General features: G+C 51.8%; 4 protein-coding genes across 4 annotated transcripts; 3 read left to right on the top strand and 1 right to left on the bottom strand.

Moving 5' to 3' along the window:
• Nucleotides 1–2,501: 2,501 nt before the first annotated feature.
• MIND_01432600 (uncharacterized protein) lies at nt 2,502–4,378 on the bottom strand (the record flags this gene model as incomplete). Its single annotated transcript, XM_037370705.1, has 5 exons — nt 2,502–2,869; nt 2,917–3,673; nt 3,735–4,031; nt 4,077–4,274; nt 4,325–4,378. 5 exons carry the CDS (start codon nt 4,376–4,378, stop codon nt 2,502–2,504), a joined length of 1,674 nt encoding a protein of 557 aa, XP_037212883.1.
• A 35,277-nt stretch (nt 4,379–39,655) lies between these two features.
• Nucleotides 39,656–40,471, top strand: MIND_01432500 (Reverse transcriptase domain-containing protein; the record flags this gene model as incomplete). The annotated part of the gene is made up of 1 exon (XM_037370704.1): nt 39,656–40,471. The coding sequence occupies one exon, from the start codon at nt 39,656–39,658 to the stop codon at nt 40,469–40,471; it is 816 nt and encodes a 271-aa protein (XP_037212882.1).
• Nucleotides 40,472–40,718: 247 nt separating this feature from the next.
• MIND_01432400 (uncharacterized protein) lies at nt 40,719–41,363 on the top strand (the record flags this gene model as incomplete). The annotated part of the gene is made up of 1 exon (XM_037370703.1): nt 40,719–41,363. The coding sequence occupies one exon, from the start codon at nt 40,719–40,721 to the stop codon at nt 41,361–41,363; it is 645 nt and encodes a 214-aa protein (XP_037212881.1).
• Nucleotides 41,364–41,462: 99 nt separating this feature from the next.
• Nucleotides 41,463–42,102, top strand: MIND_01432300 (uncharacterized protein; the record flags this gene model as incomplete). Its single annotated transcript, XM_037370702.1, has 2 exons — nt 41,463–41,548; nt 41,607–42,102. The coding sequence occupies 2 exons, from the start codon at nt 41,463–41,465 to the stop codon at nt 42,100–42,102; spliced, it is 582 nt and encodes a 193-aa protein (XP_037212880.1).
• Nucleotides 42,103–72,089: the final 29,987 nt, after the last annotated feature.

Below are 72,089 nucleotides of genomic sequence, written 5' to 3'. Positions count from 1 at the left end.
CATTGCGAAATAAAATGGTTGTCGTAGGCACTGAACTTTATTTCGACGCTTTCCAAGCGATGAAGCCGGCCCCGTGCTTCTTCAAGGGCCCCGAAGTCGCTGTGATTTCCTATCAGCACAAGGGATCGCCAGCGGGTAGAGTGCATGCATAGGACTTGTAGCGTGTGGCGCTGTGGCGGCCATGCAGGGAAATGGAGCTTCGCCACAACATCGAGCGACAGCTCGTCTCCAGCACGAGCCACAGTGAGGCGCACAAACTCCGCCACAAGCAAATCATATTGAGGTTTCAGTCCCATGATCTCGATATTCGCCCAGATGTGGGGGGCCCCGAAGATGAGCCTCTGCCAATACAAGCAGACGGTGGAGAGGAGCACCCAGCCCTGTTTTGCAGCCCGGAATAACATCAGCCTGTCCTCCGAGTCCATGGCAAGTGGCGGTCCAGCAAAGCGTGCTGCAGCGCCCCGGTCCGTGTCGATGTCAAGGTGGGGTTGTGCATTTACTGGAATATCGCTGACGCAGTCTTTGAGGATGGGCAACAGCAGTTCAGGCGGAAGCTGACGGATGGGGGAAAAGATGCTGGCGCAGGCCTGGGCATAGCGCTGGAGTTGACGTTGTTCGTTGCGCAACCGCGTTAGGATCGACTGCACCTCCGCGATTGTCGCCTCGTACTTCAGCAAGTCCGGAGTAGCCTTCGCGGGAAAGCTTCTGATCTCGTTTAGCCCTGAAGACAGTGTGGAGCGGTTCCGGAGTAAGGCGAAGATGTGCTCGCATTCCACCGAGGTAGGAAGGAGCCTTGAGGAGAAGAAGTGGTCGCTTGAAGGTGGATACGATTCGGAGGCCATGGCTCAAGACAAGAGAAGGCGAATTTGCCGCATGTACTCCATGTGCCAGTGCGCATGTGCACTGGCACCAGCCACGTTGAGGGAAGATGTGGTCGCCACGAACCGATCCGATCGCCCAATAGAGCCTGTCCCTCAAAGCCGGCCACACGGATAGATGGTGAGGCGCAGTAACGGCAGCTGGTCGAGCAAGCTAGATAGCAACGTTAAGGCACATGAGCGGTCATGCATATGCTGTATTCCACGCACCAGTCCGATCAGCGTCATTATCACTGCATCGTATCCGGAAATGCCATCCTTCTATCCTTTGGCGCCAGAGTGGAGCTCCTTGATCCTCCTCGAAGTCGCCGAATGCACCGCATACACAGCGCTCACGCGCAGGTCGTCGTGGAGCGGAAGAACCGGTGATATGCATCCGTCACGGTGTTACGCCGAGCCGAGAGCCGATCAGCGCTCACACGCTCTCGCAGCGCCTCCACGACGACGCGCAATGCAGCGCGCGCATCCAGCGCGGTACTGGACCGATGCTCAAGCGGTCTGGCACGGGGCTTTGGTGCGTGTATAGCCTTGTTTCCATCTACAATCCGGGCTCATTCATGAGAAGATTGCGCCAACGCCAAAGGTGGAATCAGCAGGTCGAGATCATGGGCAAGGTGTGGCGCGCGGCGGGAGATTCGGTGGAAGAGACCATTGGGATAGTAAGGTGCGTAGTGGTCTCTTTCCGCTGGGTGAGGTCCACTTATCTTCGCCAAAGTGAACGACAAAACAAGCCAGATTTTCGCCTGGCACGCTATTCGGCACGACCCAACTTTCTGTGCCACGCGGCATAGCCAACAGATCTTAGCTTGACGGAGAGATGGGCACAGAGGGCCCTGTGTGTGCCCGCTGCTGCGTACTAACGACACTGACCGCAGCGTCATAGGCAATCGAAGGGCGTTTGCGGCAAGCGGACCCAGCGGAAGCTGGCAGTCAAACTACGCGAGCACGTTGTGGTGTTTGGACAGCTCTGGGTCTCCTCACGACTTCCCATGCATATGTACAACTCCGCAACGTCACGACTCACGAGAAGCCACTGCCAGGAGAGAAGCCAAAGGGCAGGTGCGCATGATTATCTGCCTCCGATCTGAGTGCTGACTGACGTTCTCTGCTGGCTATGCACAGCGCACTGGCAGAGCTCGAATCTTGCCCATATGGCGTGGTCGCGGCAGTACTAGGGGTAGCTAGCGGCGGGGGACTTTCCCACCGCGGCCTGCACCTCCACATGACGACTCGAATAACGGCTGCCAGCATGACGAACCAGTGGATCGTCATGTTTCTTGCTCGGGGCTTTTCACTCACTCGTCTACCTAGATTGGTATCGCTATCCCGCTCTCGATCCTTTTTGCTGCTCTCTTGGTCTTTTCTACTGGTTCACGCTGTGCATAAGTTTCTTGCGAGAGTGCTATATAGCCTCTCCTCCTTGTGCACGTCCGCTCCGCTTACAACTAGCTCCTAGTTTTCCTTCCTACACGGCGCGGCTAGCGAGCCCGCCGTATAATAGGAAGGGCTGTGCAGTCTTCCAGCAATCGATCTGGCTTGTGTTCACGCAATACTAAGAAGAACTGCGTCTATTGAAGTTAGGAAGTCATAGGTTCAAGTTGTAGGTGAGACCTTCGCTACGCGCTAGTATTGGAATATATCAAGCAACTTCTTCGGCCACCTGTCAGCACTATCGATGAATGCCTGCTGAATTTGCAATAGCTCTGCTGCCATGCCCCCTTCTCGACGTGTGAGGCGCCGCGTCAAACGCGCTGCCATGTCGCCAAGGAATGACATGTTCATGCGCAGCGGGATGAGGATAGCCATGGTGCGTTCCGGGCCAATCGACACACTGATCACATATAGCAGAAGGCGCCCACGGCTCCGCCGCGCACGGTCACGCCACACATCCAGATCCGGGTTGTCCTGCAGTAGTTTGGCGTGCGACTCCGGGTCACGCATGGACCACGTCCACACGTTCAGCAGGAGAGGCAGCCCGAACATCGGCGGAACTCAGATGCATCCTTGATTAGACCACAAATTGGATTATCACATGCACGATAATGGTCGTGGCCATAGAACTGGTTGACCTCTGCAGGCATTTCACACCGGAGGAAAATCTTGTGGTGGTCTCCAACAAGCCCCGTCATCTTCGTCCACATGGGCCCAAGGGTTGACGTTTTTATAAGCTGGAACAGCGGCTTTTGAGCAGTCTCAGCCTCCAGGACTTCTATGCTAATAGCAAGCGCAGGGAGCACACTCCGGTGGAGCAACGCAGCGGGAATCAGCAGTGAGAATATGTTGGAAAATGCAGCGAGAATGGCATCATCGGGCAGAAGGCGCACGCACGGAAGCACATGCCGTAGGAGGTCCTGCCTCAGCGCATAGCGAATCACACGTGGATGGGTGCGCATCATGATATCGACCACTTCCAGCATCAGGCGCACCGTCTCTGCCCACAGAGCATGATGGACGTCCGGGTGTGGTGGTTGGACCCCATACAAGATGGTCAGCATAGGGAGAAGATCGCCCGCCAGACGGCACGAGTATAGTTCGTCTGCGGTCGTGTGACTTGCCAGGTTGATGAGTGCAGGTGGTGATTCCGGTTCCGATGTCATTGCTGAGAGAACATGCAGCATCTTGAATAGGCCCAGGGGATAAAATAGGGCTATCAATGTCGCGGGGTTGCCCAGCGGTAGTATAGACCGGACAACGCGGAGATGAGCCTTGAGAAATGTGAACAGACCCTTCAAACTCCCATCGATGCTGTTGATGATTTCCGATAGATGGCCGCGGTCGGCATTCTGGGGCAGAAGCTGAACACAGGTGGTGATGGGTTCGAGAGCGGGATGCCCTTTGACATGTGCAAGCTCGGACATGAACAGCATCCATGCCTGCATAACAAGATGCAGCCATCGGGGTGTCGAAGAGAAACTGCTCGTGCCTGGTTTCCCACGACTGGAAAGGCCCACTCTGGGGGTCACGAGAGTGTAATGAGTTCATGAAGCGTATGAAGCCATGAAGGAGCTCGGCGCGAAGCTGGGTGGCGCTTATTTGTGTGCCAACATTGTCATTGATGGGGATGTCGAGAGAAGCATGGAAGGTGCTGAAGAAGTCGTACCAAGGAACAACGACTTGAACTAGGTCCATCATGATGCCGTTCGGGTCCTCTGTCTTGTTAAAGGATAATTGCACAAGTGCTCGCCAGACCCGACGCACACAGGCCATTGCAAGAGGGTATCCAGCTGCGCCAGTCTCCAGCGCCACTGGCGAAGGAATTCGAGCGGGATCAAAGACGTATAAGAGCACAGGAAGTAGTGTGGAGCGTACTGTAGGGCTTGCTTCTGTCCATACGCGGAGAAATCGATTGAAATCAGGGACGGAGCACGTCGGAGAGCAGGCCGCCAGAGCGATTTGCTACGGGTTTTGGGCTAGTTGTAAGCACTTGTTGAAGGATGATAACTTACTTTGCACCATGGCGGCACTTGTTCAAGGGTGGGCCTCTGTGGAATCTGACTCATGAGCGTCAAGAGCAAGAAGCGGAATGTCAATCACATATTACGTGGGCTGCACGTGGACCTGTGTCACGAGGCCTCGTGACAGATACGAATAACTCCTAGCGGGAAAAAAATTCGTACGACATATACAGAATCACAAGGCAACTGAGTCCATCTAGCGACACGAATCCAAGCGGCATCACGTTCGTTGCAGCATGGCACGTCTCCCTCCGAGTCGACGCAGCGGCCCTGGCCTGCTTGCTCGTCGCGCAGGTCAGTATAAACTGGGCCGATCGCGGGCAGTTGAAGCGTTGGTCATGTTTTCCAAGCTAGGATCTCCCCAAGTCGCATGCTCCGCGAACCATCCATCACGACCAGTCCGTTCCCGCTTTGGCGGTACCTTGGCCCCGCTATGTGCCTCGCCGCGCGGCGCGCAGCTCAAAGCTCGTATCGAGTCGGAGATGGAGAATTGGAGGCGATGCTAGCATCAGCCATTGACCAGATCATTCGGAGCTCGGGGACATACGGCGACCCCCAACATGCCATTTACTCGCACACACCGAACGAAACGGCGACGACTGACGTTGACAGCGACCACGAGCCGCTCCTATTACGTCGAGAGGACTCGACGGCCCCGTCCCATTCCTCCTTCGACTGCAAGCAACGACGGCGCTGAGAAGCAGCAACGCGATTCTCTCCTGCCTCGACATGTCCCGCGACACTACCCACTCAGCGGAGATTCGCAGGGTGTCCATCGAGTCCAAGTGGTGGCGCGAGTCCGCGTGTCGGCTTGTCGCAAGGGTGGCGGATAGAGTCTACGAGCCGCACAACGATTGGCCGTGGCGCTTGCTCCGCGATTTGATGACGTAGGCATGGTGTTCTTTGGGCTGCCGACGAGACACGGCAAGGATGGGAGCACTGGGTGGTGAGGGAAGCAGCGGCTGTCGCGATAGAGAAGTTCAGGGAGTGGAATCCGAGCCTACCAGCGGGGGATTTGAGGTGAAGCAGTTGACATCGCGTAGATATGGCGTTCGGCGCACTGCGGGGGTAGTGGAGAAAAGAGTACCAGCAGTCCATGGGACAATCGCCAGTTCCATGCAAGCCGCGCTCGGTCGGCCAATGTGTCCACCTTCTTGTTGTTGAGAATGCGAACAGGAAGAAGCGCTGAGCACGCACCTTGATCTTTTTCCCACTACCACCCACGGAGTTCTTTTGCGCCCCAGATCGTACGGGGCATACCTCTGGTTCCGCTTCCATCCTGGCGCCAACGCCTCTGCACCCCTCCCCGTCGAAAGCACTGCGGTTGGAACACTGGCTCTTGGTGAGCTAACGAGTGGAAGCTGCCAGCGTGGGGATATGAGCGGGGGACTAGAGCGACGCACCAGCAGTTAGAAGATGCGGAAGGAAGCATGGCCCCTCGAGGCTGCTTATACACAGCGCTCACGCGCCCGTCGTCGTGGAGCGGAAGAACGGGTGATACGCATCCGTCACGGTGTTACGCTGAGCCGAGAGCCGATCAGCACTCACACGCTTGCTCAGCGCCTCCACGACGACGTGCAGTGCAGCGCGCATCCAGCGCAGTACTCCACGGAGCCTCGAGCGCGTTGCCCTGGGTCTTTGGTAAGCCTATGGCCTTGTTTTAATCCAGAGGCCAAGCTGATTCGCTGGAAGATTGCGCCAAACTTGGATTTGGCTGGGGATGGAAGACAAGAGCGGGTGGCGATATCCACGGAGGCTAGCCAATACGTGAATGCAGGTGCGTGGCTCACTGTCCTTGCATTTTCTGAGCATTCACCCGCCGACCTGCAGCAAGTCGCCGTGATGATGAGAACGCGAAAAACGACAACTTGAACGACGAACAGCTGTGACTGCCAATGCCCTCTCTGAACCAATTGCTTGCGACACCTGTCCCCCAGCGCTAAATCCTATGCGCGTGGCTTGAAAGCTCCTTTGCCTACTATCACTTGCAGACATGACGGCTGGAACATGCAGCGGTGAGGCCTCGACGCTAACTGCCAGTGTATAGCACCGCTGACTAACGCGAAAACCAGAGGCTTTGGTAGAACAAATGTGTCTTTCTCCTCTGTCGTTCTTTGGTCTGACGGGAGCCAGTACAGCAACTGACAAGCAACGATGTTGGCACCATCCCCCCTGCGATCTCCCTCCAAGAACGTTTCATCAGCAAAACTACATTTCACTGGGCTTGACGATCCGCTCTTCTGAACCGCTGATCTCGAGTGTCGAACTTGTGATGTCCATTTCCCATTGCAGCCGACTTGTTTCGCATCTAATGCCCGACATTATACGTGCGCGGACTCACGCTGGTGCTCCTGCAGGTGTTCACGGGCAGCGCTTAATGTCGTTCTGCGTTGACGAGTAAGATAATGACATATGGCCATGCGTTCGCTCGTTATTAGACAAATCAGGATCAATTATATTCATTCGAAAAGTGCAATTAAACCTTGGAGGAAGTCTCATAGAAGGGTGCATGAAACGAGAGATAAAGTGTGACCCATCACTGCCTCTACTTCTTGCAAGCGCTTGTGCCACGTGGCGTCACCAGCAACATCTCTCTCGTCGTCAGACTCCGAGTTGGACTTGTGCTTGCCGACCTCCGAGTCCGTACCAATCCGCCACGTCCCATCAATTTTGTCCGGGTTGAGCCATGTGCCCATGTGTGCCGCCCAACTCCAGTATTTACTGAGCCTGACGTAGATCAGAGTCGGGCAGCACTTTGCCCAGCGGCGGAGATGCGTGATCTCTGAAGTAGTGCCCTCCGAGTCCGCAAGTTGGTTCGTCTCCGCAGCGTGACGGCCCGAGCTTGGCAGCTGCAGCGTCGACAAGCTGGTCAGTTGCGCAAGGAAGGGGTCGATCGACAGCAGGAAGGCCTGTGACAGCTCAGCAATTTCAATTGGGGGCAGGGTAGTACTGTACCTCGTACGCCTCCACACCACCATCTCCATTGGTAAACACAGTGAGCATATTGATGCCTGGCGCATGGGCAGCAAGAGCGGCAAATGGCGCACTGGCCGCGTCCCACCCGTCCACGAAGAAGGCGCATGATGTGAGGTTGGCGGCGTTGATGACATGCAGAACATCTCTCACCATGCCATCTGGCACAGCGAAGCAGGGGATCACCAGATGCTCGATGGGCGAATGCAGTAGCCAGTTTTCAGCTAGTGCCGATGGCCCAGCAAAGCGCGTGAGACAGGGGAAGGTGAGCTGTGGTATCTTCGAGTTCTCTTCGGCGTTATACGCAAGCAGAATGTGTGTTCCAACAGTGTCGGAGATGGCGAGCGCCTGGAGCGTTGCCTGGTATGGGCAATATACTGTAACATTAATAAACAACATCTTTAGGAAAATGACATGCATAATTTTGAGACAACTTCAATTATTGACAACTTTTTTTTGATACAAGTGGCACTTATATCAAGACAACTTTATACCACATCAGGACAACTTTTGTATGGGACAACTTAGGTTGAGAACAACTTGGCAAACTATTAGACAACTTAGAAAGTGACCGATTTAAGGCAAGGGTAACTTTTCTGGCAGGTGGGTACAACTTTTCCTTGACCTAAGACAACTATTTTTAGTCAATTTTCAGTTCAAGGACAACAACTCATTTCTCTCAGTCAAGTTGGACCAAAAGACAAATTAGTAATTGCTTACTGAATAAGTATCAGGCAAAACTGATTTTTGATAAGATATATACTGGGAGAGAGATTGATCTACATAGGGCTTCACAGGTTCTGGTAGAATGAAGTGGCTAATAGAACAGCCTGACATGGTTTCCATCCTCTGTCAGGGGAACCCCCGCTTCGGCCTCCTTCGACCCTCCGAACGCATCCGAGGCGCATCCGACCGGCGCCCCTCGGACGCTCCGACCCACCCCAACCATCGTCCACAGCCTCCTTCGCCCGCACAATCACCGATCCGTCAAGACCCTCCCAACGATCACCTTGGGACAGAGCTTGCGACACCGCTCAGGCCTTCTGCGCTCTACGCCGGCAGTTACGGACGACCAGTATATAGTTGGCACCCTAGCAGGCGGACACTTAGAGTTTCTTCTCTTTGGATCCTCCCCTGCTAGGTCGGTCCCTCCGTGTATTTCCGTAGCTTCTATTCACGCTTTGGATCCTCCCTGCTAGGCTTTCCTCGGAGTCTCCAGGGTTGCCCTTACATCCTCTGCTTCTAAGTCAAAATCTCATAGAGGTTATTGAGAAAAATACCAGCACTTCATTCCTTCTCAATTATAAGGAAACACTGCCAAATTACATATATTTCTGTTTTTCATACCAAAATAAATTTAAGATGTATTGGCAATACGCAAGTCAAATTGTGTCAGGATGGTCACCACATGGCATCACATGTGGCATCATTAGTCAGCATTTGCGCAGCCTGTGAAACTAAGTTGTACCTGCCCGAATGAAGCTGCATCTTGTATTTTCAAACTTGTACTTTGATTATTTAAAGTTGGCTTGTTCCAGAATCAGAGTTGTACCTTGTCTGTGCCGAGTTGTCCCTAGCCCAAGTTGTTCCAGATGGAAGGTGCCTTGTCAGAATACTAAGTTGCCCACAAGTGCCAATTACTTGTTTAATAAAATTTTGAAGTTTTCTTGAAATTACCCAAGTTTTTATTTCAAACTTGTTGTTTATTAATGTTACAGTATATTGCCCATAGCCTGGTGACGTTCGAGGAATTGCAGAGTGAATTGCGGGGAGTACGGAATGGTGCAAGATCGGAGACGAGGGAACATGATGGAGGAAACAACCATGACAATGGCAACTTGAATGTCTCCTTCAAGTTCGGCGCTGGTGACGGACAACATCTCCACCCACTCTGCTTTCTTCAACGCCTTCCAGGCGAGCAAACATGTCTCTGCAGTGCCAAAGGAGTCATTTTTTCCAAGCGCATTTGGATCCACAGATTTGATACTAGTACTGTTCGCTGATTAGTATTCTGGAAGTGGAATGGAAGATGGGCGAGTTACATGTCAAGTCGCCGCACAAGTCTTACGCATCGAGGCGCCTCAGCGAGTGTAGTCATGAGCGAAACAGTCCAGCGGGCGTCTGAGATGTCGATTTCGATGGTGTGGTACAAGGAACGGCGGCAGATAGTGGCGAGACGCTTGTTGGCAAGACACAGACAGGCGGTATCGTGTGGCGTGGAAGAATGCGCGATGAGTTCGACAAGTTCATCGGGTATTTCGTCCATAGTGGTCAGGAGAAACAAGTGGCGAGCGAAGGCACGTTGACGTGATGCAGTGTCATGGGCGGAACGGCGAAAACGACACGTCGTGACTGCGAGTCAACAGTGAGACATCCGTTTTTCAAGCCTGCGAGCAGATCAGCCAGGTATATCAGGAAGAAGCCATTAGGCGCACCAAACACCAGTGTCAACCCGCCAAGACATTCGCCAAGTACCGCGCTGGATGCGCGAGGCGCGTTGGGGTCGTCGTGGATGCGGCAGAGGAGCGTGGGAGTGCTGATCGGCTGTCGGCGCGGCGTTACCCCGTGACAGATGCCTATCCCTCCTTCTTTTACTCCGTCACCACAGGCAATAAGCGACATATGCACGCTCGAGGAATTCAATCAGACACGACAAAGGTGCACTTACCCTCCACTTGCCATCAAGAGCTTTGCTGCTTTCTGCCGCAGCATTCATTTGCTTGTCGTCGGGTTGTCCATTCCCGCATGTCGCAAGCGCGGGAGTGTGGATTCCAGCTCAGAGTCCGCGCGGTGGGGGGTGGCGGCTGGGGGCCTTTGCCGCACATAATGAGTGGCGAGAGTTGCGAGACGAGACGGGTGCGTCGTTATAGTTGCTCGATAATTCATACTTTGCTGACTCGCGACTGTGACTCGTCAGTAATCTTGATCTACTCTTCGATGGAGCCTTTGCCTGCGCTCCTGTTGGTCCCACAAATACAACACGACGTGTTTTCTTTGTGCGTACCGTATCTGGGCATGAACTCACGAGGGGACTGGAAGCAAGCGGAGCAGCTGTGAAGAAAGGATGCCGTGTGTCTAGGGTGGGTCATCGTTGTTCGGTCCCCGGTTTACCAGCTAAGGCGTGTCTTCAGCCCTGAAGTAGAGGAAGACTCGCGAGGTTTCGGCAGGCGCGTCTCATCGGCAACACACCCGTCCCCCGCCATACACCGTCACCCACTTTCTCGTTTGCAGGAGCCGCCGTGGCTTTGGCCAGTCCGTAATGCCTCAGGGCCAATGATCTTGGTAGGGGCTACTCGAGGGCTGTCAACCGGCGCGTTATCCCCTCTTGCGCTGAGGGCTGTTGGTGGCAGTCGCAACCGGGCGATTGGCAATCCCATGGAAGCTAAAACTCTGGACGGCGGACTAGGAGACATGGACAGTGCGTGATCGTCGCTTTCTTGTTCGTTTACAAAATGAGGCTCGTCTTCAGCTCAAACCAAACATTGCAATACATGGCATACCGTTCTAACAAAGGAAAACGAGAGCCCGGCAGTGGCACCCACATGAAACCACACCTCCTTGCGCTTGTGGTCGTGGCCCGGTGGTAGCGCAAGGGTCTGGGGTCGGGCAGAACATCCTTTGCATCATCGTCTGACTCGCTTCTTCTGGCGGAAAAGGCAGCAAGTCAGCTCCCAACGCGGCAAGCCTTGCTACGGCGCGAAAAGAGCGGCACGTCAGACACTTGTAGCAACTATCCAATGTCGCTACAGTGACCCGCCACGAAAAAGCGCACCCATGACGCCAAGCGGCACGTCGATTGTCTCGTTGAACTCGACGACAGCTCACATTATCCAGCAAGACCCTTCCTCCGTCCCTCCTCTACAGCCTACACGCAACAACAACTAACTTCACATCCAACACCAGCAGCGCTCGCCGTCACCCATCACCTGCTCCCTCGCTGTTTCGGCTCGTTCACGCCGGGCAAGTCAGTGGCGCTGAATGCTGACAGCGGACTCGTCTCCGCTCGTTGGAAAACTCGACAACACGCCGACGGCGCTGTTGTTCGTCACGGCTGGCCGGCCCACGTCAATCATTGCTGGATCGGCATGTGTTCTCGACTGGGAGGTCCACAGTGGGCGGACGACACGTTTATGAGGTGGGGACAGGCCGGGGAAAATTGTTGGATTGTTAGCCGCTGCGACTTGACAACCCGTCGTTGGGCGCGATGTCGGGATGTCCGAACAAGCGGAGACGCCTTTGCGGCGCAGCGTTCGGTGTCAATCTGTTCTACGGGCCGCAGACGAGGTCGACAGCGAGGAAGACAGGTGGGCGATGCTCGCTGGCGAGGCCGGTGCTTGTCGTGAGCGCGGTTATCGCGAGTGGATGCAGGCGAGGAGAGACGGAGGGAGGGTTGCACTGGAAGGCTGAGCTGTTGCTGAGGAGTGGAGGAGGAGAAAGTGTGGCTTTTATACGGTTGGACAGTGGGCGGGCCCACATTCCATGATGTTCCATCGAATTCGGATGTGAGTCTTATTGTTCTGTATTCACACGTACACACACAAGGCTGATGATCATCGACTATTCAGGACGCGTGGGTGATCACTCGTATGTGCATACGGCGTAAGCATGGGCAGTGATGTACGATTAAGATGATTCAAATTGATCTCTGATGCTAAAGTCTGCATGAATACTCAGGTAACCAGCTGCGTGAAATCAGCCCTTTCCCAAAGGCCCAACCGACTCGGATCCCCCTCCTATGTCTCGAGAATTTGATTTCAGCTAGTCACTGCGATTGAAGAAGTTGACTCTTCGCGCCGAAGCGAGAGAAAAGCGTGCCATGGTATTGTCAGCGACTCATTCTCCCCCCCTTAATGTTCCCCTCCGCCTCTGGCTCCAGCTCCACAAATGCGCCCTCCGTCTACATCCGCCTACCACCAGCACCAGTGTTCTGTCCAAGAATCCACCATCCACATCGCAACAACGTCGACCATCACATTCTCCGCCAACAGAACCGTGAGTGAGACCGCTGGCTGTCACGGGATGCCTTCAACTAGTAAGGGCAAGGTACGTCAAGTATGACGGTTGTTATCATTGGAAACTCGGAGCTTGCCGAGGGTGCTTAGAGGTTGGAGCTTTGAGCTCGGATATGCATCTAGAGCTTGTAGCTCCGGGCTGGACAGCATTATTTTGGTCCTTGCTTGGTGCTTCCTCTGTACATAAGACTTTCCATATCTAGCCCAATATAGGACCAATATAACCAACACACATAAGTACTGATTAGGACACTTTCTTTGATTTACACCAGTTTTATGTTCTTCCAAAATTAAAAAAATACTTTGTAATGTCAAGAATATTAAGTAAATTCTGATTGAAGTTGATGTGTTTGGAAAATTCAAAACAAACAAGGACTAACCAATTAAGTTTATATAGTCTGCAAATAAATGAATAAAGGCAAGGCAAAAGTTGTGGAAATTGCACAAAAATAAACATGGCATTGATCAACTAGTTGTGTCCTATATAATCCTTATGACTTATTTATTGACTTACAATAGTATTCCAATCACTTAATAATATCAGGCTCACAGTCCAGTCACATTGAGATTTTTAGCCAAATTTCTTCTGCTTATCACTAGTCACAACAGATTTCTTTAGTCCACAACTGTCTCAAAGTGGTGATTTTTGAAAATTTCCTATATCACATGATTAGATAATAGGATCTGGGGTATGGTATAGGCCATGATATAACTTCAGTACTATTATTAGTCAGGTTGGGGATAAGATGGATAATAAAATCATCATGACTCTCTGACTACAGTCATTATATTGTCAGAGCTAAATCAAAGAATATGTTTGATCTAACCATGGGCTGCCATAAAAACCTAGGCATATACTTCTTTAAAAATAAATAAAATAAAAAATAGAGCTTTCTTTAAAATAGAATACACTCACCCAATGGTCTCTAGTCTACAATTTTTGTGACAATCTCTGGGACTCTCTCTCTAGAGTTACGATCATCAGGGATTACTGATGAACTCAGAGATCTCTCTGGATGTGGATGCCCTACTCTGAGACCTTCAAGCCCATATCTCTATAGCTTCTCCGACTAATCAAGGCATCTCTGCAAATGACTTTTTAGGGTGCACCCATTTCTGCCGATGGCCTGGCCTGCTTTGGTAGGTGCGGGTACCAGCATTTTAGCTGCTAGGCCATTCACAGGCCTATGGACTACAAAAGCCACAACTGCGCTACACTGAGGTCACCCAAACTATCGACAATATGTTTCTACATAAAGAGTCACCGGAGACCCAATTATCTGGTATACTGGGCCAACCTGTGGGCTACTAGGTTCAAGGCACCAGGCCTGTACCTATACATGCACATGTAATGATTATTACTTGGCACCAGGGAGGCTTAGAGAGACTAAAAGGGTGCAAGTTAAAGGGATAAGCTATATACTATATTGTCTATTAGTCCTTTATGTGATACTAGCATTGACTTAACAAAGACTTTCATCAGTCACACAGTCCTAATCAATGTCTAATCAAGACATGTCCAAATGATAATTTGTCTAACTTTTGTAACAGGGAAAGCCATAATGAAATATTAAGTTCATTACATACTTTAAAGGGTCATAAACTGGATAATAAACTAAAGGACAGCACAACATCGCATAGGGGAGGCACCACTGGATATGATGTTAGTTGGTGGGTGTAAGGGCAACCCCGGAGGCTCCGAGGAGAGTCCTAGTACACCTCAGGCTACCCCTACCTGGTACCTCTTAGGCTTAATCGAACCCACAGAACCCTGGGCCTAAGAGGTACCAAATCCATGGTATCACCCATGGGGGTGGTACTATCCACAAATTGTGGATGGTACCATGGGTGTCACACCACCCATGACCATGGTGCCATCCATGCAGCCTTGGGTGCATCCATGGCCGTGTGGATGGTACCATGGTGCTTTGCCTGATTTGGGTGGCGGGGTGAATGGCTTGTAGCTCACTCAAAACTGGCTCAAAAAATAAGCGCTTTGGTACAGCCGGTAGGTCTCCTCCTGGGCTCTTTGATCCAATCACCTAGTGACGGGGAAGTTGCTGGTTTGACTGGAGGATGGCTTTTGCATATTTTGGGAAAAATACCCTTGCAATAATTTTTGCCTTGGCTTTTGGGTTGTCTGCTTAGCACTAGAAAAATGAGATGTTTTTGCTCTTCAAAACAGGCCAAGTCTCATGAGATTTGCTGGGCAGACTATGGAGTTTTGAATATTTTTGTCATTTTTCTGGCTTTTGATTAGTTGGCAGTTCAGGCATGATAGATGGGCAGTGGGCAGCCTAAAGTACATGGAAAGTGATGTACAGTATGTGTGGAGTATGAACTACATGCCCCCCACCCAGTTGGCCATGCTCCTACCCCTTGGACTTTGCAGGGTATTGGGCACTGGGAGCCGATCGGCCATCACTGATGGCATCAAGCCGACCGGCATGTTCGATTTGGATGCATCCATGGTGCCAGGCAGATGGGGCCATGGATGCATCCATCGCTAGGCTTGATACCATGCATGGATGCATCCATAGGTAGTTTTGAAATTATTTGTGGTAACATCCATCTCACATGGATGGTACCATAGTCATGGTTAATACCATATATGGATGCAACCACAGTCATATATGGATACAACCACAGTCATATGTGGATGCAGCCATAGGCAACTTGGATCAAACTGTGGGTACATCCATATGGACATGGTTGCATCCACATATGGATGGTACCATAGCACATGGTTGCATCCATGATATGTTCCAAATTGGGACATGGATGTATCCATGGGACATGGTGGCATCCACACTTCCTGTATGGATACATCCATGGACCAGTGGTACTATCCAAGGCCACCTCAGGCTACCCCCCCCTAATGTCTGGTAGGGCTAAAGTACCCCCCCTGTCCCGGACCCTAAGAGGTACCTTCTCCATGGGGTTACTCCATGCAGGCAGGGCTTACCCAGATCCTGGGCAAACCCAGGCTATGTCACGTCACATCAGTCTTTTTGATGTGGGCTCACCCATGATTGTGGGTCCATTATTAAATTCATTACAGCCTGTATAGCAGCTTTAAAAATATATAAAAAATACTAGGACCCTTAGACAGGCTATACCTACCAAATTGGGTGAAATAGGGGACGGGAAATGCCCTTGGTGGGTCTGGTATGATGATATCAGGCAGATATATTATTGTAGGAATTTATTCAGGCTGGCACAGCTGCCCCATAGGATGGTAGGATGCTCAACTAGGTTACATCAGTCAGATTGGGGTATATAGAAAGGCCCTTGGTGGGGTCCAGTGGGCTACAGACAGATAATATCATGCTAGTAGATTATTTTTAAATTTTATCCTGGGCTCTATGGATGTTTCTAAACTAGTTATGAAATCCTTAGATACATTAGAAATATTTTTAAACAGGAGCTCTACACCGAAACAGAGAGGGTTAGTGGCTTGGTTTGATCGGTGTTAGCAGATAGACAAAAGCTGCAAAAAGGTGTACAAGGCAAGACTTGAACCGGTGAGTGATTTGGGACCTTAGTAGGCAGGGAAACAAAAGGCAAAAAAGATGTCAGGAGGAAGAGTTGAACCGGCAACTATCAATGAGGAAAGCCATCAAAGCGTCAGAGAAGACAAGTTAGACCAGAACGAGCTTGATAGGACTGCCGCTGATAGGCCTACATACGTCTATCCATGGGTTTAGCACCAAAAAAACAACTCGGGTACACCCATCTGAGCGCGTAGAACGCGATTTGGGTGTGCCCAATTAGCGTCTTTAAGACGGGTTTGGGTGTCTCCATCACTCTCCCTGGAGATACCCACAGCTGTCTCGGAAAAGACCACGGGTACACCCGGTTTAGGCCTGGGCGCACCCTGACGCGTCTTGAACCGACGCGTCAGGGTACCCCCACAGCCACATGGGTCCACCCATCACAAACACACGTCGACAGCACGTGGTCGTACCCAAAAGCCTGGTTAAACCCACTCCCCAGGCTATAAAAGGCGCAGGGTGTACCCGCAACGCGTGGTTTTAACCACGCGCTACCTTCCATGGCATCTGGCTGTACCCACGACGCGTGGTTGTACCCTACCCGCTTTTGTCCCCCGCATGTGGGCGCACCCACGCCCTTCCTTCGTCAGGCCACGGGCACGCCCACGTGGTCTGAGCAGGCACGTGGGCGCGGCGCGCAAGCACGTGGGCGGCGCGCCCGCGTCGGTGTCACGGTGGGCTGGTCCGACGCGCGAGTGACGACTCGGCACGCCCACGTGCTCTAACCAGACGCGCACACGCTGGTATCACCGCGAGTAAGTGATTCGGCCTTCCTCGTGATCGGCCGAGGAAGGCCGAATCACTCTCCCTCGGACGCGATCGACCTCTGTGACCAGTAGCGTGGGAAATCGTCACCCCTCTTCTTCTCGCATTCACTCCTTCCTAATCCGGACGTCCTCCCCCCGCCCCCCCCCCCCGCATTGCCCTCCTCGCGCCTCTCCTCGCCCCCCCACCCGCATTGCCCTCCGCCAGCGCCCGTCCCGCGCCCCCGTGCCCACGCCCTCGCCTCTCCTGCCGCGACACTCTAGGGTTAGAACAACACCGGGATAGAAGAGCAGATACATGTCATAATCCATAACTTAATCTTAGTGTATCTCATCAATATCAGACATTCCAACTTCATGAATACTGGGTGAAATCAAGCAAGGGAATCATTCATTGTAGCAGAGTAAGTCTTAAACAATGATACAAAGGCGCACTACATACATATGAGATGGTTTGATACAATACATATTACAAGAGCGGTTTATTCGTCCAGCGTGATGTCCCCCAAAATCCTCATTGCCAACACACGCTGCGGGACCGTGAAGACAGGCTTGAACCCGGGCATTTTAGTCCACTTTTTGTCCATAAGGAACTCGGTGTACTTATGCCGTATGTCGCCGGCATTCGCGTCGTAGGGTTTGACACCCGATGCGTAGAAGATGGACGACTTCTTGACGTCGTTGAAGTAGCGACAGACCAGATTGGGCATCTCGGTGTAGTCGGCGGTGTAATGGAGGCGCGATTCGTCGTCCGCAAAGTGCTGCTCCCGCCCAAGCCGCCGACGCCGATGATCTTCGCGCTCCTCCGACTCGTCGTCGTGTTGCCGATCGTCCGCCGGGGGCTCTCGCGTTCTTTTTCGCGCCGCTACGTCGTCGTCGGCCCGCTCTCGGGGTACGCTTCGCCGACCCCTCCGGCAGGTCTGCCTCGTCCTCCTCCCGAGCCCGCTTTTGGCCAACAGTCGCCGGCTTCTCGGTCCGCGGCTTCACCGGAGCCGCGGCCGCTTTGTTGGTCGCCGTGGCCGGGCCTTGGCTTTCCCTTCCCCTTGTCCTTTGCCGCGGCCTGTGCAGCGGCTTTCGCGTCCCTTCTTCGCCTTGGCCTCGAGGACTTTGAGAAGCTTGGGCGAAGAGCCCGCTCGCGACAGGACGGAGCCGTCGTAACAGACAACGATGGGGACGTCGCTAGGATCCACCAGTTGTCGTTCATCTGTGGATTTACTTGAATATAGTGTTAAAAACATGAATGAGAAGCACTGACCGTCAGTCCATGACTCCAAATACGGGGCCAAGTTGCTTTCTTCCAACGCGGGATCCTCATCGTGGCCGTCGTTTATACGATAAGCATTATACATCGCCTCGAAGATTCGTCGTAGGGCAACGGTGGGCGCATCATCGGTCGGGCTGGCTCTGATCTCCTCTGTGTCGCTCTTGTCGCTCTTGTCGCTCTGGTCATCGTCGTCGCTCTCGTCGTCGCTCTCCGGGGACTCAGGGTTTTCGACTTCGACTTGCTGTCGTTTCTTGTTGGCGAGGTCGTTTGGGGCAAAAGCCATGACCAGGGAAAAGCAGTTTGCAAAACTCGGGCCAATTGACGATGCGCAAGTGCCAGGTGTATGCGAAGTCCGCCCAATGTTTCCACTGAAACTTCGGAAACTTGGTGCGAAGATCACCAAGTTGAATCTTGTCACGAGAGTGGAGAAGTATATCTGTGATATAAACATGTTAGGAAGAACAACAACGAGGCAAAAAAGGACGTACATAAGCAGTTAAGCGCGAAAATGGCCTATCCCCCTCCGCCAGAAGTCGCAGGAGCCTCGCTCTTGCGCCGACCATCGACTTCCAGCAGATTGCGGACTTCGACTTCGCCGGTGGCCTCCTCTTCGAGGTCAGCTTCAGTGTTCCTAAAACCGGGTTAGAGCAGCTTGGGGGATAGTAACCAATTCACTGACTTCATAACGGCATACCATTGCGCCGCCAGCTTCTCGAGGGTTTCGGCATAGCGATCCTGAGCAGCGACAAAGAGCTTGCCTGCGCCGAATAGAGTATATTGGCGATGGGCAGGAAGGTATCCGGCTCGGCCAACATCGACACAAACGCCAGAGGCTTCGAGCTCATGCGCTTGACTGAGCAGCTTGGTCTGTAAAGACGGTTAGTTTACCCGCGTTGAGTGATGCAAAGAAATATACCTGCGAGTTCAAGGGACGAAGCGCCTTGAGCATCATGTTACCGTGGGTAACCTTCTTGGCATGCTGGGTTTGGTTGAGTGTCGCCGTCAGATACTCATTGATCTCGAGTTCAAATTCCTTGCGAACGGCGGCGCGATCCTTGCGTATTGCCGCAGGCAGCGCATCGAGTTTGGCCTTATACGCCGCCAGGCAAGCCGCATTATACTCTTTTACTGGCACTAGATATAAGTGTTAACATGAGGGGCCCAACTAAACAGGTAAAACTCACTGTCTCCGCGCGGGAACTGCAGGCGGTACCAAAACTGGAAGGCGTTCCAATTACTTGTGGCACGTGCCATTCGGGCCATTACACCGGCCCGCTCCGCGAGTGTCGCCGGGCTGATGTTGTAACGCTTGGCGAGAGCGTGGAGATCCGTAAAGTACGTCTTGGTGAGTGCTTCGGCCTCTTGGATGGCCTCTTGTGGAGGCGCACCAGGCCTCAAGCGGCTGGGTCCCTCCTCTTCATCGTCGACTGGGTCGCTTTCCAACGGCAGGTCCCACGGGTCATCCCCAGGCTCCTCACGCTCCTGCTCAGGCTCCTCGCGCTCCTGGTCAGGCTCGTCCTCGTGCTCGTCATCCTCATGATGCGACGGCGGGCGGAAGACTTTGGAACTGGAGGCGACAGCGTTGGAGGTGACGGAGACGCGTGACTTGGAGCTCGACGCGACAGCGTTAGAGCTCGAGGGGAAGCCAGGCCGTGACTTGGAGCTTGACGCGACGGCATTTGATTTGCGAGGCGGACGAAAGCCCTTTTCGGGGACACTCTGCTCGAGGTAATCCGCATAGTCGTCGACTTCTTGCTCGTCGCCCAGCGGTAGTCGATTGCGTGGCTCGACGAGTTCGTTGTGCTGGGTGATGGCGTAGTATGCTCGATTGCGAACCGTAAGATAGTCTTCATCTTGGTCGTCGTCGTCGTCGCTGTCTTCAATCAGGATTGGCACTTTGGATGTCGACAGTGAGACGGGAACGAAAAGGTCCTCCCTCTTGATGCTCTGGGGCAACGGCCGAGTCGGGGAATCCAGCGCTGATTCTCGTCGTTGGGACGTTGGACCCATAGGAGACGAGTTCAAGGCGGATTCGCGTCGGCGAGGGGAGGGGGATTGATGCGCGACAGTTTTGAGGTCGAGCATTGGATGAGTCGGGGGGCGGCGGCGGGGAGAATGAGGCAATGGGCGGCGAGCTGGCGGAGCTACCACCCCGCTTGACGCGCTCGAGCTGCTCTGGCACCTCTTCACGGCTGTCGATGTCCATCGACTGCTCAGGGAGCTCTTCGGTCGCGTTGACCTCCACTAACTGTTCAGGGATTTCCTATAATATGCATTAAAAACTGGCAAAAGGGCAGAGGCACACGCGCACCTCCGGCGCGTTGGAGGCGACCTGCTCGGGAACGGGGTCGTCCTGCTCGGGAGCAACGATAGGCTGTGGCATAGGTTATTTGCTGCCAAGTGATAAGGGGAAAACGAACTGTAGCCGCTTTCTTCTTCTTGCGCTTGGAGGGAATCCGTGGTGGGTCGGGAAGCGGTTCCGGCGGGCCTTTTGGGGCATTCTTCGTCTCGCCGCGCCTTGATCTACGGGGGGAGGCGGGCTCAGGGGTCGTTTTGGGAGGCATAGTTTCGGGGGAGATGGGGATGCGTCAGAGTGTGTGCTTGTCTTTTATAGAGGGACCGCACAGCTGCCAACAAAGCACCTGTGGCCGGGCGCGCTTAGTTAGTGCCACTTGGTGTACTTACCTTCAGAGATTTGCTTTGACTCACGGGTAAAGCGGAGTTCACGCGAAAAAACAAGGTTCTTTGTATTTTCTACTGTAACTTCTAAGCGCTGTTGCTGTCGCTGTTCATGTCCAAGCTCAATGCGTCACACGGTATGAACTCGCAAGACGTACCGACGTGTACTTGGGCGGGAAGGCGCGGGCGAAGGCGGGGCGAGGCACGGGCGACGCAGGGGAGCGTGAGAGTAAGCCTTCCTAATGAGGAAGGAGCAAATGCGAGAACAGGAGAGGTGACACCGCTGGTCACAGAGGTCGATCGCCAGCGAGGGTGAGTGATTCGGCTTTCTGATCCCAAGTGATCGCCCCGAGGAAGGCCGAATCACTCACCCTCGCCGGAGATCGACCTTGGTGACCGTGGCGTGGGAAAACGTCACTTCTCTTCTTCCCGTTTTTGTCCTTCCTCATTTGGACGCCTCCCGACCCCGCCGCCCCACGCTGGTGAGTACCTTCGGCCACATCCTGCTCGCCTTTTCGCTCACGGCCCTCAGCTTCTCGCTCGTCAACGACCTGCCTCCTCCCGTCGTCACCCTCATCCGTCTTACTAGGCGCACGACTGCCACGTCAACGCGGTCAACGTCGTGTCGGCCATCTGGTGAGTCAAGTTTGCCTGCCCATCTACTCTTGCTAACCTTTGGCTAGCTCGCTTGAACTATCTCCACGCCTGCTCCGCTCCGCCTGCCCGTCCAATGTGCGTTACACATTGTCTCCATTGATCACCAGCACTAACGTCTTTATTCGACCAGTATTCTCATCAACGATGGAAGCACCATCGGACACGACTTCTCGGGTTCAGGAACTTTGGGAGGATGAATGCACTAGATACACCCCGTCCGTACTTCGCAATAGAGAACCCTTGTTCTTCCCCGAGAGCGATTCTGAATCCGAGGCACCCCAGTATGATTCGGAGGCCAGAAAGGATCTGATTCGAGGCCCGTGGATCGGAGGCCCCTTCTGAGACGACTGGATCGGAGGCCCCTGGATCGTTGGCGGCATCTGAGACGACTACGCCTGCAAAGACGACTATGCGTGCCAAACCAGCGCCAAAGCCAACGCCCACACTACTTCAATTCTTCGATACCGAGGCTATTGACGGCGGCTCCGACGATGACCAGCTAGTAGTAGACTGGGAAGACCATCGTTTTATAGACGACGATGGCGGCTACGACGACGATGACGACGACCAAATGGAAGACTACGCTGATGACGACCGAATGGACGTTGACTTGCCTCCCGTACACCACCAGCTAAGCCAGCAAACTCTGGATGAAATGAAAGCCACTGCTGCTCGTCTAGACGAACAAGCGCGGCGCGCACGGCAAATGGAACGCGTTCTCCGTGGAACTCCAACAGCGACCAGCACGGCAACTCCTTGGTGGGAAAAGCTCCAAGTCTCTCGCCCACCTCCTGTACCTCCGCCTGGTTCCCCTCCTTTCTTCGCCGTCCGCGTCCGGCGTGGGGGCGAAATTCCCCCTCGTTCTATATCTCCTCGTGCAACCCGACATCATCGTTACCGGGGAACTTGGGGGCAGGGCTCGGGCCTCGTCTATGTGGAAACCAGGACGATTGATCGAAAAATAGAAGAATGGCTCGCAACGCAATCCTCCAGGACCGGCAAACACAAGCACTACATTCCTCCAGCACCCATACAAACGCTATCAGACACCCTCAGAAGATGGACTAAAGCATATCGCTATGGCGGGCCAAATCTTCTTCATCCAGTGCCCGTTTCCCCCTTCCTCCAACACCTTCTACTCGTTCCCCCTACGGACCCGCAATATGCTGACCCGTTCTCCGGAGGCGAGAGATGGGTTCGCGTCAGGGGAAACTCGCTGTACGAGGGCGACTTGGCGTTTGTCGAAAAGTACTCTCCCGACCCCGAGTATGCAGAGCAATATGCATACGTGGTCCTCGCCTAGCGCTGACACGCAAAGACTCGAAGAGGAAGCGACCAATGGCCCGTTTATTCGACCGATTCTTGGCCATGGATCGACAGCAAGTCAAATTCGAGGTCCGCAACCTCGTTTGCTTTTACGGGAAGGGGGAGTTTGGTATCGGATCAGTGTTTGGGGACTTGAGAGAATCGAACTCAAAGATACCCCATATCTGACCGATACGGCGCAACCGAACGCTATCCCCACGGAGGCTGAATTAGACCTTTTCCGTCTGTCACCTGCGCCGGAGTTAGACGTTCCCCATAATGGTTATAGCCTGGCGTTGCACGAGGGTGACAAAGTTGTCGTCGTTCCTCGACAACAGGCTCCTGTAACCGGTATCATCGTGCGACTTGCCTCTATAACAATTGCGGGCAAAGTCATTCCCAGTGCCTTAATACTGGGAAACTACAACGGAACGACTTGGCTCGATGTCCAATCTCCTCAACTCCAGCAGGCTGTTGCCTACCCGCTATCTCAACTACGACTACATTTACTGGCCTATGAACGACGCGTTCACAGGGGGGGCAGAGTCAAAATCGTCGGGGAAACTACATGGCTGGCTACATTGGCCGCGTCTGTGAACTTAGGGACGACAGTGTTACATTGGCGATGTTGTCGAAGGACGAGAAGTTGAAAGAGAAGAAGTCGAAAAAGCCTGCGCATGAGGCGAAGAACACAGAAGGCGAGCCCAATCTCGAAGATGAGACGACCAAACCAAAAGACGACGAAAGTTGACCCCACTGTCGGTGTTGACGTCCCCCTACGCCATATTATGCTCGACTTCCAGCTGGCGGACGTTGTTCGAATTATTCGAGGCCCGCACAAAGGCATGGTCGGGTTCATTGTCGAAGTTCATCGCGGAGGGTGGATTGGCTTCCAGCCGGTAGACATCCGCCTCAGTTTTGCGAGACTCCGCTAACATATTGTAGGGCCAGTTCCATGATGGCCTCTTTTCAACGCCCGACCCAGTTCAACCAACGGGGCTATATTACGCCCCCAACCCAGAGTTTCCTGAGCTAGACGAGCTCAAGCTTGAGCTGGAACAAGTCCTTCGAGCTGACAGCGAGAAAAAGGCGGGGATGTTCAAGAGTCAGCGTCGACTTGATGCCTTTCGATCGACAGGCCTTCGTATACCGACAAACTTCATCGAATTCGAGCATTGGAAAGACACACCAATGCAGCTTCAAATGCAGGACCACGAATACTGGTCTACAGTCAAACAAAACCAGAATTTTGTCCGACAAGCCACCCGTGATTCTGAAGACTGGACACAGTGGATGGAGGTTATGGTGACAGGGAGGGAGTATTGCAAAGGCAGGTATGGGACAATCCAAAATCGTCGTTGGCTCAAGACACGCCCCGATCCCACTCTTCGAAGGACTCCCGACTACAGCGACTTGTTCTTCGAGGTTGGTTTAGATGCCAGCGCTCAAGTCATCTCGGTACCGTATCACCATCTCGTCGAGCGATATTCCAAAAAGGACTTGTACACCGCCTACTGTTTGTACGGTCAGCAAGCGGCCCTGAAATTCCAACGACGGCCGCTTGTGCCTCCTCCTCCTCGCATCCCTACGCCTCCGCCCGGAAGAGCCACTGTTCGATCTCGCTCCAGAGGCAGACGGCTTCCTTGCTCGTTATGGACCCCCGCCACAGATCGACGAGTACGATGGCGGGTGGCTTCTTCAGGAGCAGATGGTGCAAAAGCGGATTGATGTGGTTATAGCGTCGAAGAAGGAGTTCATCGACATAAAGAAGAAGTACTCCAAGCTGCGTAAGCTCATCAAGGATCCGCAACTTGCTCAGGCGGACCAGACCGGCTATCTCTGGCCGTTGGTCACTCCCCTCTCCTTGAATGAGATCAAGCAAAAGATCTACTACGTCAACGTCCAGTGTCCCCCGACCTACAAAAAGGTCAAAATGCCAGTTCAGGCATTGCGGCCGTGTCGAACTTTGCCTTCCGGCCTCTGTATAAGCCAGGCTCGGCATCGAGTACTCATCATTGGCCCCGACACCATGGGTTCCTCTTATCGCATCGGACACTATGGCGAGGTCTTGCCGAATAAGACGGAGTATCCTGATCGCGTGGTCATGGTCCGATTCTTGCCGCAAGCGACCGGACCATACGGAGACGAGGTGCAGCGAGGGGACATATCATCTGGTGGCCTTATGCCGAGCGACTAACGTTGATATAGACGACACTGTTAGAGCGACTATATTTTTTTAGAGACTGTAAGTAGCGTAACATACACCGAGTTTATTTGTAGCATATCCAGAACCCAAAATGAAGATAGTAGCACGATAAGGAAAAGGGGAGATAAGACAAAGATAACGATGCGATGAGATAAGACAAAGATAACGACAAGATGAGATAAGACAAGGATAACTAGTTTTGCGGGAGGTCCCGCATAGCGGCATTGTAGGCACAGAAAAAAAATGAAGATAGTAGCACGATAAGGAAAAGGGGAGATAAGACAAAGATAACGATGCGATGAGATAAGACAAAGATAACGACAAGATGAGATAAGACAAGGATAACTAGTTTTGCGGGAGGTCCCGCATAGCGGCATTGTAGGCACAGAAAAGGGCGGTGACGGGCAAGGCGAAGAAGGCCATCAAGGCGTCACCGTGTTCCGGCGTGCCGACGGCGGCCTCCAAGGCTTCGTGGGCGGCCTCGCTGTCGTCAAGCCGAGTGCCATAGGCCAAAGCCGCCAAAAATGCCTTCATATAAGGCTCGTCACGACGACCCTTGACTGCAGAAAATTAGCAAGAGGTGAGTGATAAGAGTGACGGGGCACCTTCAAGCACTTCGTTGCTGTACACGATCTTCAGATGGTCGCGATAGTCAACCACTAGAATATTGCTTAGCAAAAGCAGCGTTGGCGGGGGGTGGTGTATGTCAAATCGAGCCGGGATCGGGTGCAGCAGGAAATAAGCATTGGTGATGGCCTCGTCCTTGTCCTCCCGGTAGCCGAGAAGGGTGGAAGGCAAATAGCTCTCGTTGAGCTTCGGGTCACAGGTACGGGTGCCGAGTGATTTCCGCGGGCTTGTGCGAGTCGGTGCGGGTGGCGGGCATGATGGCGGAGCGATGGGTAGAGCGAGTAAGCTGTGGATGGAGCGAGTGACGGTGGCCTTGCGGAGCTCTGTAGACCATTTTATAGCACAAGCCCTCGAAACACAACAATGCGGCCAATGCCCGGGGCTTTGTCGGCATGCCCGGCGGATCGGTGGCATCAACCGTAGGGTCAAAGCGGCTCGCACGTGACTCACTCTCCGTTTCTTCACTCCTACCCCCCATGCCAAACCCGCGAATCTCTAAGAAACAACTCGAACTCCATCGCAGCAACCAGCTGGGGGTCTCTGCTTTACAACCACTGCCAAATATACGGCGTCTGAACGCCTCACCCATCAAAACCAGTGGCACTATCTTCCTCACTGACACACAAACGTCTGCCTTCTTCCCTGGCCGGTCTCCTCGTAAATCTCCCGTCAAAAAGAAAGCCCAACGCCAACGCCACGATGACTTTGGCGCTGGGCAATCGTTGATGACTGATTCTCATTTGTTTGATTCTCACATTCCCCGGTCTGGTGCGGGAGCTGGCTCGCGAAAACGGGCCGCGCAGCACGAGAACTGGATGAAGATTATTCCCGACCTCGTTCCTCCCTACCTGCAGCTCATGGCGGCCACCGACTCGATGAAATCGCTCCAGGAGATCAACATTGGACGAGCGACTTGTGCCTGTGTCAAGCGCAGACTTCAGATAACCATAATTCGCTGGTTATCCATCGAAGACATCCAACTGGAGACATGTCCTCATTGTCAACCCTTCCGAGCCCCGATTCTCTTACTCCAGGGCGGAGTCTTTCCCTGCAGTCCCTGTAGCCCGACACTCGCTGTCGAAATACCCTTGCTCCAGCTCTTTATAGAGCTCGGGCTCAACATTGCCCCAAATAACACGGCTTTTTCTAAGACGCTGGAGAATGTACTTGCCGCTCGGGGATATAAAATGGCTTCTGGGGTTAGTTTTCTTGCTTCAATGCGACTCAGAATTGATTGAAGCATTTGCTAGAGCGCCTCCGCATCCGATTCGGAAATACTCTCCAATGGTTTACCCAACTGACTCTTCTGGTCGATAAACGGGTTAACGATGCTTTGGAACCGGCTCGGTCCGTCGCCCGGAGCCGGTATGCCGATGACACCGTCGATCCCCCCCCGAAGAAGCTGTCAACTCCCCGGATCAAGAAGCTGTCACACAATTGGAAGCTGTCATTACCCCAGACGCCGATCAAGGTCAGCCCCGGACCGGGATCAGCGCCAAGGCTGCTGGCAAGAAACGACAGCGGAGACACGACGACGAGACATCGCCCCCCCCCAATCCCTACTCCGACCCGCCGCATCGTACTCGTCCTAGCGATTATCTCATGCGGCTTTGCCCTGCGTGTTTCACGGGCCTCAAGCATGACCCGACCCAAACATTCGACATCTCCGTCTGCCTGGATGGCAATTTCACACAAAAGCGATACCGTAGCTCCGGCGCTATGGACCCGCCGCGCCAACATCCAGAGAGCATCTTTGTCCCTCGCGATCGCGCGAAGGCTATGGAGGAGATATGTTGATGGGGTCCGGCTCAGGGCCCACCAGACGAGCAAAAGACGGAGAGTTGATGTGGAACCAGACGACGATGGGTACGAAAACGGGCTTAAGGTCCCCATCTCTGGGTTAAACGCTTGTGAAGCGTCCTTCAAAGCTGCGGACGAGGCGCGCGAGAAAGCGAGCACGCGTTTCTTCGCGGAGACTGGGCTCATGGCGCTTGTGTGTCGCCATGATATCCCTATCTTTATGGTCAATATGGACAGTGCTGGAGAAAAACAATACTATGCGATCTTGCTGCTCGAGCTCCTCATGCAGCATTTACCTCTAATCTGATCGTGGGGGTCTTATACGACATTGCATGTCAGCTGGAGCGATCGTGTAAGAAGTTTGGATTTCTGCTCCGTTACCGGGACCGGCTCGTTTCGCCGTCTCGGTATTCCACGCCGCCCCATATCTGGGCGTGTCAGTTGATTTACCACCCCCACAAATGCATTGGCTTTGGGGGAACCAACGGAGAGGGCAGCGAACGCGTCTGGTTCAAACTTAGCCATCTTATTTCAAATCTTCGCGTTTGTGGGGTGCGTCGATGGCCTGCAAACTTTCATTGATAAATTTAACGCGTCTTTAGCATCATCAAAGGATTCTAACTCTAGATCGTCAACTGCAACGCGACTCGAAGGATGTTCTCTACACTATCGCTCAGTGGTTGAGGCGGCGGACAGGCATTTTCGAAGACAAACTCCGGGAGGCTGAACAAATCCTATCCGCGACCGATATGACCGAGCAAGAAATCAAAGCCCAATGGGAAGCCCAAATCGCTTACCAAACGCGACCGTTAGCCAGTATGTGGTCCTTCTAAAGCTTCTCCCATTCGTGAGACTTACTTGATATTGTAGAACGTTCTAAAACCGCCGCGGACACTGCAATCAAGAATGTTATCATTGCAGAACGAAGTATGGCTCTACTCGATAAGCAAAGCACCACGAAACTTGCGAAACTCCGTCAACTCGACATGCCACTCGCTCAACGTCAGACTCTGCAAGAAGAAATCGAAGAGCTTCAAGACAGCTTGAAGAAAGAGACCGTCAAGCGACAAATTGCTACGCCAGCTGGGCGCTACCGAGATGGTGGCATTGACGACAATGGCACATCGCGAGTATTATACGCACAAGTTCGCCTTAACCACCTTGCGGGAACGACTGCTTCATCGCATCACCTCCAAGAAAATGGAGCACGATCAGCTTGAGCGTTCGGTGCGACGTTCCACTAGTAGTGGGTTAATTTCGCCACTACTACACCAGAGACTCATTCAACCCCCTAGGTCAGAAGAAAAACGAGCATGCGTCTGCCGCTATCAAAAAGCGAGCCTACAATCAAACGGCTAGTAAAGGTCCCTGAACTATTGCTCCCCAACGCATCGAGGAGGCTCATATCTTCGATCTGGACATAGATGACGCCATCTGGATTGACGTGGGCCTCACGGAAAACGATGGTATCGACGTCCCTGCAGGCCCTGTTGGATCCGAGACTGCGAGAGTTGGTTCGCATGTTCCTCCAGAAGCAGCGAGCCCAAGAGGAGCTACACCGCCTGAAACGCGAGCACAAACATCTCAGGACTCACCTTGCCATCGAATGGGAAGCCCTGGAGGCCACGATTGCTAATACTCGGGATTCCTCACTGCTCTACCAGCTTGACCATCAACGTCGCGAGCTGCTGGATCTCCACGTGGTGTGGAAAGATTCCTTGGACCCTCTCATCGCGCCCAGTGATCTGCCAGCGTGGGGTCCTTCCATAGCGGAGCTATCCGTGGCCCGCGTCGCTCGGGTTGTGCCCCTCTGGAGAACAGAAGGGGATCACTCAGACGTTTGCAGCGATGACGGGGCACCAGATGAAGATGAAGATCCTGCTCTAATAGGTATACTTAGCGTTATTGAACGCGCTGAGGGAGACGGACGCGAAGAGGCAGATGAGGAAGAAAATGTATTCATGTGAATAAAAGTCTATGTATCTCTGTGGAATCGACGGCTGGTTGTTAGTTAGGATGAGAGGAATCGAGAAGATGTAAACCTTATAAGTCTGAAATGGGTGGCGGTGAGAGGCGCAACGATGGCGAGGGCGCGACGAGGGCGTGAGGAAGGCGCGAGGAGAGAGGCGTGAGGAGAACGCGAGTGGGCGAGGCGAGAGAGGCGAGGAGGAGGGCAATGCGGGCGGGGGGGGCGGGAGGACGTCCGGATTAGGAAGGAGTGAATGCGAGAAGAAGAGGGGTGACGATTTCCCACGCTACTGGTCACAGAGGTCGATCGCGTCCGAGGGAGAGTGATTCGGCCTTCCTCGGCCGATCACGAGGAAGGCCGAATCACTTACTGTGGTGATACCAGCGTGTGCGCGTCTGGTTAGAGCACGTGGGCGTGCCGAGTCGTCACTCGCGCGTCGGGACCAGCCCACCGTGACACCGACGCGGGCGCGCCCGCCCACGTGCTTGCGCGCCGCGCCCACGTGCCTGCCAGACCACGTGGGCGTGCCCGTGGCCTGACGAAGGAAGGGCGTGGGTGCGCCCACATGCGGGGGACAAAAGCGGGTAGGGTACAACCACGCGTCGTGGGTACAGCCAGATGCCATGGAAGGTAGCGGTGGTTAAAACCACGCGTTGCGGGTACACCCTGCGCCTTTTATAGCCTGGGGAGTGGGTTTAACCAGGCTTTTGGGTACGACCACGTGCTGTCGACGTGTGTTTGTGATGGGTGGACCCATGTGGCTGTGGGGGTACCCTGACGCGTCGGTTCAAGACGCGTCAGGGTGCGCCCAGGCCTAAACCGGGTGTACCCGTGGTCTTTTCCGAGACAGCTGTGGGTATCTCCAGGGAGAGTGATGGAGACACCCAAACCCGTCTTAAAGACGCTAATTGGGCACACCCAAATCGCGTTCTACGCGCTCAGATGGGTGTACCCGAGTGTTTTTTTTTGGTGCTAAACCCATGGATAGACGTATGTAGGCCTATCAGCGGCAGTCCTATCAAGCTCGTTCTGGTCTAACTTGTCTTCTCTGACGCTTTGATGGCTTTCCTCATTGATAGTTGCCGGTTCAACTCTTCCTCCTGACATCTTTTTTGCCTTTTGTTTCCCTGCCTACTAAGGTCCCAAATCACTCACCGGTTCAAGTCTTGCCTTGTACACCTTTTTGCAGCTTTTGTCTATCTGCTAACACCGATCAAACCAAGCCACTAACCCTCTCTGTTTCGGTGTAGAGCTCCTGTTTAAAAATATTTCTAATGTATCTAAGGATTTCATAACTAGTTTAGAAACATCCATAGAGCCCAGGATAAAATTTAAAAATAATCTACTAGCATGATATTATCTGTCTGTAGCCCACTGGACCCCACCAAGGGCCTTTCTATATACCCCAATCTGACTGATGTAACCTAGTTGAGCATCCTACCATCCTATGGGGCAGCTGTGCCAGCCTGAATAAATTCCTACAATAATATATCTGCCTGATATCATCATACCAGACCCACCAAGGGCATTTCCCGTCCCCTATTTCACCCAATTTGGTAGGTATAGCCTGTCTAAGGGTCCTAGTATTTTTTATATATTTTTAAAGCTGCTATACAGGCTGTAATGAATTTAATAATGGACCCACAATCATGGGTGAGCCCACATCAAAAAAGACTGATGTGACGTGACATAGCCTGGGTTTGCCCAGGATCTGGGTAAGCCCTGCCTGCATGGAGTAACCCCATGGAGAAGGTACCTCTTAGGGTCCGGGACAGGGGGGGTACTTTAGCCCTACCAGACATTAGGGGGGGGTAGCCTGAGGTGCCAAGGCCCATATGGTCCTCTATGTCCCTGGTAATACCAAGTGACCTTGGTATGATCCGATACAATCAAGTTCTGTCAAAGAACATCAGTTAATATAGTAGTTATAGCATAACAAAACAAATATAATATGCAAACATACTATATATGAAAGAAAATTAAAGTTCTTATAAGGGATTATTTCAAGATGACAAAATGTCACCAGGTCCTGCTATTGCATCAAAGTTGGGTATTCCAAGTACTAGGATAACTTTTATTAAGTGACCTTGAGAGGTAGCTTTATTGTTATATCAGCACTAATGAGGTGTCATCTCACTAATTGGAGAACTCATAACCACAAGTACCTTAATAACAGTATTTCTATCTTTTGACAATGGAATGTCTATAAGGGCAACCCTGGAGGCCCGAAATCAGGGTCCTAGCAGGGGAGGATCCAAAGAGTGAATAGTGGTAGGCAAATACAAAGGAAGCTGACCTAGCAGGGAGAATCCAAAGAGAAGAAACCCTAAGGGTCTGTCTGCCTGCTAGGTAGCTGAACTATATACTACGCTCTTAACACACCAAGTGTGATCATTGCTCTGAGCAGTATGCCTGTGCCATGTCATAAGGTCCCAGGGGAATCTCCAGGGAAGGGCAGTGATGTGCCTGATGGAGGCGGTGATGTGATCACTGGAGTCAGAATCAGATTGGAATCGGAATTGGTGGACCAAAGGGGAGGTTCCCCTAACAATGTAATTATTATTCATACCAGGATTTCCACCTAAAAATAGGTGCTTATATAGGATTGATTCATAATAAACAGTGGACAAAAAAACATATATATTAAAATACTGGACAAAAAAGATGTAGATTTCAATGACTCATAAAAATAGCAATCAAACTCTAGGAAAATAGACTTGATCTTTAAAAAATTGGGGAATACTTATATTAAGTTATCATATTGGACTCAACTTAAAGCTGATATGAGCTAACAATTTTTTAAATGGACTAAATATGCCACAAGATATAAGACCATATATATTAAAAATCAGAGACAGCACCAAAGTGTACCTGATATATCAGAAATCAGTGATAAAATGCAATTAAGTCATAATAATGTGATATTATGTTTTGACAACTAATTGGGTTCAAATAAGGTGCACTTATTGTCTGATTTCAGTTGTCTTGACTCTTTTGTCATAATGGATATTTATCATAGGTTTATTAACCATATGTAAGTTTGGCTATCATACCTAGTATTTTAATATCAATCTGTCAATAACTCACTCATAGATAGGGAGTTCTCACTAAAGTTAAAGTTGGAAGTACATACAGAGAGTTGCTTCTATTAGGACACATCTCACAGTTCACATCTCTCATACCATATCTTTCAGCTATGTAATCTCTAGTGATTCCCCTCTAGACCTATGAATACTATGACTCATGATATATGCAGTCTAGCTGTAATCTGCTAGTTGATTATAGATCAGAAGGGATCAAGTCCAGTTAACTCAGTATACACACACACCCACATACTTGAATTGATTTCTGGGATCAACTGGGGAATAGTAAAAGACAGATTGAGTGTGAAGTGGTTTATATGAATGATAAGGTTGATAGACTGAGTAACAGACCTTCAGAGGAGCTCTAAATTTCTAGTAGCACTCTCTCTCTCCTGTAATCGATTCAACACCTAAAATATATTATAAAGGTAGCTGAATAGGGTGAAAGAGCAGTTTTAAGTGTGATTCCACTCTTGAACCTAGGAATCTCTCTTAGTACGATTATCAGTATTATCCATCTATTCAATAATAAGTTCACCATAGTAAAGGTAGCTGGGCAGAGGATGAAAGAGAGGTCTTAGCTATTACAACTAGTCATTGTTTAATTTTAAGTAAAATGCAAGAGTTGAATATGGGAATCTCTTGTAGTACTATTATCAGTGTTATCCTATCTAAGAATGAAGAATGGCTTTTGTAAGTTTTAGCAGTCTAAGTAGATATTAACTATTTGGGTATTCTTTATCTGGTAGCCAGTAGTGTTCTTGTCCTTGTAGTAGAGCTCAATCCTAGCTAGTAAGGTCATTAATCTATAGGGCTATGGTACATTCCACATTCATAGTTCTCAGATATCTGTAAAATACTGTGTCTTTTAGTATTCAAGCATGCTTGGCAGTGACTAAATTGAGATAATAGCGACAAATGATATAGCTGAATGGGATAAATGATGGCAAGCTGGTATGCCTCTTAAATGATAATCTCTTTCCTAGTATCATCCATCAGGGCTAGCTGAAGATCATATCTTACATTCTCAATTGAAAAATAGACATGCTAAAGCTTTACACCATTGTCATAAGCTGGATTCCAGCCTTCTACACAAATGGACCCAACTTGTCACCAGCCTTAGCCGGCTATCAAGTGATATTGATGGTGATCCAGGTTCAGTACAGGTTGACAAATCTGGCTTTTCAGCAGCCACAAATAGGAAATAAAGCACAAAATATATTGGATAGATAGAAATGCATGATTCTAAGAACAGAAGTAGTGAAGAAGAGGAGTAGAGGGAAGAGGGAAGTAGTGAAGAAGAGGAGTAGAGGGAAGAGGGAAGAGGGAAGAGGGAAGAGGGAAGAGGGAAGAGGGAAGAGGGAAGAGGGAAGAGGGAAGAGGGAAGAGGGAAGAGGGAAGAGGGAAGAGGGAAGAGGGAAGAGGGAAGAGGGAAGAGGGAAGAGGGAAGAGGGAAGAGGGAAGAGGGAAGAGGGTGACAGCGCGAGATAAGCGCGAGATAAGCGCTGTCATAAAAAAAGCTTATCAATCATCTGATTGACATCCAGTGCGGAATTTTCCAGGAGGTCCTCAGGCCTCTGGATCGTGCATCTGGCATTCTCATGGCCAACAGCTACTGCCAGGTGGGTGTCATGTAAGCCAGTGCCAGCTGGAAACAACAGCTGTGCATCAGCTACAGGCCCATTAGTGGTGTACTTAGTTTCATATATACTGCATATCTGACATTACCTACTGATTGATAAATTATTATAGAATTCACTCTTCTCCACATATTGAAAGGCCTTCTGAGATGTAAGGTTACTTGGTATTACCAGGGACATAGAGGACCATATGGGCCTTGGATAGTACCACTGGTCCATGGATGTATCCATACAGGAAGTGTGGATGCCACCATGTCCCATGGATACATCCATGTCCCAATTTGGAACATATCATGGATGCAACCATGTGCTATGGTACCATCCATATGTGGATGCAACCATGTCCATATGGATGTACCCACAGTTTGATCCAAGTTGCCTATGGCTGCATCCACATATGACTGTGGTTGTATCCATATATGACTGTGGTTGCATCCATATATGGTATTAACCATGACTATGGTACCATCCATGTGAGATGGATGTTACCACAAATAATTTCAAAACTACCTATGGATGCATCCATGCATGGTATCAAGCCTAGCGATGGATGCATCCATGGCCCCATCTGCCTGGCACCATGGATGCATCCAAATCGAACATGCCGGTCGGCTTGATGCCATCAGTGATGGCCGATCGGCTCCCAGTGCCCAATACCCTGCAAAGTCCAAGGGGTAGGAGCATGGCCAACTGGGTGGGGGGGCATGTAGTTCATACTCCACACATACTGTACATCACTTTCCATGTACTTTAGGCTGCCCACTGCCCATCTATCATGCCTGAACTGCCAACTAATCAAAAGCCAGAAAAATGACAAAAATATTCAAAACTCCATAGTCTGCCCAGCAAATCTCATGAGACTTGGCCTGTTTTGAAGAGCAAAAACATCTCATTTTTCTAGTGCTAAGCAGACAACCCAAAAGCCAAGGCAAAAATTATTGCAAGGGTATTTTTCCCAAAATATGCAAAAGCCATCCTCCAGTCAAACCAGCAACTTCCCCGTCACTAGGTGATTGGATCAAAGAGCCCAGGAGGAGACCTACCGGCTGCACCAAAGCGCTTATTTTTTGAGCCAGTTTTGAGTGAGCTACAAGCCATTCACCCCGCCACCCAAATCAGGCAAAGCACCATGGTACCATCCACACGGCCATGGATGCACCCAAGGCTGCATGGATGGCACCATGGTCATGGGTTGTGTGACACCCATGGTACCATCCACAATTTGTGGGTAGTACCACCCCCATGGGTGATACCATGGATTTGGTACCTCTTAGGCCCAGGGTTCCGTGGGTTCGATTAAGCCTAAGAGGTACCAGGTAGGGGTAGCCTGAGGTGCCTAGTAGGGGAGGATCCAAAGTGTGAATAAAGCTACAGGAAATACACAGAGGGATGATCCAAAGAGAAGAAACTCTATGCTCCTGTTTCTTGTGGGCAAGAAACAGGAGCAATGTTCAGAGAGGTAGGAGTCGGAATCAGAGAGAGTCGGAGTCAGAGTTGGAGTTGTGAAAATTTTGAGTCGAAGGCCGGAAAGGCCGAGATCACCGAGGAAGCCGGTGAGAACATGATAATAGCAAGGAGGACGAAAAAGGAAAGGGGTGACAAGAAGCACGTCACCGATTGACATCAATCTCTATCTTTACCACTTCCCACCATGCCGCCTAAATGCCAGAACGCCAAAACGCCGAAGAAGGCCAAGAACCTATTCGAAAATGCGGTGGAGCGGGTCGAAGAGCTGTCGGAGACGGAGAGGGTGGGTGGATGGGTCGGTGGAACGGACCGAGACCCCTTGGCTGACGCGTTACCGTCGGGTCGTAACCGACGCGTAGATGTGCCGGAGGGAGCTGGAGGAACTCGAGCGCAGAGCGGAAACGCTTCGCGCGCTACTGGCGGAAACGGCACCAAGAGCACCGTCACCGGGTGGTCGGTCGGAGTCGTATGATCCCGACGACCCGGTTGACAACGAGCCAATCGTTGAGGAATTGTCGGAGCACGGGTCCGTAGTGGCGCTGCTGCAGTGGGTTCCCAACGACAAAGAAGAGCTCATCTAAAGAGCGGCCGAGTACCATAGGAGCCGAGCCGAGCGCCAGCGAGCCGCAGTGCTCAGAGGGCAAGAAGACGAGGCCGAGCCTCAAGAACAAAATTGCCGGGGCCGGGCCTTGTTGGCCAGAGATCGGGTCAGAGCCCGCCGGGAATGCGGACTCGCACCGCTGACCCTTGCCGAGACGGCCGAGGTGAATGCCCGGGTTGGCCGCCAGGTCATGCGACGCGTTGAGTCATCCGCGGAGCCCAAGCCGGCTGATGTAGCCGAAGAACCCAGAAAGGTGGAAGAAACCGAGAACGCCGAGAAGGCCCAGGCTGATGGGCCCGATGCAGACGGCGATGCAGAAGAAGAACGTGAGTGCAAGTAATATTCTCGGTTATGAACCTGACCCGTTTTGGCAGAAAAATGCGCCAAATGTATCAAGACGGGGAAAAAATGCGTGTGGAGCGACCCTAAGCCCAACACGACTTGGCACGGAAGGCTTTCTTGCGATAATTGCCGCAAGCTCAAGGCCCGTTGCGAAGACGGAAACCCACCCCTGCGTTTCCGCAAGGACGAGAAGGACAAGGAGAAGGGCAAGAAGAAGAAGGTTGCGGGGCCACGGATTGTGGTGCCCAGAGTGGTTGAGAAGAAGGTTCCTGCGAAGACGACCGCGGAGACGCCAGCGGAGACGCCAGCTGAGTCGTCAGGTCTGACGCTCAGCAACGCGGGGATTGCCGCAATGATGGCAAATCTGTTGATGCGTCAGCGCGTAGATCACCGGCAGCTCAGCCGTGTGATCATGGGACTTCAAAACCTTGGCCGCGAGTTGTGCTTCAACGTCGGCGCGATCAACTCGTCAACCACACCCGAGCAACTGGACGAGCGCCTACAGGGAATCGACAAGACCCTGAAACACTAGGATGTCTTCATCCAGCAGGAAGGCTAGAGGTGTCGGGATGCGGCAAATCGCTCTCAGTGATTCCAAAATCTTGACTAGGAAAAGTTCGCAGAGCCCGTTTCTCGCTAGAATCTATCCAATTCTATGCAAAATACCCAAAGGGAGTGTATTCCAAAAGGCATATTCGGTTTGGCGCTCAGTGGAGGCTCGAGATCGACTTCTCCTAGATAAGGGACACCCCTATCTCTGTTGGTATCAACGACTGACATCATTGGAACGTGGTTTCGGATCATGCTGGAGGATCGAGAGTGCCAAGGGACGGTTAAACGGCGAAAACCTACTCAATTGATCATCTGAGCATTGGAAATGCACCAGGAGAGTTGGGACAACCACCGCTGAGGCCATACGCACGAGATACGAGTTATGGGTGTCAATCGAAAGCTGGGAAGCAGAGCTATCCACTTATCCTACTCAAGATTGAGGGATACTTCACGAGCAAAACTAGATGGTCGTGAACACGGAAGATTTACACAGGTCATTAACTCCAATACACACGATACCAGTCATCTAGACCTAGATTTTTAACTCTAGGCCATATAGCGAAACGATACCTATACAATTATGCACATGGACGACTTTTCTTACTCGAGATTTTCCCTGATTCTATCAATTTCTGTTTAGTATTTATATCTCTGTTTTGTATTTGGCAGGTTCACGGATTGCCCCGCTTTACTAGGTGCATCTGGGGATCTAGCTCGTCAATCTATCTTGCTAGCTCTTTCGAAATAGTATCATCACGTCGGAAGGATTATTGGTTGAGGGTTTCGGTTGCTGAATACAAGAGTTCCGGTTGCTGTTTATTGGGTTTCGGTTGCTGGTCGAGAGTTTAAGGCAGTTAGTTCCTGACTCGAGACAACTCAGAGGGTTTAAGGCAGTTAGTCCTGATCCAACAAGTATAAACTCTCCGGGCATCGTATTGGCGCTTCTCTATTGCTGAGTTTCATCGATAGTACGCTTTGGGGCACAACAAATCAACGTTTTTCGCAAGAAACTCGTATCTACCCTACAACCTTACACATCTGTGCCAATGCTCTGTTCACAGGGGCCTGTGCTCGCACAAGGAGTTGACGATTTTTGGGTTTTTGTGACTTTTCCTACTTGACATTATACATCTTTCTCTCTACGAAAAGTGGAGTTTTGGTTGTTTTTGTTGGTTTGGTTAGTTAGAGAGCTCATTTGCTGTCCCCACTCTGCACTCATCAACGCCTCGGAGATGGAATCGAGAAACGACAGAATTAGAGTCGTAAATGTAAAATAGAAATTAATTTTCCTTATCTCACAAATCCGGTGTGATGTTAATCCAGTTTGGGTTTGTTGGGGTATTGACGATGGAAGGATTCGATATACTCTTCAGCTTCCAAGTCAGGTGCACCAACCCAAGTGAATTGTTCATCAGTGTTCTTGTAACCAAGCCATTCGACCAGGTAGCGGAGTCGAGCCGGACCCTTGAAACGGCGATCAATCTTGGAGTCAACGATTTGTTTGATTTCGAAGTGTTCTTCTCCATTGACTTCAATTGCCGCAGGTGGTGGCTCTTCACGACCAGGGAATTTAAATGTCTGCCCCAATTCATCATTCAAGAACATACAGTCATCAATCAGAGTATGTGGGTACCTGGATATACCTCATTGACTACACTTGACATATTTTGATCCATAATCAACAAATAGATCATGGCTGTATTGTCAATATGATGTGTAATAGCAGTCATGTGTATAAATGAGAATTACATGAGATTACATAGATAAAACATTATGAGAGGCATAATATTTCTTGGGGGTAACCATCTGTATGCTTCCTACCTTTATGTCATGGGAGACTCCTTGCCTTCAAGTGAGATATTAGGAGATTGGCATAACACACAATATGTTATATACATAGGCATACAGAATGTCTAGAAATATATATACCTCTTCAAGCTATTATAGGGATCCATCAAACTATAAAACAACTTAGATTATGATTATCCATGCATTCCTTACCCAGATATCAAGTTATCAGTGTGATTGATCAAATTTGAGATAGAAAAACTACCAAAAAGTGGTATAACAGTCTATTTCAAAGGTATGACACTAAGGTCATATCAGACTATATAAAGGCAATATTACCACCTGCCTACTAATGAAACAATCATCTGAATCCATGGAGAACTGGTGGAGATATGGCTAGATCAAAATGTCTGATAGATAATCATTAGCTACTATGGATATCCTGATAATATTTTATTGATGGGAACATTGACCCCACTATTCAAATATCCCTAGTAGTACTTCAATCAGTTCTGTGGCCTGTTTAGTTATAGAGATAGAGGGTTATCAGTTATATCTCAGCTGGTGATTGACTAGTCCAGACACCACCATTGAGCTGTCACTATAGGTTACTTAATGAAAGTTGTCCGTATAGGCAAAATATACAACTTTGGTTTTGTGACGATCTGTGACATTCTCTGATGACTGCACTGTCCAATAACAAAAATTCCTTTTTTGGAAATTTATCATATATCACTCTATATTGCAGTATACAACCATATCACATAGCCACTAAAACTACCAGCTCTACTATCTATTGACAAAAGTTCCTTTTTGGGATGTTGTGTCACATGTCACATAGTGTGACTCCGGGAGACTTGGTGAAAATGGCCTGGATTGTATTATTCACCTTTATTCACCCCTACATTCTGGACTTAGCGAAAAATTTGCCTTGGACTTCACAATTATTCACCCCCTTCACCAACAATTATTCGCCACTTGGGGAATTGCTGATAATGCTGGGGCTTATCAGTGGCAACCTGCGTCGTTGCCACTGATAATGTACAGTGTGTTGTGGGCTAAACAGGTGGTCTGGGCCGCCACGCATGCTCCCTCTGCGGCTCAGAAGACCACTCCGCTCAGCAATGCCGGACCGCATAACTTCCTGCCGGTTGTCACACCACTTGTCTGCGACGAGTGGGAGCGCGCGCTACGCACTGTCAACCTGTACAATGAATTTCACGATATTCTGACTGGCATTAACATGGACCTATCATCATCTTACACTCCCGCTAATTGTCGTACTGCACTTGAACACCCTAATGTAATTGACGAATATATCCAAACAGAGCTGGCTTCCCACCGCTATTCCGGTCCATTCAATTTGAGCCGTCTCAAAGCGATTATTGGGCCAATTCGCTCCTCCCCCTTAGGTGTTGTACCCAAAGCTGGTGAGCCAGATAAATGGCGAATGGTTCAAGACTTCTCATTTCCATACGATGACCCTGAGATTGTGTCGATTAACTCCACTATTGACTCGGATGATTTCCCTTGTGACTGGGGAACCTTTTCGCAAATGTTACTGCTGGTATTGGACGCACCACCAGGCACCCAAGCAGCAACATTGGATGTTGACGCTGCCTTCCGTCGAGTGCCTATACACCCTTCGCAACAGTGGTTCTTCGTTGTCTCTTGGAGAGACCTGTGCTATATTGACCACTGTGCTCCTTTTGGACCCTCGAGCTCCCCTGGAATATTCGGACAAATCGCTGATGCTATGCCCGCACTCCTCACTTCAAATCACATTAGCCCCCTCAAAAAATGGGTCGATGATTTCTGCTTCTTTCGATATCTACAAGACTCCGGCGACTACTGATATGACGTCGACACCATTTACCGTTTCATAGAACCACTGGGTTGGCCCTGGAAGCTTTCTAAGACATTTCCCCTTCAATTCAACCTTCAAATATGTTGGATTCCGCTGGGATTTGAATGCTAAGACTGTTGAAATACCCGACACCAAGAAAACTCGCTTCCTGACCAAACTTGAAGTTTGGGTCAGAGGCTCGAAATTCAACAGGAAGGAAGCTGAATCCGTCCATGGGACCCTAGTGCACTGTGCCATGGCTATACGAGACGGTCGTTCACGTCTGCCGGCCATCTTGGCCTTCGCCGCATCCTTCTTGCACACCTCTTCGAACTTCTCCAAACGTTCGCCAAACGCAACTGTTCTAAGCGATATCAACTGGTGGCGACAACAGCTTAACCTCCCATTCTGTGGCTCCATATTGATTCGCCCTCCCCTTGTCTCTTCGATACCCTTTTGGGTTGACACTTCCACATCATGGGGAATCGGTGTTGTCTTCGACACTGTCTGGGCATCTTGGCGTTTCCAAGCGGGCTGGGAGGCGGATGGACGTAAGATAGGATGGGTGCAAATGCTCGCCGTCGAGTTTGGCCTTCTTCTTGCTATTCGGAGAGGTCACGAGAACATCCATTTTCACATTCTGTCTGACAATCAAGGTGTTCTCGGAGCAGTCGACTCAGGAAAATCTCGAAACCCGGAACAGAACCGTGTTCTCAGGAGAATTGTCGCTCTGCTCCGAACACACACACTCTGGATTACCACCTCCTATACACCATCTGCAGACAATCTCGCCGACGGACCTTCGCGCGGTATACCATTGTCGATTCCTGGTTTTTCACGTTCCTTTGCCCCTTTCAAGATACCCTACTGTGTTTCAAACCTTATCGTAGACAGCCCTTGAGTAATTATAAATTAATCTTCAAGAACTTGAATTGAGTTGAATCATTTCTCTTCTGGATCATCACCGACATTTCACCATGACATCTTGACTCGTATCACTATGACTCCCACGACGCAACACCCAATCCCCCCCTCCTTGCGTGAAACCCACGACCTCATTCAGCTCATTCGGGCTTCGGATAGAAGGTCAGCAGCACAAGACCAATCTAGACCGGCCCACAAACGACACCCAAGGCCTCTGCAGCCACCACGCATCACCAGCAACCTCTGAGCGAAAACCCCCTGGATCTTCAGGCCCCATATTGGCCCCCCCGCTCTCCGGCCCACACCCTATCTCTCTGCCCCTTCGCGCCAGTTGGACCTTGCCTTCCAGAATGGCTGGGGTGCGAAAACTCTCACCAACTACGGCTATGCAGTCGACCGCTTTCTTCTGTTTTGCGACAACGAGTCAGTCCCGGCTCACCTCCGACTCCCCACCCATGAATTCATTCTTTCTGCCTACGCCGCGTGTCATACCGGCATCCACGCTGGATCTACCGCGCGAAAACGACATTGCGGCGCTAAAACCCTGGCATATCGCCCAGAAACAGCCCTGGCTCGGCGGCCCGAGATTGCACTACGTCCTCTCTGGCGTTGACGCACTCTCCCCCTCAGGTCACGAACTGACCACCATGTCCTCCAATTACCGCAGATATGCTCCTCCACTTGCGTTCCGGGCTCAACCTCACCTCATCCTTTGACATCGCTGTCTTCGCAGCCGCGTGCGTTGCCTTCTGGGGTCAGTGCAGATTGGGTGAACTACTACCCACTTCTCGGACGGACCCAGAGCTGAGCACCAAACCATGTCGGAACAACATTACTTGACAAAACACACAATTACTGTCCATCTCCCTCGTACCAAGACCCAGAAACACGGCGAAGACGTCATTCTCACCGCTCAGTGCAGCGAAATTGATCCAATATCAGTGCTTCGTATGCATCTATTCGCTACCCCCAACACCCCCAACACGCCTCTGTTCACATATTCGACTGGCGCTACCACCATCCCACTTACGCGATGCGCATTTCTCAATCGCTGCAACGAAGTTTGAGCACGACATGGCTATCCTAAGCTGACAGGTCATAGCTTTCGTATTGGTGGGACAACAGAACTTCTCTTGGCCGGGGTCCCAACGGAGGTGGTCAAAAAGATGGGGTGATGGTCCTCCGACGCCTTCCTTAAGTACTGGCGCTCAACTCAAGTTTTGGCTCCACTGTATGTTGCGAACCTTCACAAACAAAAGAAGTGAAGATGCCCTTCTCCTAGGCTAGCCGCGCTCACATGTTCTCGGCTGGGCATCCATTGCGGGTTCATCCTCGAACCATAGTGTTGCGCCCAGGAGCGTGGCTGAGCCCCGTTGCTTCTCACCCATAACATACCAAGTGTCTGTAGTGGTTCTTAGAAATAGACTACTTTGAAATTCCTTGTGTCAGTTCATACTTGTAAGGGCAACCCCGGAGGCCTGAGATCAAGGTCCTAGCAGGGGAGGATCCAAAGCGTGAACATTGGTAAGCGAATACAATGAAGCTGACCTAGCAGGGGAGGATCCAAAGAGAAGAAACTCTAAGGGTCCGCCTGCTAGGGAGCTGACTATATACTGCTTGTCCGTAGCTGCCGCTGTCGGGCATAGAAGGCTTGGGCAGCGTCGCAGGCGAGGTCCCAGGGCGACCGTCGGGAGGGCGTTGACGGATCGGTGATTGTGCGGGCGAGATGGAGGGCCGGACCGGAATCGGAACCGGAATCGGGCACGTCTCCGGGCCGAAAGGGAGGTTCCCCTGACAATACTGAAGGAAAGAACTAGTGAAATGCCCAAGATTGAGTTTGACAGTCTTTCTAGTAACATAGAGTTTGTACACAACTATTACACGGCCAAACTCTTAGTCTGCTGCCTTTTTTACGCTTCGCTCTCATCTATACAGCCGTCAAATTCTGTATACGGTCGATACGTACTGTATCAACCGTTGGATTTGAGCAATACGGTACGGTTAGACCCGGCCCGTCTTTGAAAACGGCCGTAAAGATATACTGCCATACCAGTATACTGTACGGTCTAGAGCCCTAAAGTTTACTGACTTGGGTTGCAATATATGTAGATAAAACATATGCATAATATAAAAGTAACCAGATATTTAAGAGGGTTATTGTGCACCTGTGTGCTATTCTGTAATTTGTGGGATTTTCTTCTATAGTTAGAAATTCACTGTTTCTAAGCAATATTCAAAGTTGTAGTATACACATACACATGTATAAAATCTTTTGCAAAAAAAAAGTTTCACAAAGATTGATTTTTATCCCACTTTTTTTTTTTTTTTGATCGCATCAGTGGTCACATGACGCTGATCGCGGGAAATATATTACTATATATGGTAGGAGGGGGAGGGGGGGTCCCCAGAGGGTTGGAAAAAAACTTTCCGACCCTATATCCACATTTCGAATCTTGAACCCCCCTTGCAACTCCGTACCCTAGTCTTTGCCGCCAGAGTCATTAGACTTCAATCTGAGAAATTATCTCTAATGCTAGATCAATACTTGAAATGTGTAGGTAGTACTTAAGCTACAATTAGCTAACTCATGAAATTGCCACTGTTCCAAGCCGCATCCTCACTACTAGTAGGGTGTGTGGCGTGTTTGCTCTATTCGCGCCGAGCTATACCTGAGCTAGAGAATCCTGAATACATTCCTTCATTACTGGCAGCTTTTGATCAACCAGCGCCTTGGTCTCGGTAAGGAAGAATGGGGCAGAGTCGGCAGCAAACTGGAAGCAGAGAGATGCAAATGCAGTTGCATCTCTCTCTTTTCGACCGCTGGACGAAGGTCAATAACCCAGCCCTGATGGATTTGCGCCTGCAGGTGCAGTAGCTGAACATTGCTGTTGAGGCGCCTCAACCAGCACCAGCGAACTTCGCACACAGCCGTCTCTCATGCGTTGGACATGGCCGCCTCCGGCGGCGCCTGCTCTGCTCTGTTCCCAGGCCCAACCCTGAGCCTGTGCTCCATGTGATCTTCCAAGCACCGACGACCGTTTGTTGTTCTGCGGCGCCTATGCCCGGGCCCGCATGAAGCGAGGTGTCATTGGCCAGGCCTAAGAACCCGCAACAATGGTAGACAAACCGAGCGGGGTTGTCGTGGCCAACGTAAAGAGCAACTGCCGTTTTTGTCGACAGAAGATGCCTTGTGACCCGCCGAACAAGACGCTCTGCACACCCCATGTGATGCCAATGGAGGTTAGTGAAGACTTTGGTTATGGTTGCCACGTGGTCAGAGTTTCGCATGAAGGCGGCGATGGACACAGCCTCCTCGTTGCAGACTGGGTCTTCCGTTCGGCGAATGGTGTGAACCCAAACTTGTTGCTGCGCAATTAGCTTTTGTGCCTCTACCAGCGCTTTGGCCTCAGTAAGGAGGAAGGGGCGGAGTCCGCAGCAAACTGGAAGCATAGTGACGCAACTGCTTTAACATCCCTGTCGACTGCTGGACGAAGCTCCATAGCCACTCCATTCAAGTTCATCGTGGGCAGCGGCGGGCCTCCGAGCAACCCTGCTCTCTGACGCGACCTCTCGACCACTGGACGAAGCTCGATGTCCAGGCATCAGGATAAAAAAGATTGCCACTCGATGACCACGCCAGGGACAATGAGTTAATGCTGTGAGGCGATCGAGTTGCGTCTGCAGGAGCTGAACCCGGCGACGATCCTGGAACGGCGATGAAGTCGTTCAGAGCCATGGAGCCCTCGGCCATTGATGGCAGAGAGGATCCTGTAGGCGCAGTCAGCAAGGGTGAGGAAGAACAGCCTGCACGGAAATATGCCGCACCAGTTGCTGGTCGAGGGGCAGACATTGTCTAATGCTCGAGGAAATACGAGCAGCTACGCTGGGTTTCGAGTTTTCCAACGAGCGGAGCAACGCAGAGCGGGAATAGCCTCAAGCATCCGCGAGAGCTATTGTCATCATTGTAGTCGTCGACGAGATAGACTTGGCTATGAAGGGGCTTCATGGTGAGTGGAGATTGGGTTTCTGGGGCATATAACGGCGTTCCTGTGCCTTTTATACCTTTCGCTATTATGTACACGCGGCCTTCGATGACCTTCGATGGCATTCTGGTGACTCCATGTTGTCAGGGGACGCGCGTCGCGAGGCAATGCTTGATGACTCCATGTGTGGGTCCGAGTCCGTCGTGAGGCTAGGCTTGGAAGAACAATGACTGTGTGTGTGTGGGTACGCGCAGACAACCACATTGTTCCCACCTGTCTTGACTTATGGTTCACAGGTAGACCTTCCTAACACATTGGTCGTGGCGTCCAGAGCAGCGAAAGACTCGCAAGCAGATATATATGGCGATGCTGGAGTCTGAGAGGGAGTACCCACAGTGTCTGCGGCGTAGCGACGGTAACGTCGGGTCGATCAGCCCGCTGGACGATATAGAGGAAATATTCATATCATTGGGGCTGATTAGGAAACACCAGAGTAGCGTCACAATTTCGAGTCCCCAGAGCTTTTGGGAAAGCGTCAACTCAACAAAACCAGGGCGAGCGGGTCACGCACCGAGAGCAATCTTAAAAACGACGAGTTTGCACTCTGCACTCCTTGTTTACCGGCGCCGTGGCTTGCTAGACATCGCGCTCGGCTAGCAGTAGCAGGACTCCGTCGCGCGGCATCAGCACAGCTAACGACTCAAGTTTGAAGTGAGTCGATTTCGAGGCAAAGAGGACAACCACGCACCTATTCTCTTCGTCTCGCCATCCCGGCCCGCTGCAATTGAGCAACACCCTCGCTTGGGAGAAACCCGGACGTTTGCTATTGCCTAGGCCAGACAGCTCTCCCGCCCACGCCGTTGTCCGCCTCCGTCCTCTCTGACAGACACACAGGGTTATGTTGACCGTACGCCGTCTTGGTACAGCATTGTCGCGGGCACGCACAAGCAAGCGGGATGAGAGGGCAGGGTGGGCGAAAAGAGGGAAGTCGGCCCGTGATTGACGTGTGGCGCACGGACCAGTGGCGATCGCACGTGCGAGCTGCCACGTCAAACACAGCTTCTTCTCAGCCACTGTCCCGCACGACGTCCCGCATGCGCTGCGCGGTCCTGCTATGTAGCGCGTTCAACGACCTGCTGGTGCGCTCTCACCGACATTTGTCTCCTGTTGTTCTGACTAATCTGGTCTTTAGCCTGAACACGTCCCTTGTAGTCCGCGACAAACCACACACTCTTGGCCCCGCTCTTCTGGGCCGAATCCACCCCAGACACGGGGATGATGGAGATAGGGTGAGTAACTGACGTCTCTTTTTGTTCAACCATGCTGGAAACTTCTGACTCGTACCGTCCCGCTGCTGCCGCCTCTGCGAGATGAAGATTGAGATGCCAGTGATTGAATTGGAGCTCTTTTTCGGACGGGCCCGGGAGCGCCGGCAGAACAGGTGCGGCCGCGTGGAAGATATACAGAATGGAGGACCGCGGCTGAAGAAGAACAGCCACCGCACCGAACCGGTCTGTCGCGGCGGTCGGTAGTTGTGATCATATCATGAGGCCTCATATAATCTGCAGTCTGTGAGCCATCCATCCCTGCCGCACACGCCCCAGATGAGCCCATTTCTCGGAAGCAGCACTCAACATAAGTTGTAATTATTTGCAACTGAATAATCAAGCCATGTGTATAATTTGTATTGGCATATCCTCATCCCTCATAATGATTCCTGTTCCTTGGCTGCCCATTTAAGCACTGGCACCTGTTCATCCGCCCACTCCTTGAGACTATTTCCCACTTCCTCTTGGAACGAGGTGGTGCTGTACCCGGCAAGCCAACTTAGCGACACCTGTAATAGCACATCTTGTCGGTGACGGAGCAGCTCGATGAGCGCGGATGTGGTGAATGCGGCGCGCGAGACAACATTCAGGACAGAAAGTCGGGGGACCAGGGCAGGGTGTTCGAGTTTGATTGTGGCCAGGAAGTGGTCTGTGAACAGGGCAGGGACGGCGGCCTCCACATCGTCGGAGATGTAGAGAAATTTGAGCCGGGGGACAGTGCCGAGGACCGCAAGAAGCTGTATAGTAGATAGACGGACGGTGGCGAGGTCAAGAATGGTAAGGAATTGACCGGAGCGTTGAAGAAACGCCAGCCCCGCCACATGCGGCCAGACAATTGGTGTCTGGCCTGCCGCAATGCGGAACGACGACAGCTCAGGCGCCGTGAGTGAGTCGAGTATCATGCCAACAGTGCTTCCGTCGGGATCCTGTGCCGACTTGGGGGAACTTTGCACGGGGGTGACCCAGAGCTTCTCGATGTCGCTCGTCACGCGCTGCTGGAAAGGTACACCGTTGTTGCGCCGCGCCTTGCGAATACCACGCTCAAACGACCAAAAGAGCGCAATCTCGAGTTCCGCGCGCTGGAGGGCAAGTGCTGAACAATCTTGAGCAGGGAAGGTATATCAGCGTATCGCGGACAACAGCTGAAAAATGATAGCTGTGGTGCAAGATCGGGAATGACGGGTAGGGTGTTGTACATGGAAAGAGAAGAGAGCCGCGGTGCACATTGATTCGACAGGAAATTGAGGATGTCGTCTGAGGGGTGATTTCCGGAGGAGTCCCGCTGCTCAAACGGAAGGTGAAGCTCGAGGGATTTGAGTAACGGAAAGTTTACTCCGTGGAGCAGGTCGAGCATGACACGATCCATCGAAAAGGTGACGTGGGACCAGCAGACGGCCCACAGCGTCAGGGCCTGGATAAATTGCTGGGGATAAAAGTTTCGCGGGGTGAAGAATTCGATACGCCGAGCGCTTAACCCTCCGCGGACGAGGACTCTGGTTAACATGCTGAGCATCCAGTTATACGCACTGCGCGGATCCGCACTCAATTTTTGCTCCGAAAGACCGCGAAAGCAGCGGAGATCGACGATGATGGTATTCCACAGTGTTGGGTCCTCCGGACGACACGCTGGAGATGGTGGCAAGTCTGCTCCAGCGCAACAAGGTCTGCTCCAGCAAGGACTTGACAGGATTTTGAAGGAGTCCGTGAGCTGATAGAGTCTGCATCCACGCACTGGGGCGAGCAGTACCTCATGATCTCCGTAATGAGCTCGAGGGGGAGGGTGGCAAATGGCGATGGCGGCGAGTTGAGCATTGTAGAGGGTGCCGAGAGGGTGGCAATTATAGTGTCTGTGGAGGGTAAGCACGACTTTCGGCGCTCGCAACACACTGACTATCCCAGCGCAGCGGACGGCGCCGGCGGAGCGAGTGGTAGTGAGGAAAGAAAAGTTTGACGTAACAGATTGATGTCACTCGGTCTGATTCGCCGACGGCCGGTGACACGTCATCAACTCTCTTCATCCTTTCCTTTCATGTCGACGGCGCTGATTCTTTGCTCAATGTCTGGGTACTTGACGTCTGGCGTATCTGGTGAACATCATAGGTCTTCTTGGCAATTGTACATGTGGTCCGTCATGGTACACACCGTGTCAATCACAGACAAACTTCCTTGCTCCCCTCCCCCCTTTTTCCCCCCCCCTTGCCTCCCACCTTTCGATGCTACTGGACCCATACGGCACCTCCTTGCCAGGCTGGCCTCGCAGCAGACTTTTGTCACAGTGATGGTGTGCAATACATCACCAACCTTGGGTCCTGAGTCAAACAACTTGAATTGCAAATCCTTCTATAACCACAGCATGCGTCGAACACTCTGTCCTCTCTATCACACATGCCGTGGCGATCGCCGCCGGGCTAGGCGTTGTCGAGCCGCTGCCGCCGTCGCTTGAGACAACTTCAAGTTGTTCTTCCGCTTCATTGAGTTAGAAGGCAAGCCATCCCGAATTCAAGCATGATTATGAACACAGAATCAGCCCTCGGCAAAGCGCCAGACTGCACGATGCGTTCCTGGGTATTCCAAGGCTTGCGGGAGGCGGAAGTGCGGAAAAAGAGCGGTCGTTTCGTATATCGTGGGCCGTCTAACGCGAATTTGGTGCACATATAGAAACAGTTGGACGCAGATTGAGATGGCGTGTCCTGGAACGCTCGTGAGGGAAGCACAAACGTGAAAGCGGAGGCCGCGCACTTTGTGAAGCTCTCCTCGCAGTCTTCTCTCCTGCTCCGCTGGTCACATGTTTCTACCCCTCCCCATCTCCCTCCCTCCAGCCTTGCTCCTGCCGCCATCTTCTCCCTAGATTTTCGACGGGGGTTACGGTCCGACTTGCGTGGTGAGTTCGCGTGTCGACTCGTCCGCAAGGATGGCGGATAAACTCTACAAGCCGCACAGTGATGGGCTGTGGCGCTTGCTGCGCGATTTAATGGCGTAGGTATTGCTTGGCGGTGGTTGTTGGGCTGACGAGACGGGGTAGGGATGAGCACACGGGCTTGCAATAAAGGAAGCAGCGGCTGTTGCGATGGAGAAGCTCGGGGAGTGGAATCCCAGCCTACCAACGGGGATTTGAGGTGAAGCCGTGTAATTCGTAGATATGGCGCACGGCGAGCATAATCATGCACCTATTGGCCTGCGAGCGTGCAGAGGGGCCGAGCACGCACCTTTTCCCACCCCGCGGAGATCTTTTGCGGCCTGGATCGTGCTTCTGTTTCCTCTTCCATCCCCAGCGCCAACAACTCAACCCTCCTCCAAGTTGACACTCAAACACTGGCTCCTGGCGGACGTGGCCTAGCGAGTGGAAGCTGACGTTGGGCCTGTCAGAGCCAGGATCCGTGACGCGGATATACGCGGGAACGACGGACTAAAGATGAGAATAGCGAGCTGAAGGAAGCAGGGACCCACGACGCGCGTCGAGGCCGCTCAATGGCGCACCGGTCATGACGGAGCTAAAGACAGAGTGATATGCATCCGTCACGGCGTTACGCCGAGCCGAGAGCCGATCAGCGCTCACACGCTCTCTCAGAGCCTCCACGACGACGCGCAATGCAGCCGGCGCATCCAGCTCAGTACCGGACGGATGCTCAAGCAGGCTGGCATGGGTATTCGGTGCGTGTATAGCCGTTGTTCTATCTACGATCTGGGCTAATTCGCAGGAAGATTGCGCCAACGCCAAAGGTGGGATTAGTTGGTCGAGATCATGGCCAAGGTGCAGCATGCGGCGGAAACTAAGCGGAGCCAGTGAGGTGCGTAGTAGTCCCTTTCCGTCGGTGAGATCCACTCATCGTTCCCAGAATTAGCCAGACCTTTGACGCACGCTATGAGGCGGGGCCCTCTCTGTCGCGTGGCATGGCCAACATGTCTTCGCTTGGAGAGATGGACACAGAGGGCTACGGGATGACCCTGCGTATGCCCGCTTCTGCAACACTGGCAATAATGACGCCGACCTATTCGCGTCTGAGCTAGTTATACTACTACATTGCGGCCTTGTGTTGGTATATCCCAGAATAACCCTCGACCTAGGCAAATGTCAGTCCCGGATAATGGTTGCATCAAGAAGCAGACCGCGCGCCTTTTCGTTCATCTGGTGGAACACAAACTGTGCAAGCTTCGCGTCTTTGAAGAGCGTGAGCCCGTGCGGGTTCACGACTTGCAACATTCCGCCTAGGGCCAGCGCCATTATCAGCACGCCGAATACAGGCAATAAATCAGCTCACCGATAGCGCCTGTGTACCCAGAGTCCATCACGCCAGCGCTGACCAGTGCCCCTGACCGAAACCGTCAAGCGGCACGTCGATGGTCTCGTTGAACTTGACGAGGTATGCCCCGGGGCCGAGGTGCAACCGCAGCTCCGAGGCATCACGCCCTGCCTCAAACGGCAGCTCCCTTGTACTCGCCGTCTTCCGTCGCTTGTTGTCGAAATCAACGACCCCCGCGGACGTCCACGTCAGCACGCGCTTCAGCGAGAGATCGATGCCACATGGCTGCACCTGCGTTTGCGGGGAACGGAGTTGTTGGAGTATCTGGCGCTTGAAGACGGCGCGGCCGGGCAGAATCATGAGTGGTACGTCGTAGAGATGAGAGTAGGAGTCAAAGGCCGCTGACAGCTTCGAAAGGCGGCGTTGTTACACGTGGCAATCCAAAAGGGGCTACGATGCACCACGTTTGCGCCGCGCAAGCGCTTGTAGTGAGATGAAGGCCAAGGCGTCAAGAGCGAAGGTATTTGTTAGCATGTAGACGCTGCTGCTGCTGAATATCATGGCTTTAGGTCGTAGACAACCGTGTCCTATCGACGCCACATCGCTGACTACGCAGGACTGGGAAAGTGGCCGACCGGTGTATCTCCGAGGAAGCCTTGTCATTTAGGCCCACAAGGCTGTACATGACTCGCCACAGAAGGCTGTGATCGTAAGGTTCCTACTACATGTAGTCATATATTAAATAGGAGTCAGCGGGGCGGCACTGCGGCGACTCTTGTCTACCACCTTCCACCATGCCCCTTATTCGCCCCATCTTCTCTCATCGCAGAACTGTCTTCGCCAAGGCTCGCCTTTCTCCACGGCCTTCAACAGGTCCATTACCGTCTCTGAGTTTAGCAAGCCCGCCGTAGTAACCCCCCAATGCACACTATGGGCACATCACTCCTCCGCTATCTTGCAATGAAGGTCCACCCACTGGTTGATGCTACATCCTGGCGCCGTCTAATTGTCGTTGGCACCCATGATCGGAAAGACACCTCCGTTGTCGGCCGAGAGAAGGCAGACAAGCCATTCAACTGGATGCGCCCGACTGCAAAGCGTGTCGGGGATGATCTGCATATCCAATGCTTTCCTGGAGTGGACCATGTGGAGCATTATGGTGCACTCCTAGCAGCGTATCTCCATCTTACCCGTAAGGATGGTGAATGGGAGCGCGTGGAGACTTGCCCAGTCGACAAAGAAGACACTATTAGGGCTCTTCGAACACAGACCAATCTCCTTGCGATGCCAAATGCCGACATCATTGTGACCGGCCTTGTACATCGTCTCGACAGTTTGACCTGTGGTGCATCATACATGGGGGCAAAGAATGACGAATTCGCATGGACATCCAGAGTTATACGGGGCAAAACAGTCGTCTTCCTGGGATGCCGCTTCAGTTTCTGGGGTTCCATCTCAGGCGATCTTGTCCGTGTGTTGGCCCAGCATGCACAGCCTTCCCAGGTCATCTACTTTGGCAAGCTCGGCGCAACTAACCGGATAAAGCTATTTGGTACACCGATCTGTGACAGTACACGGTGTCCTTCTATTTGGTACACTGATGACTTGATTGACTTTCCGTAATGTGATAAGTGTGACAAGTGCGACAAATCACAGAGAAATCTCTTTTTTTCCACTTGAAAATAGAAATATGGTGTAAATTTTGAGAGATCTTATAGATATTAGTGACTTGTGTTCCACCCCAGGTAGTTTTGCTGTTAGCGGGGGACCAGACTGAGATGTAGATAAGGAGCGATCAATTTCCGATTGTGTCAATCAATTTCCGATAAGGCCATCAATTTCCATCAACAAGCCATAAACTCTTATTCTAACACAGTTTTTCAGTGTAATAGAGACTATCAGCACTCAGTTCTGTGGAATATTTAAGAGATTGAATGGGTTTAAATATTGAATCAATAGGTTTTACCAGCCACTCACAACTGTCACATAACTACAAAATCCCCACTCTTATATTCTGGATTTAGTAGATCTGAACAATGTTAAAACTTCAAGTGTTTGAAACATGCTTTGGCTACTATCTATAGGTTGAAGGCAAAAATCTCAAGGAAAAATGATCCACCTGTCAAATTTTTAGAACGAAGGTTCCAGGGCAACTAGAAGAACTAGAAAAGAACAAAATGTGTTTATCCTGGCAGCTAATAAGCTCTAATTATCAAAGGAGATCTATGTGTAACACTTGTGACATCAATCACCAACAGTGTACCAAATAGACAATCATCTATTTGGGGCACGGTGTACTGTCACACCTGGTGTACCAAATAGCTTTATCCTAACTAACCCGGGATATCTCATCTTCGACACTCACGGCACCTCCAACTCCGACACCTTCCACCCAAATGCGGCACCTACCCCGTCAAACGCGACACCTGTCAAACCAAGTCCGGCACTGAAGGGACCAAGTCCGACACCATGCCATGCACGACACTGTATTCAAATACTACAGCAGCTACACTACTAGTCAAGGTGCTTGACAAACTTTGGATAACGTCTCCGAAACTCAGCCAGGTTGTGCAGTGCAAACTCTCGGGGTGTGAAAATGCGACCATTCTCCATGATTTCCCAGCCAGCGAGTGGGTCAAGATTTCGCGGCGCCTTCACAGCCACCTCCTCCAGCTCGTCATCAGCACGGCGTTTGCGCGGATTGCGTTTTTGGTCGGCCAGCAGGTGCTGCCTCGCCCTCTACCGGCACCGGCACTTGCTGGGATTGGCTGTTGTCCGCGGCCAGCAACTCGAGCAGCCTGAGGTGCCTGCTTATCCCCTCTAGTTAGAGGGGCAAGGGGGGGGGTTCTCCCTCTAACTAGAGGGGTTTAACGCGATTGCCTATGCTTTCTTAAACTTCCTTGTGAGTGTTAGTGGACATCCTGCTCAGCGGAGGCCCAAGTCCTCAGAGGTTAGTGGACTCATCATGAGTGTTGGTGACACCACACTCGCGGCTATCTTCCTCAGCCATCAAACCTCTTTCCAGCTGTGATCCCGACACTACCCGACCCCCCGCCCACTGTCCCGATCTGATGGCGCATCAAAAGATCAAAGTTGTGCGCTTCATTTAGATAAGCCTAGATGTATCAATAAAAATTGAATATCTAAAATATTAAGGAAGATATAAGACTTTTGATCTAATGATCTGCGATCATAAAATCAAAATTGTAAAGAAGGTAATTCTAGCCAGTAATGTAAAGAAATCAAGTTGAAATTCATTCTCTCTAATAAAATATAGACTTATGATGTATGTAATATGTTCACTGAAGTTAGTGGACAACATATGTATATAGATAGGTATATAGGAAGTTTCTGGACATATATCCATACTATAGGTTATTATGACTATTCATATACCATATTGAAGCCCTTTCATAATGATTTCATTGAGCAGTTATCTACTAACTGTCCTAGGCGCAGAGCGAGAGGACATCTTACCTATATTTGTCAGTATGTACAGATACCATAGTAGTAGGGGAAAGCTTTACTTACCAGGTGATTTATCTGGGGATCTTGCGGTTCAAATGTCTGAGGCTCTCTGAAGCTTGGTGAGACCAGGAGAATCTAGATATGTAGAAGGTAGTTGCCTTCAACTACGATAGCAAGATTGATGGGATTGATCGGCCATCATAGTATCAATCTGTATGAGATTTAAATGTGGGTAAGTGGTTTAATGTACGATACCTGAAGCTCAAACACAATGAACATAACCATAAATCTCATAGCACAACCACAAACCATCAATTGAGAAGCAGAAACCATGTAGACCACCCACCACAACCTGGTAAAAAACCACAACCATAAAGCTGTACCATCTTTAAAACCTCAATGGAAAGAGCACAGACTCAAATAACTAAATTTTTGTGAAAACTGCTCTTATAGATCAGTTGTTCGTATGGCACGGTGAAGGAAGGAGCACGCAAAGTTGTAAATGGCTGGTAAGTTAGTATAAGCAAGCGGGTCAAATGAGTAGGAGGAAGAATCGAGAGAGCCAACCACGCACTTGCTCGGCCCCAGTACCGTCCGCTGCAAAATCCACCCGATGTAAGGGCAACCCTGGAGACTCCGACGAAAGCCTAGCAGGGGAGGATCCAAAGCGTGAATAAGACTACAGGAAATACACGGAGGGACCGACCTAGCAGGGGAGGATCCAAAGAGAAGAAACTCTAAGGGTCCGCCTGCTAGGGCGCCAACTATATACTGGTCGTCCGTAACTGCCGACGTAGAGCGCAGAAGGCCTGAGCAGCGTCGCAGGCTCTGTCCCAAGGTGATCGTTGGGAGGGTCTTGACGGATCGGTGATTGTGCGGGCGAAGGAGGCCGTGGACGATGGTCGGGGTGGGTCGGAGCGTCCGAGGGGGCGCCGGTCGGATGCGCCTCGGATGCGTTCAGAGGGTCCGAAGGAGGCCGAAGCGGGGGTTCCCCTGACATCACCCCCCCTTTGAATGCGGCGTCCCGACGCATAGTTCGGAAGGGCAAGGAGTCGAAGGTCGCTGAGGCGATGTGCCGTGGTTTACCTGGGTACCTCCGATAGAAGTCCGCAATTTTGTCTGGCGCGAAGACACGGTCGAACCAAACCCACGAGTCGTGCGAAGCATCGTAGCCTTTCCACCTGACGAAGTAGTTAAGACGCTTATACCTTATCCTGGCATCCAAGATTTCCTCGACTTCCCATTTGGGGACTCCGTCCTCTAGTTCGGGGGGCGGTTCGTCGTAGCCGGGTCGTCCATTGAAGGGGTCGTCCTGAGCGAGCTCGAGTTTAACAACGGGGAAGACGGGGTGGAGCTTGGAGTAACGCGGGGGGAGGTCGAGCTTGTAGGCACCTTTACTAACCTCTGCGAGCACCTTGAACGGTCCGAGGCGCTTGTGGGAGAACTTCTCGGAGGGCCGAGTTGTTCTGATGTCAGAGGCATCTAACCAAACCTTATCACCAACTTGAATATTCGGAGCGTCCGATCGTCTCCGATCGTAGTACCGTTTATACTCGTCTTTGGCTTTGACGAGCGCGGCCTTCGCCTCGGAGACGCCGTTCGCTATCCGATCGCGAAACTCGTTCACTGACTCCAACTCTGAGCGGGTGCCCGGCTCGAAACCCATTCGGGGGAGCCGGCCAGTGTCCGTCATAAAGGGTACCTGTTGAGTGGAGGAGTGAATGTGGTTGTTATAGGCGAACTCAGCGGCAGGGATAAGCTCGTCCCAGTCGTCTTGTTGGTAGTTGGTGAAGATTCGGATGTACTGCTCGAGCTCCTGGTTAACGCGTTCGGTCTGTCCGTCGGTCTGCGGGTGGTAAGCCGTAGAGGTAGCCGGCTTGACGCCAATTAAGCGCCAGAGTTCGCGTAAAAGTCAGCGATGAACTGCGAACCGCGGTCCGAAATGTACTTCTCGGGGGTTCCGTGGTGTCTCCAGACGTTCCGATAGTACAAGCGGGCAGCTCCGACCGCGTCTATTGTCGTATGGCATTCGGTGAAGTGAGCGCGTTTCCCGAGGGCGTCAACCACTACCATAACCGCGTCATACCCATGGGCCTCGGGGAGCTCGACGATGAAGTCCACAGTGACGGTGTGCCAGCGCTCGGGGGACTTCGGTTGGATGTAGCTCCCCGTGCGGAAGCCTTCGGAGGGCCTTCGTGACGACAGCATAAGTCGCAGGTCGCGACGTAGGCGTCCGATATGGCGGGACATCTGTGGCCACCAGTAGTTGCGCGAAAACCAACTCCAGGGTCTTGAACCGCCCGGCATGTCCGCGACACGCGTGTCGTGGCAGAGCTCTATAATGCGCCTCCTCAGGTCTTTGTCTTTGGGGACTACGACCTTGCCGCGGAAGTACAGGAGGTCGCCTGAGACGGCCCACTCGTCTGAACGCGATGAGCGGGGCCCCGAGCTTGACCTCGGACCTTCAAGAGTTGCCGAGCCGCAAGTGCGACGGGTTCCTCTAGGTCAGGCTCACCGGATAGCGCTTCCTTGATGTCGCGGACAAGTTCGGAGCCAGGCCCAGAGACAGTGACGGCCTCAAGCGCGAACGTGGAACAGTTCGGGGCGTAAGAGGGTGACATCCGAGTTGTCGTCGGAGATACCGTGGTCAGGCCGGGCGGGAGAGAGCATCGGGACGGCCCATCTGGCGACCTGGGACGTGGTGCAGCGTAAAGTCAAACCTGGAAAGGTACAACGACCATCGGGCTTGCCGACGATTAAGGTGCTGCGCCTTTCGGAAGTATTCCAAGTTCTTATGGTCAGTCCAGATCTCAACCGGATGCGCGGCGCCCTCGAGGAAATGCCGATACTCCTCGAGGGGGATGATCGCGAGCATCTCCTTGTCGTGAATCTCGTAGTTGCGCTGGACATCATTTAAGCTTTTGGAATAGAACGCTACAGGGTGCCACTTCCCGTCCGGGGCGGATTGTTGTGAAAGAACCGCCCCGTCGCATAATCTGAGCTGTCTGCTTCAAGTCGGAAAGGCCGAGAGTCGTCCGGGATCGCTAAGACAGGTTCTGATACGACCGCGTCCTTGATGGCTTGAAAGGCGGCGGCCGGCGTCTCCCCAGGTCCATTTCTGGTCTTTCTTGGTGAGCGCAAAGAGAGGTTGCGCTAGGGCCGAGAAATCCCGAATGAACCTGCGGTAGAAATTAGCAAACCCCAGGAACTGCTGAACGTCCTTCTTGTTTTCGGGCGGAGGCCATGCGGAGACTCCGGCGACCTTAACGGGGTCCATTTCGACATGGTTGTGCGAGATAATGACCCCCAAGTACTCGATTGACGATTTCTCAAAGTCGCACTTTTCCTTGCGAAGGTACAACTTGTGCATTCGAGCCGCCGAAGGACCTCCCCGGACGATCTCGCGGTGCTTGCGGAGGTCCGAATGTGCGATAAGGATGTCGTCGAGGTAGATCATAACGTCGCCTGAAAGAATGAGATCCTGGAAAATGTCATTCATCATCGTTTGGAACGTCGCGGGGGAGTTTGTCAGGCCGAAATACATCACCAAAGGTTCGAACAACCCTCGGTTAGTCCGAAAGGCCGCCTTCCACTCGTCTCCTTCTTTAATCCGGACGTTATTAAAACCCCAGCGAATGTCGAGTTTGGTGAAGTAACGAGCGCCCTTGAGCCTGTTGATAAGGTCGTTAATCAACGGAAGGGGGTACCGGTTCTTAATCGTCATTGCGTTGAGGGCGCGGTAGTCCTGGACAAACCGAAGCCCTCCGTCCTTTTTCTTAACGAAGAAGACGGGGAGGCCATCGGAGATTTCGAAGGGCGAATACGGCCTGTGGCAAGTCCTTCCTCGATGAACTCGTCAAGTTCGCGCTGTTCGAGGGGAGAGATCGGATACACCTTGCAGTTAGCGGGCTTCGCGTCGGGGACGAGTTCGATAGCGTGGTCCCAGGCCCTTCGTTCTGGTAACGTGTCAAAGGACTCCTTGTCGAAGACGTCTTGGAACTCCTTGGCCCAGTCCGGGATCTCCGAGGGCGGAGGGGCCGAGTTACGGGCAAAGGCCTCTGCAAGGCGTTGGGACACTGTACTGCCAGCGGGATCTCCTCAACTGGGCGAAAGGAGGTGTAGAAGATGCGGTCGCCGTCTTCAAGATGCTCGTCGCCGTCGAGATCTGGTGAGGGCTCCGGAGGGTCCGGAGCAGCTCCGAGCTCGTCGTCAGCATCATCTGGGCCAGCGATATCGATAGCGCAAACAGTGGGGAAGGCGCCCGCAAGTAGTCGTGATTTAAGGAGTCGGAGCCGGCGAACCTCGGCGCGTTCGGTCCGCTCTTCGTCACGGCAGGTAGAGAGCAGCTGCGGGGGCAGCGACTCATTTTCACCTCCTTTGTTTCCCAGTTGATCTCAGTGGGGAAGGCGCCCGCAAGTAGTCGTGATTTAAGGAGTCGGAGCCGGCGAACCTCGGCGCGTTCGGTCCGCTCTTCGTCACGGCAGGTAGAGCAGCTGCGGGGGCAGCGACTCATTTTCACCTCCTTTGTTTCCCAGTTGATCTCGGGGTTATGCTTTTTGAGCCAGGAGTATCCGAGTATCAGGTCCTGTTTCCCAAGGTGGGTTACAGCCAGCTGAATGCGTTCGGAGTGTCCGTTGTACCGTAGAACGAGGTCCGCGATTTGGCGAATAGACCCAGCGTCATTGGGGGTGCCGTCGACGTTGTAGACCGGGATGGGTACTGAGAGATTTCGGACTGGCACATTATTCCGGTTGACATATTCTGTGTCGATAAAGTCCGAAGTAGCTCCGCAGTCGACCAGACCCGAGAGGGAGAGCTTGAGCGCGTTCGCAGTGGACTCAAGTTCAAGGGGGAGGTGCAGCGAGTTAACGCCAGGGGCGGCAGAGATGGTATAACTGCCAGGTAGCTTTTTCTCCCAGGCAAGTCGGCGAATCCGAACGGGGGCTTCGGAGGGGGCAGAGGGTGCGTCTTTCGTTTCGGGCTCGTTGTAGGGCAAGGGAGTTGATTCATCATACAAACAAGTGAAACGATTTATGGACGCAAACGAGGGCACACCAGTCACTCGTCGCGGGGACAAAATCCTCTGCCGGAGCCTCCGAATGCGCCTCCGCTAAGGCCGCAGTATCGGACAACCGCGCAAGCAGCTCTCCCAGCATCTCATCGCCAAGTTGCTGGATTACCTCGTCGAGGATGTCCACGTGGCGGACGTCGGGGGGGGAGCGGACAGTCCCGAGCCAAATGGTTGGGGTCGCCGCATCTGAAGCAGGCTCGACGAGGGGCACCCCGAGCCCTAGTACGATCCAGCTCCATAGGGACGGGAGCCGGAGGTACCGGGACGGGGCGCGGGCCGCGGGTGGCACAGGCGGGGCCACCGGGCGGATGGGGAAACGGAGTTGCCGAACGAGTGATGGGGAAGGCGCCGCGCGGAGCTCCCGGCGGTCCGCGGGGTAGCCATTCCCTTAATGAGCTTCGCTCGCACCAGGGCTTCATATTGTCGGAAAGCCCGAGTGCGCCAGCCCAGATAGTCACGGAGGTCTGGGGGGTCGTTCGAAGAGGTGATGCCGTTGTTGATCAAGGGGTCAAGTCCGTGGCGGTACTTGGTTACCTTAACCAATGCGTCTTCGAAGCCAGCGAGGTCCATCAAGTCCTCGAAGTCGTCGGTATATCCGTAGACATCCCGCGTTCCCATGTGATAACCCGCGCTTTCCAACTTAGCGAGCGCGAGGTCCTGTTCGTTCTCCTCAACGAACCGAAGGCGAAACTCGGAGAGGAACTGGCTCCACCGAGGGAAGGGGAAGGGGTTTTTGCTCCCATGACGCTCTGCCCATTGCTGAGCAGGTCCCTCCGCCATATAGGACATGGCGTGCGGGCGGCCTTTTCTTCGCTCGGCTCTCCGTTAACTACGAAGGCCTCCGGGGCAAGCCGAGCGTAGGTTTTGACCGCGTATAAGGAAGGCGCGGCCGCGTTTGCGATCTCCGTTAAACGCAAACGGGGGGTTTGGTCGTAAGACCAGTTTTGAGGCGACAGTAACGTCACCAAATAACGCATCCGCGTCGGGGGGCATTCGGAGATGCCGGGCGGTTCGGGGGCTGCCGGAGGTGGTGCGGCAGCGGAAGCCTGGGAAGCAAGGTGGGTGAGGATATTGGTGAGGTTGTCTAGTTTCGCCTCAAGTGTGTCCATGCGCGTCAGCGTCCGGAGCAGCTCCGGTAGACATAGCGGGCGTAAAGACGACAAGAGCAGAGGAGGAGGGGTCAAGTGGCAGGGGCGGTGACGAGGGGGGTACGGACTCGTACTCCGAGCCTGAGTCAGCACCAAACCTGGCAATCTTGACCGGTTAATCCCGTAGAGAGTTTCTTCTGCTGTAAGGGCAACCCTGGAGACTCCGACGAAAGCCTAGCAGGGGAGGATCCAAAGCGTGAATAAGACTACAGGAAATACACGGAGGGACCGACCTAGCAGGGGAGGATCCAAAGAGAAGAAACTCTAAGGGTCCGCCTGCTAGGGCGCCAACTATATACTGGTCGTCCGTAACTGCCGACGTAGAGCGCAGAAGGCCTGAGCGGCGTCGCAGGCTCTGTCCCAAGGTGATCGTTGGGAGGGTCTTGACGGATCGGTGATTGTGCGGGCGAAGGAGGCCGTGGACGATGGTCGGGGTGGGTCGGAGCGTCCGAGGGGGCGCCGGTCGGATGCGCCTCGGATGCGTTCGGAGGGTCCGAAGGAGGCCGAAGCGGGGGTTCCCCTGACAAATTGGTTAATAACAGAAGCAATACTAGGTCAAATCGTATGGGGTTTGCAGCATATTGATTCGAATACATGCCCGATGATGTGTATCAATTTGTAAGCGATTCCGAGAGATATGTGAAAATTAGTGTGAACGCAATATGCCTTTGCAATTCAAGTTCTGAACCAAGGTAAAATCATGTATCTATTTTCTTGACAAAGTCAGAATCAAAATAGATGTGTGTAGTATACCTAGTACATCTGTTTTGAGAGTTTAGATGAGCTCTAAGACCATTATTTATGCACCAATAATAGTTTGGCGTCCACTAACAAAAATGTCGTTGCACATCAATTGGTTAATAACAGAAGCAATACTAGGTCAAATCGTATGGGGTTTGCAGCATATTGATTCGAATACATGCCCGATGATGTGTATCAATTTGTAAGCGATTCCGAGAGATACGTGAAAATTAGTGTGAACGTAATATGCCTTTGCAATTCAAGTTCTGAACCAAGGTAAAATCATGTATCTATTTTCTTGACAAAGTCAGAATCAAAATAGATGTGTGTAGTATACCTAGTACATCTGTTTTGAGAGTTTAGATGAGCTCTAAGACCATTATTTATGCACCAATAATAGTTTGGCGTCCACTAACAAAAATGTTGTTGCACATCAATGGGTCAATAACAGGAGCAATACTGGGTCAAATCTAATTCCAAATAAAATCATGCGCCCGGTTTCTCAACAAAATCACAATTGACTTAGATGTATATGATACACTTAGGACTTCCAACCTGAGAGTACATCTTGAGCTTTACAGAATTATTTATGCACTGCTAATTGGTTCTACTGACCTTCAAAAGTTATTGTGAGCAATACTATATTTATCCTCAGGAGAAACTCACAGGATTTAATAGATGTATATAGCCTGAAGAATACAGCCAGTGTCCACTAACTTCCGGGGTATAGAAGTTAGTGGACACACTAGCTGAGTTGGGCCATATGATACAGTGGGGAGAGTATACCGCCATATCATCCCGTACATCATATTCCAGATATTTGGTAGAGTACACACCCTATACATACTAATTGATATAGACTGGGTGTCCACTAACTTCTAGGGTATGGAAGTTAGTGGATACTAGGTACTAAAGTTAGTGGACACCTCCAGTTGGGATACTATAATACAGTGGGGTAGTATACAGCCATATACCATCCTGTACACCAATTGTATACCAAGGTATGTGGTAAAGTACACACCCCTTCACACACCAATTAATATACTGAGGTGTCCACTAACTTCCTAGGTATAGAAGTTAGTGGACACCATACCTAGGAAGTTAGTAGACACCTCCAGTTGGGATACTATGATACAGTAGCGTAGTACACAACCATATACTATCCTATACACCAAGTATCTGGCCAGGTACATACCCCAGTATAGACCAATTAATATACTGAGTGTCCACTAACTTCTGTACCTGGAAGTTAGTGGACACAGTAGCCAAGTTGGGCTACTATGATACAGTGGGGATAGTACACCATCATATATCATCATGTACATGATATTCAAGGTATCTGCTAGGGTATCTCTGTACATACTGATTAATATACTGAGTTGAGTGTCCACTAACTTCTGTACCCTGGAAGTTAGTGGACACACTAGCCAAGTTGGGCCACTATGATACAGTGGGGATAGTACATCATCATATATCATCTTGTACATGATATCCAAGATATCTAGTAGAGTACATAACCTATACCTACTGATTAATATAGACGGGGTGTCCACTAACTTCTGTATCTAGGAAGTTAGTGGACACCTTCAGTGAAGATATTATGATATGCTACATCTCATGAACTGCTACTACATATAGTGCCTGCGTGATAGAGTTAGTTATAGACTCAAGAAAGCATACTCATAGTAGTGGCAGTAGCTATTTCTATGGTATTTTAGAGAGGGAAAGGCATTATAGAATCTATAATCTCATTATACCTCGTTAAATTTAGTATCTAATATCCGGATCATTTAGTAGCATATATGAACCTACCCTACCTACTACTATATATGACATCTGTCTACCAACTTGTAGCCTGTGTCTAGAAAAGTTAGTAGATAACTGCTCAATGAAATCATTATGAAAGGGCTTCAATATGGTATATGAATAGTCATAATAACCTATAGTATGGATATATGTCCAGAAACTTCCTATATACCTATCTATATACATATGTTGTCCACTAACTTCAGTGAACATATTACATACATCATAAGCCTATATTTTATTAGAGAGAATGAATTTCAACTTGATTTCTTTACATTACTGGCTAGAATTACCTTCTTTACAATTTTGATTTTATGATCGCAGATCATTAGATCAAAAGTCTTATATCTTCCTTAATATTTTAGATATTCAATTTTTATTGATACATCTAGGCTTATCTAAATGAAGCGCACAACTTTGATCTTTTGATGCGCCATCAGATCGGGACAGTGGGCGGGGGGTCGGGTAGTGTCGGGATCACAGCTGGAAAGAGGTTTGATGGCTGAGGAAGATAGCCGCGAGTGTGGTGTCACCAACACTCATGATGAGTCCACTAACCTCTGAGGACTTGGGCCTCCGCTGAGCAGGATGTCCACTAACACTCACAATGGCTGACTCGAAAGAAACAACCAACACACCCATGACATCCAAGCCGCCTTGAAACACCTCTTTTTCCGATCATGAACATATTTGCGCTTCAGTCGATTGGACTGAAGGGCTGGCGAATCTCTCGCCGGGCCGTTTACCGCCCAAGATGAGAGCAGTAGACGATGCTGGAGACAAGTTCAGCACACTGGAAGGATAGATACTAACGCCATACCATGATCCACAGTGGACACCTGTGCTTTCGTGACACCAAAAGCGTCAATGCACTTCGTAAATACATGTTTATTGAGGATATTGGACTTCGAAAATGGTGGATCCCAATGAGTATGACCGACACCTTCGCCCGAAGTATGTAACAGCATTAACCATCGCTTCCCCGGGTCGATAGGGATAAACATTGTGCGCTCGACCTGACACTCGATATATATGATCTCTCCTGGCGTCGCAACACCATCGACAATATGAGAAATAGCTGAAGGTAGATAAGTCTGCGAAGTGCTTGATGGAAAACCACTCACGACAACCAAGTTGACGAAATCCAGTGCTGGGGTGGACCTGGAAGGTACATGGGGGAGTATCGGCCGAGTTTGGTCCGGTCGCAATCGGTTGGCCAGCCCACCCCTTGAGGAACAGTGCAACCTCGACATCGGGCGGGATGAAATAGAGATGGTGGCCGGTCGGGGGGAGCGGAGTAGGCCGTTCACTACAGCCTATAACCCACTCTGTTCCATGTGAAGCCTGTCAGGCTGTCATCAGCAATAGACAAATATATTGCAAGCATACCTGTCGCAAAACTTGCAACACAGTTGTCCCTGAACACGGCTTCCCCAACGCGTCGACTCCAGGACACTGTTTGCCACGCGTACGAATGATCTTAAGGTATCTAGAGGGAATGATCAGCAGGGCCTGCAAACAACGATCCACATACTCAGCGACACGCTGTTCTTTTGTGTTTCCCGCCTTCTCTCGTGTCCGCTCGCGAGCACGAAATCGAGATTGGCGATGGTCGGGGTCGAGTTCAAAGCAGCTGGCGGAAGCGAGGGCTGGCGAAACCTGATTGCAAACGTAGCCGCCTGTCGCGGTAAGCAACGTTCAGGTATATGGTAAATACACACCCGAGCAGGATAATCGCACCCGCCGACAGTGAACCGGTTTCATGTCCGGGTGAAACGTCACCCATGCTTTTGTGTCTGCAGAACCAGAGCCTCCCGTCCACGAATCATTATCCTTTTGAGACATTGAGCACCGATGAAACGGCAACTGACGACAAACCTTGTTTTTGACAATTGTGTCAACCCGATACAGTTCCCCGTCCGCTTAGTTATCCGGTAGTCCTCTGTTGCAAGATCGAGCACGAAGGCTGTTGATGGTCGTGGGATCGGCCAGATTGATGGGACGCCGCCCTCTACATATTCGATTCGCTCCACACGCCGGTTGTCGGTAACCCAGACCTCGCCCGTATACACTTGGGCGGTCAGAGCCTCATCGAGCCATTTGGTATCCGAGGGTTGCAATTTGGCGAGCTTTGGGAGTCGTTCGAGCACAAGTGAAGCTGTCGATGACGAGGACGATGACGCAGCCACATGGGACGCTACCGCGTCACTGTTCGCTGCCAATGGAGGGGGAGACGACGACCGAGGAGTGACCACAGGGGGAGACGACATGCGCCGTGCGAAAAGAAGACGACCGGGAAGCAATGGTTGGGGTAGGCGACGAGAATCGGGGGGTTGGGGGCAAAATGGGTGATGAAGGACGTTCAGGACGCGGCTGTAAGCCGGTGACTGAAGGTTATTAGATGAGATGCAAAGAATGAACTAGTTTTTTACGCACCTGGAGTCCCCCGTGCTTGTCTCTGCAACTCATCAATCTCCTCTTCGTCCGAGCTCAAGATTTCAATGGTATCGTCTCCAACCGTTCGGAATTTGACGGGCGGAGGAGGGGCGGGTGGAACAGATGGATATATGGGCTCCTTCTTGATTGGAATGTCGGGCTCTGGTTGGCGTTGCCGGGAGATGTGGGATTTGAGATGCGGGAGGTGAAGCCACGAGTCTTGGAGGAAAATGGAGGCATTTTGTGCGACAAAACTTGGGAGGAAGATCTGTTGTGGAGCTGTTACATGTCCGTCGCAGCTCGAAAATTGAAGACACACCGAATGACGATACTCGAGAATGGCACGAGCCGGAAGACTATCAAGGAAATCTCGATCCTCCGAGCTGCGAGGTGGGCTGGGTGAGGTTGCAGGGAGAATGGGTTTCTGGTGGGAGAGCGGCAGGACTTTTTGGCGGCCAATGTGGTGGGAGAGATGAGAAGCATCAATCCATGCGTCATCGATGAACGAAGATGCGTTTTCAAGAATGAATGCCGGCTGAAAGATCTAAGAGAAGCGTCAGAAACGGGCATCACACGCATGGAGGGAGACGTGCCGAATCCCGATATGCTCTCAGTGCGACTTGATAGCTCATCTATGAGCGCTTGGCCAACGTCGTCCCGTGGTGGCGGCGCGAAGGGATTCATCGTTGCGCCCTGGCCGACGCGTTTTGGGGGGAAGGAAATGTGGGGGGGTCGTCGTGGTTCAGAAGAAAAAAAGCTTTAGCCGACGGTGACGCGTCACTAGTCACTCGCTTCCGTCGCTTACGTCGTCCAAGTGCGGCACTAGCGTGGGCCAATCACGGCACCACGGACCGTGCCGCACTTGGGCATCAAGTGCCGCACTTGGAAGGATTCGCATGCCAAGTGCGGCACAGTGTCGAATTTGGACATAGTGTCGTGAGTGTCGTGTTTGATACAACCTCCAACTAACCCCAGTGTGCGGCCCAACCGTTGGCTTGCCTCAGGTGATTGTAGCTATGTCGATGGTGCTCCGGTGCACTGGAACAACATCCTCCTGTCATCAATTCATCGCGTGGGTGGCCCCATCATCCTTGGAAAACATGAAACACTTGCCAGTGCCCTCTGAGACACATGCATGGCTTCAAAACACTGCCAAGTCTGGCTATGACTTTGTCGATCCTGAGGTTGGGCAGATGGCACGTGCCGCTGTTGAAAATGGCCTGGGGTTTGGCTACATCCACCTCATTTCAGACAATGTTGCTCACAAATATTCGGAGGATTTGTCGAATGAGCGGGATCTCAGTGTCCTAGTTGGTCGTGATGCACTTTATGGTCATGTCAACTGCATCCTTGATGATTACCTGGAATCCCTCTGAAATTTGCTGTCTTATCTTACTCTTCACTCTAAGCATGATCACAGAATGTGGTAGGGGAAACGGATGTATTAGTGTGATAAAATGAAATGTAGAATACTGTATAAAATGAAAGACTTGTACCATTTGTGCACTTTACTTTGTCTTCGCTTGCCGCCAGCCACTCAACATGGCACCAAACCCCCAACAAATTCCAGCATGCATGGGAAATTACCGCCGACACCGGCGACACGACACACGTTCTCCGATGGAGGCTAAATTCGACGGACCGCTCTGCGGAAGACAACTTGAAAGACCCTCCAATATACGATGAGGACGCCTTGATAGCCAGAAAATGGCCAAGGACCGCGTTGTAGGATGGGAAGGGATGCGACATCGAGACGGTGGTGGCGGGTGCTGGAGGAGCGGGAAGCGATGTGTGGAAACCAATTGGGCATATGGAGCGTGAGGGTGTTTGGCACCAAATGCGACAATGGCGATGAGAGACGGTGACGGGGCCAGGGGTTGATTGTTGACAAGTCATGGAAAGTGGCGATGGGGAGTAGTGTCACGTTTGGCGATTTCTGCAAGAGCTGAGCTGGGCATAAAAACATAGAGGAAATATTGAGAAGAGTTGCCCCGCACGTTTCGAGGCATCTGGGATTGTTTTGCAAGAGACGCGCGACTTTTCGCATCGGTCGTGGTCGTCCAACCTAAGCTGACGAAAGTATGGGCCTTGTATGGCTGCATGGTCCACAGGACCCGGCGCATTCGAGCTCTATTGGCGGGCCACTGGCGAGAAGTCGGTGACAAAAGGCCAACAAAAGCTTTGCCTGAGAAAATGGGTGAGTAAGTACGGGCAGGACAGCCAAGCTGGTCGATAACGCACCGTGAGCGCCACAAACATCTCGTGATTTCAGGCAGGACTCCCCCCAATAGCGCGCGCTCAGCGACAGCTTTCCTCCCGGGCCCTCCCCATCAAGCCCTGAGCCCCTCGACCCACTTTCCATCGTCGTTCCTGTGACCTCGCTCCAGCAAACGCGCCTGCCGACGTCTTTAGTCGTTTACGCAGGGCACAAAGCTCCTGGCCGGTATCGGGCAACTAGACAGTGTAGCAGTGGGATCAGCCATCATGTCACGTAGTCACGAGATCATTAGCATCAGTTAGCGACCCACCACTAGCGGCGAGTGCACGTACCACAACGTGGTGACGAGAGCGGTCTTCGTAGCCAGGCAGAAGCAGTGAGAAAAGGAAACTGGCAGGACAACGAAGGCGGGACAGCAAGGGGCGATACATCAAGTCGCCGAGCGGTACAACATCAGAAGACGACAACCAGACAGCAACGCCACCGACTTCGTCAGCATCTTACCAGTCGACCCAATACAGCCAGACAACCGTCACACCACCGACATCTCCAGCGCCAATCCCATCAGCGGCGCCTATTGCACTCATAACAACGGCAACCAACACAGCAGCACCGAGGCCTAGGCCCCAAGTGAATATAGCGATGAACGAAAGCAGCGCAGCACTGACCTTCTATGGGGACGAGAAAGACGAGGAAAACGGCGTAAATTCAGAAGAATTCATCCGGAAATTCAAGATTCGCACCCGAGACTTGGCCAGGGACTCGGATGCAGAAAGAATCGACGCCGTGGGAGACTACTTCCCAACGCGATCGCCGGCAGCGAAATGGTGGACCGCAAGACAAAAGCAGCAGAGCGATAACCAAGTTTGCGGAATTCACGAAGGAGTTCTTAGCCCAGTTTCCCACCGAAGAAGAGGCAGAGCCTACCAACCAGGAGTACCAGGAGAAGTTGGTCAATCTCAAGATAACGCTCGCGGAGTTGGGAGGAACAGTCGAGGTGGCAGGGCAAGAGGTCGTGGCACACATCAGATATGCCCACCGCCTGCAGGAAGCAGCGCAGAAGGCAGGGGTAGCAAACACATCCAGCTACATCTATCAAGTCCGCGACGCAATCCCCGAACCACTGCGAAAGCACTTACCCCGAGAACCCAGCAATTGGAAGGAATTCACGGACGCGATCAAGAAGGTCGATAGGTCGAAGCTTCGGGAGGATGTCAAGGACGCGAAAGAGAAGCAGGAGAAAGACGAAGCCAGAGACAGGAAAATAGCGGAGCTCCAGCGAGTGCAGACGAAGGCGCAGACCCCAACAACACCGGTTTCGAGAATGGCGGCAAGGCTTAACGCAACAAACCTCAACACACCCAGAGGAGGAGGAGCGGGAGCGAGCAGAGGCGGCAGCGATGTATTCGGGGCGAGGCGGAGGACAAGGCAATTTGTTTGCGCGAGGCCCAGAAGAGTTGACAGCAGAGGCTAAACGGCAGCTCGAGGACATAGCCGCCAACACGAAACCTCCACAGGACGATGAGGCCGGCCGCAAAATTCTACGCTGCGCAAGTCGAGTCGTGGAACAGACAATTCGGGAGAGGACCAAGACCACCGGTCGAGCAAATTGGCTATCCGCTCAAACCGGGAACGGTACCGGTCTGCTCGGGCGAATGCTTCCAGTGTGGACAGCTTAGCATCCCGCCACACACGTCAAGTAACTGCGACGGCGAGAAGGTACCGAAGGAGGAACGTCAATTTAGGATCATCTGCAACCGCCTGCTTGGACGAAAACGGACGACGACGCAAAACCAGTATAGCGAGAATCAACTACTTAGCACTTAGAACGGAGGACTATGAAGGGAACAATGACGAGGAGGGTTTTGGGCGGGGACTGTCCGGGTAGACGGCCCACGGACAGTCCGGGATTCGCGGCCAAAAGGAAGCCACGAACCCGCCGAAGTTACGACAATCATGTACGAATGCGAGCGCAAACAATCAACATCATTGACTTATACGAGGCGGGTGTCGAAGGAAACAGGGAATGTGAGCCATTTGAGTATGTGGCAACAATGAGAGGGATAAGAGGGGAGGTCAAAATAAAGGCTCTATTTGATGGAGGAGCGCTAGTTGGAGCGTTAGACAAACAGGTATGGGAAAGAAACAGAGAAAAGCTGGGAAGGGGACGGCCATCAACGACGGTACTGAGGATGGCGAGCGGGCAGCTTGTCCCATCAATCTGCTGCTGGGTAGGAGAGATCGACATCGAAGGGGTGAAAGCAAAGGTTATACTGGAAGTATTCGACAGTGGAGGGGGATGGGAACTGCTGTTCGGCAAACCACTGCAAGCTCTATTCAACACGATACACGACTACAAGGCGGACATAGTGCAGATAAGAAATAGCGACAAACAGGCGACACTACGGAACCAGACAATGCCAAGGGCCAAACGAACCTACACGCGCAAAGAAGGGGGAGAACGGAAGAAGGATGTGGCAGAGGTGGCTATAGCGGAAGAAGATGAGAGTGGCGACGAGGAGGAGGAAATGGAGGAGGAGCTCCAGGAAAGGGTGAAAACGAGGGTGCAGGAGGACAGGGAAATTGCGGTGGAGGCGATGAGAGTGTTGGGCATGGAGCAAGAGGAAGAAACGGGGGGTGATGAAGCCCCCGCAAGGGAAGTCAACCCGGAAACGGACGAAAAAACCCTTCCTGAGATAGAAGCTGACAATATGTTTGAGATTCAACCCACGAACGTGTTTACAAGAGCAACGGACCCGTTTAAACCAGCAAGGGTGGCGAAAATCATTCAAGCAGTCAAGATTGGTGATGATATCTCGGAAGAAGAGAGAGAGAAGGTGAGAGAATTACTGACGGAATTCGCAGATGTTTTCGCACTGGCGGTAAGCGAGGTCAATGCAGTGAAGGACGCTGAATATGCGCCAAACATACCAAAGGACCGCCAGTTCAGCACGAAAATACACCAGAAGCCACTGTCGCAACCCCAGGCGGAGTATTTGAGGGAGCAAGTCAAGGTTTTGGAAGAAGCAGGCATAATCAGGCCAATCCACCCAGGAGAAGTCAAGTGCGTCTCACCAATCAAGCTGGCGCAGAAAGAGCATGAGGGCGACGGAATGACATTGGAGGAGTTACAGCACGCTTTAAACGACGAATGCATCAGGGAAGGCCTACCACCAATCTACGATCTACCACCGAGAACAGAAAAAAAGGACCAGCCACCCACAGCGAAACAACCAAAATGGAGGATTTGTCAGAACTTTCACGAGCTCAACGAACTCCTCAAGGTTGTTCCCATGCCGCAGGGCGACATTCGCGAGAAGCAGAGGAGGCTTTCAGGCCATCGGTATGTGTCAGTTTTCGACTTCGCCTCAGGCTTCTTCGCGATACAAATCGCGGAAGACATACAGCCATATATTGTAATGTTCGTGCCAGGACAGGGTTATTACGCATACATGCGCATGCCATTCAGCTTAACGGATGCACCAACGGAATTCTCGCACATGGTAGCGACAAAACTATCGGACATCCTAGTAAAACGGATCATCGAGCTGTTCGCGGATGACAGCGGCTCGGCGGACAGCTTTGAGGAGGGAATGGAGAAGCTCAGGTTGATCTTCAGGAGGATAAGAGAAGAAAATCTATCGCTCTCGGCAGCTAAGACTAAATTGTTCATGACAGAGGCGGTGTTTGCCGGGGCAAAGGTCGGACCAAATGGGGTGTCACCGGACCCAGCCAAAATGACGGCGATTGTCCAATGGCGGAAACCAGAAGATGCGGCAAATCTAGCGGCATTCCTCGGGCTCACAGGATACTTCCGAGACCTCATCAAGAACTATGCGAAACTGGAAAAACCGCTTCGTGATCTACTGACGAAAGTGGACGTGCCACCGGGAGCCAAGAAGCCGGTGTATCAGGCAGCAATGAGGGGGTTCAAGCTCGCACCATTATGGACAGAGGAGCACTCAAAAGCTTTTATAGATCTAAAGAACACGCTACTGTCGGAACCGGTATTGAGGGCCCCAAACTACGAGCTGGTCGACAAATATCCTTTCATCGTTACAACAGATGGCAGCAAGCACGCATTCGCGGGAATACTTTCCCAGAAAATGCCAACGACACTCACAGGGGGGAAAGAGGTAGTGAGGCGACATCCCATCGCGTTCGCTTCGAAGAGAACATCATCGGCGGAAGAACAGTATCAACCACACTTACTGGAATTTGCTGCACTGAAATACTCGTTAGACAAGTTCTCGGACATCATAT

The sequence above is a fragment of the Mycena indigotica genome (genome assembly GCF_014461135.1).
Source record: "Mycena indigotica strain 171206Taipei chromosome Unknown Mind.scaff0025, whole genome shotgun sequence".
Lineage (NCBI taxonomy): Eukaryota > Fungi > Basidiomycota > Agaricomycetes > Agaricales > Mycenaceae > Mycena > Mycena indigotica.
Note: the sequence above shows the minus strand (reverse complement) of the source record. Positions and strands in the feature narration are given on the sequence as shown.